This window comes from Ptychodera flava (assembly GCF_041260155.1).
Source record: "Ptychodera flava strain L36383 chromosome 3 unlocalized genomic scaffold, AS_Pfla_20210202 Scaffold_26__1_contigs__length_13983176_pilon, whole genome shotgun sequence".
Lineage (NCBI taxonomy): Eukaryota > Metazoa > Hemichordata > Enteropneusta > Ptychoderidae > Ptychodera > Ptychodera flava.
In genome coordinates this window covers 9,978,822-10,050,910 of record NW_027248280.1, presented here as the reverse complement: position 1 = coordinate 10,050,910, position 72,089 = coordinate 9,978,822, and the positions used below count along the sequence as shown (strand labels likewise).

The following is a 72,089-nucleotide window of genomic DNA, read 5'->3' as shown; positions in this document are numbered from 1 at the left end:
GCCTTAACAAGCAGTTTCCTAATATCGTCTGGTGCTGATAACAGGCAACAACAGATGTGTCTGTGAAAACTCTTTAGTGGTTGAAGAATATTCCGTGCTGACTGTGAATTGACGGTATGTTTGGTAGGGTGGCATTATACTCAATGACAGAGTATTGCCATATTACCTTCATACTTCATTGCATGCGCGGATTGAAAAAGATTGCACCTGCTGATATTTAAAGCTTTGTTGAAGGCATTTTGGAAGGATTGGTCTTTTTATTCCTTTACGAGATTTAGACTGTCTCTGCCTGGTTAAAGAGATCATTTGAGCAGATGCATCAATAACGGAGAGACTGACTCCACAGGATAGCACAGAAAGTGTAGTTTGTTGATTAAAGGAAGTGGCCAATAGATTTGTTTATCAGTAAATTTACTCTAAATTGTAGTGTTGATGTTGGAACCAATGTTTATCTTGTTCTCACACTAAAAACAGCTCAAACAAGGACCATAAAAAACAATTTTGAAGTGCTCTTCAAAATTCATAAAGCTGATACATATATTCGACTCCGCCGTCATCGTTCAAAAATTAAAGTCGACCACAATCCTATGGTCAACTTATTTGACTTCTATCTACACCCATAATTCAATCGTTACGCCCTTCATTGAAGACATCACCCTTCGCCTGAAAGACCTGGGATAGGTATTACCACAAAGTGCGCTGTCATAGTCACCGGTTCCGCAGTGACACTGTATACGAATATCTCGTAGCCGATAACTAGGCGATTTAAACAGCTAAAGAAATGATAGCACAATATATCATCGTGACTGATGATCTAAACCCAAAACTAATTTGAATGATATCAATTTCATCCTTACAAGAAACTGTTTTCAATGTGAATGGTCAGTGTCATGGTCGACTTTGCGGAGAAGCCATTGAAAGGAAGGTGCCGTATCCTGATATCACAATGAGTAAATTAGAAGAAATATTTTAGAAAAATACGCTTGATACTTGACAACTGAAAATAGATTATCGACGAAATTAGGGGAACACTGGCACATGGTCCGAACTAACTTGAAAAGAGCCAGGTTCATGTAAGACGTCGATTTTTATCGCTAAGCATTTGCTGTAGCAGTAGAATTTGTCCACGTCTCAGTGGAACCAAAAGTCAGCCTGAGTTTTGTCACTGAGAGTGGCAGAGTGACAGTTGAATACCGACATGTCAAAAGAAGATGTGCCAAAACACCAAACGCCGAGAAAAGCCAAGCTATAAAACATTGAGCAGTATTGCAAGGACAAAGCAAACAAAGGTGGCGACCAAACATAGACACGAAGCACAAAACGTTGTTGTCAATGAAAAAATAATTCAATCTTATTCTATCAAATCTTGGCGCACCTTTTGTTTGTTTTTTTTTTTCTGTGCATTTATGATTTTAATGTCCTTTCTCTCTCTCTCTCTCTCTCTCTCTCTCTCTCTCTCTCTCTCTCTCTCTGCTTGGGATAGTTGATACTTATTTAAATTAGAATATGCATACTAACCTCTGATTACTTTATTTGCTTTTTAAGTGTGTCTCTGTTTTGTTCATAAACAAGACTAATATTGAAGTTTAACTTTGATATTAAATTAATGTTCATTTTTTAAACGAAAAGATACAGAGACGCTCCTTTTACTCGGTGACGTATGAAACAAACTGCAAATTGTATCTTTTAGGAGGAAGCTCGTTGTTCCCCTTCTTTTGAAAAAAATTGGCATAACGAGTAGGGTGGTAAAAAAATGTCGTGGAACCGGTAATAGCCGAGCTGCTTCAATGACGGAAAAACACACATTTTGATGACTAGTTTGAAATTCTCCAAAAACAGTATGACGGCAGATATACTGTGGTCACAATGACGTAATGTGAGTATTTTACATTTTCTATATTTATGCGCCGAACTACAAGAATTCAAGGAACTTTATAGTATAGCAATCTTTATTTATATCATGAAGATTTTTAATGTAGATTTTAGTGACAATATTGATGGTGATTTCAAGACAAAATAATTCCAGTCTGAGACTTGGTTTAATTAACAAATGGAGTTTGATGAACGACTGAGCCAGATTAAACACCTGACTGAGAAAGGTGTTGGTCAATTAACATTATGATTCTTTATGCAATGTTCAAGTGAATACTCAAGTGGTTTGAGACGTTTTGACACGACCTGATAAACCGAATATTAAGGAAATCAGGAACTTGGTTTTGATTGGATCCAGATCTTAGTACAGACAAGATTATTTTGTCACAAGTGGATTTCTAATGATTTTGTTCTTTCGAAACTTTCTCCAAACGTGAGGGAGATCTTTTCAAAGGGGAAAAGGTCTGATGCCAATATCTCTTCTTTAGAGACACTTTTTAATAATTTTATATATTTACTGTGTTGTATCATAATTTGTAGAAAGTAAAGCAATGAAGAAGCGGACGAACATTTCGTCTGACTCAACAAACAAATATCTTTGTTTGTTTGTTAAGTACAAAACGTGGCAAAAAGAGAAGAAAAGATATTTCATGTAATCACGATAGATATGATAACAGCCACCTTTCAGTCAGTTTTAACTTTCTAATGTGACGCCAACAGTCACACATCACTAGTGACCCGGCGCAATGACCGGGTATTACCATGAATGACTTCCTCCTGAGCGCTCATCAATTTTCAAGCTCCAAACGTAGTTTGAATTTAAACATCAAACAGCCCGTCTAAAATGTGTTTCGTTATAGTATAAGATAATGGACTTTTTGAATCATTACAAAAATTTTTAATGTAGCCTCGTCATTCATACCCTGAAGAATGGTAAGCTTGACTAATTCCCTACATCTCGACTTCGCCCTAGTCCCTACTAGCAAAGACGGCTATACGGGCGCAAACCAAGTTATAGTACGATTTATCAATAGACAGGGCGTTATGGTGTGTTTATTCCCTAATAAAAGCAACCTCAGCAAATACCTTATAGATTTTTATCATGACTCATTGATCCTTCAGGAGTACTCGTTTTTACCTGGATTTGTATTCTATTTAGAGTGAACGTTCCCCGAAGCACAAACTATGAATATGCAAATTTTTTGACGAGTCGTGGCTAGTATGTCGTGCATTACCTTCACCCGATTATCTTTCCATTCTGGTCGCAAGTGGGTATATTTTGAAGAGAAAATATCCATTCTTTGTACAACATGTACATGTTACGATGAGACCGATATCATGACGGGGAGCTGCTTGACAATAATCGTGTTTTTTCACGATAAAGGCAATTTTTAAATTCATGATAAAAATACGCTGCTGTGGCTTTCCGGGAATTTCTTAGAAAAAAACGCTAACAATCAAACTAACGAACGAGCCATCGTTCTTTTCGTAATTTTGGTATAAGTTTGGCAAACGTTTTCCACAATTTCAGAACTTCTGGTGGTTAGCACCCAGGACAAACTTACAGGCACCATATCTAAATAATCTGTGATTAAACATTCATCAAAATTATAGAGATTTTCAAGAACAGAGCAAAATGTAAATGACAGCAGACGACATATTACAAAAAAGTGAGTTTTAAAAGCACTCATTTGGCTAGTTAGTGAAAGAAAGACCAACGGTTTCCTTGAATATAGCATTGCAAATGGCACAGGTTGTTACAACACTTCTTTGCAACTTTCAAAGATAAACTATGTTTTATTACATGGAAAGATGACAATATAGCCAACAATTAGAAAATACTCCTTTTCTACGCTCCTTTTTACTCAATTCTCTAAAACGGTTGACGGTAGTTTAATTCAAAGGCTTAAAATACATAATCATGATACTAATCATCAGTTTATGTATTCAGCTACTTGAACACTCTCAAAATATTTAGTATAACGTCAATAGAGATCTCAAAGGTGCCCCTGACTTCAAAGCGGTCCTCGTGTTTTCATCAGCAATGTCTTCGTGACTACAAAAGCGTCCGTTATGCGGTACGTGTTGTCAGACTTGCGTTTTTGCCCCATCTTACCGGACATTTAGCAGGGGGACTATTTTGACGTCGGGGACGTTTTTGAGGTCTTCACACACGTAAAACTTTACCGGACAGTGTTCACTCTTGACATACACATTGACCCCATTGAGTTCAACCGAAGACTCATTTTGGTTTTGTTTGTGTCCAAATGTTAATAGTGACTGTGTCATTTCCACGCCTTTCATATACTCCATCACTGTCGAAATCGCCCGGCCAGACACTGCATTCTTCCTTGTTAAATTTGGATCACAAAATAAACCTTCGAGTTGTCTCATTTTGGGAGTTATCGGAGAGGAGTCGTATCTATCTACTCATGGCATCACACTACAAACTGATATATAAACACGTTTTGAAGTAATTCGACAGATTTTCCTGGACACACAAAAATACATTAAGTAAAAAGATACACGTGAATTAATCGAATAGATATGGAAGCTGGTCAATGCGTATCATAATTATTGTTTCAGCATAAAAAAGAAATGTGAAATGAAAGTAGAAAAGAGAATTATGTAAAATTACAATACGAACGAGGGATGATGTGTTAAATATGCAAATACATGGTATTGCTCTTCTATTTTGAATTTGAAAACATGTCTGCTTCAAATCTGTATTCCAAGGGAAGTACGATGACTTTAGAATAGGCTACCATATCTGATATACAATTGTGATAATTGCATAAATTGACATTGTCCTTTACTTTTACATATTTGTGACAGATCACGTCACTGTGACAGATATGCTCTAGGCGTCATCACACATGGCGCGAAAGAAATAGGTCAGCATGGCCGCGGCAACGACACTGAGAGGAATTGAGACCCAGGCAAGGATAATGGAATATCCAAACAAACAACCGCTATCATCTTCGATGCAGTCCTTCTTCGTTTCCTCGGCATACACACTCGTTCCAATCAATACCAGCAAACCTAAAAAGCATAAATATTTAGATCGTAATGTAACGCTCTCTCTCTCTCTCTCTCTCTCTCTCTCTCTCTCTCTCTCTCTCTCTCTCTGTTTTAAAAACCCTGGCTTAACGGCCAATGAATTAGATATTCACATTGCGTTGATTTTATTCGTGAATTGTGCTGTCTAGTTCGGTAGATATAAACGGAGACAATAGCATCATACTCTTGTGCTCACCAAAAGATGCGTGGCAGCGGCACCGTACAGCAAGTTATGTTTACAATAGAACATATTAAATAGAAAAAAAATGGGAGATGCGAGTCGATGAGATTGTCATCTATTCCTGCTAAGAGCGTTGCGTTACACTTGTTCAATAATATGAAGTACTGTAAAAATTAAGAAGAAGAAGAAGAAGAAGAAGAAGAAGAAGAAGATTTTGATTTTTCAAATGAACGTTTATTACTAAAATTAATCTCTTGTACAGAAAAGCACATATCAAAATAATTCAAATTTTGAGACGAAAAGCAAAAATGAAATCAGACAAATGCGAAATTGCAAATGATGTTCAAATACTGAAAATACTAGGCAAAGCTGGACTGTAAAAAATCAGCAAAAACTGCAAAATGGCTATGACACTGATGCTGGAGCGAGACGGAGAGAAACGGTGAAAAGGCAAACAGGTAGCTATATCACTTACAACATGGGGAAGGAAACCAATTAAATCTGAAAAAAAGCACAATTTTGTTAATGACAAAAGGCAAGATGCGAAGTGCATGAAAAATCTCCACTGAATAGGGGAAAGCAAACCAAACAACCTAAACCAGAAAAAGCGACAGAAATTTGAAAAGAAAAAAGACAGGAACACCTTACATCTTGCAGGAAAAAAAGCCACCTAACCGCCAATAAGAAGGGATACATTGAGAAAACTCTTCGTTGGCATGTACATGCCAACGAAGAATCCTCCTAACTGACTACCCCCTCCCATTCCGTGAGGAGTACGGTGCCCAGGACGAGATTGGATTTGGCAAAAGGGAAAGTGTGCTGAGAGGTGAAAGCATATTCTTCACAACAAAATTGAATCAATAGTAATTGTTCCATCAATGTCTACAGAAGCAATAACGTCATTAATACACCAAATGTTTTTGAAAGCACTTATGTTTGAATTGAGCGTGAAGTAATTATATTCTTCTAAAATGCGAGCACAAACTCGCCTTTTAAAAACAGAAACAAGCATATTGCTGATTGAGGGATCATGACCATTAATTGCATTTCGTCTTGTCACATGAATTGCAATTTTAGCTGTCGTAAAAAGAAAATTTAAAAGCGCAAAAGTATTCTTGTCCATGTATGATTTATCAAAGGGTGGGCCTAAAACAAACCACCAGAATAAAATCTTGCATTCCTGACCAAGAAAACGGTGACAGAGTTTACGAAGGAGAATGAACAAGGGAGAAAGACGAGGGCATTCTAAAAATATGTGTAAAAGGTCATCTCTGGCACTACAGAAATACAATCAGAGGATGAGCTATACCCAGAATGGAACATAAACGAGCCAGTTGCGTACGCACCATGGAGAAGACGCCATTGAAGATCTCCTTCTTTTTTGGGAATTGGACTGAGATAACAAGAAGTGAACAAAGGTTTAATATTTTCAGGAAGTGAAAGCAGATCTCTCAAAACTATCTTGACGTTTATTGTTCATATGAAAATTGGACATAATCAAGAATTTATATATGCTACCCTTTTCAAATTTATACAAGGGGCAATTCAAAATAATATGGTCATCAGTGCCTTTACAAATAAGTTCGAAAGAGTACGAAGGACGATGACAAGAATGAACGTCATCCAAATCAATTTCCTCTTCAAAATAACTTTGGATTTTGTTTTTCCAATCACAGGGAATAGAATCCACCAACGTCTTGACAGTATTTGTTAAAATTCTATCCGAATGAATAGAAACAATGTTTTTAAACTGGCTTGGGAGCGCCAAGTTTTTTGGAAAGGGTCAAAAAGATCTCCAACTTTTGTAATGCCAGCACTGATAAAGTGATTAACAAGAGTACTATCAAGAGGTATTGAAAAATTAACACAATCGTTGAAAAAGGGGCTTCATGGAAGATATCTTTGATTGAAAGGGGTCCACCTTTTCTCAGGAAAATACATGACTTCCAGACTCTCAAAAGCTCAAGATAAAAATTAGGAAGATAATCTGGAACAGACTGAAAATTCACTGTAAAAAGTTGAGAGGTGTACTTGAGATTACCAACATTCCGAAAATAAAATCAGCAAACAAAAATGAAGGATGATCCAGACCTGAATACAAGTATCTTTGAAGATAATTAAACCTGAAAGTTTTCACACGTGAGGAGAGATTGATACGATTTTACCCTCCTAACTTTAATGGGGCAAAAACTGTTCGTCTTGGCAACCAATGTTTTCCTTGCCAGAAGAAATCAAGAAATTTGTGCTGAATTTCATCAATGATAAAAGCAGGAGGACAGAGGCAAATTAAACGATGAAAGAGTTTAGTTGCAGCAAGTTGATTAATAACGATAACACGGCCTTGGAATGACATAGCAGGAGCATATCTATCCCACCAAGATAACTTGGTAACAAAGGTGTACTTGTCAATTTTTGTAACACATTCACTCCAGTTTTTTGAAAAATACTCATTACTGTTGCCCAAATATGTACCAAGGACTTTGAGACCAATACTATTCCAAAGAATTTCAAGCGGATGATCAGCACGCCCACGCCATGAGCCGACCCAAAGACCTTGGGACTTACGATAGTTAATTTTTGCATTACTGGCATGCTCATAGACAGAAAACCAATGTTTAAACCTCAACAAATCAGTATCACAAGTTACAAGAGTATTAACGTCATCAGCATAAGCTGAAAGTTTACATTTACGATCACTTGAATTTGGAATCATAACACCTTGAATACTGTCATCTTTTCTTATTCTGTGTAAAAGAGGTTCAATAACAATTGCATACAGCTGCCGATAATAATGAGCAACCTTGCCTTATACCACGTGAAAACTGAACTGGAGCAGTAAGGGAACTGTTAACACGAACAAGACTATCAGTTTGAGTATACAGAAGTTTAATAAAATTGATGAAATTTCACCAAACCCGAACGCATGCAGAGTTTGAAAAAAATAATGATGACTTGACGCGATCAAAAGCTTTTTCCTGATCTAAAGAAAGAATACCAAGAGGAAGATTCATGTCATTATGAAAATGAATGCAATCTCTAATTAAATGAATATTGTCACAAATCTGTCTGCCTGATAGAGTATAACTTTTATCTACATGGATGATATCTTGCAAAACTTGCTTCAAGCGAAGCGATAAAGCTTAAGTGAAAATTTTATAATCAGAGCAAAGCAAACTAATAGGTCTCTAGTTCTTAAGAAGAGAGTTATCACCTTGTTTCGGAAGGAGTGAGATTATAGCTCTACGACAGGACGTTGGAAGAAGGTCATCGGAGATTGACTTTTGAAAAACCTGGTACAAATCGTTCCCCAATAGAGACCAGAATTTTTATGAAATTCACAAGGAATGCCATCAACACCAGGTGTTTTACCATTCGCAATGTTCTTGAGTGCAAAGGTGTACTCATCAAGACTAATGGGTTCATCAAGTAGCTTGACTTTGTCGGCAGGTAATTGAGGGAGATCATGAAGCAAAGTATCTTGTGCTTCGGGCGAAACAGGCTCAGCAGTAAACAGGTTTTGATAAAAGTGGCGAGTAAGTTGACGAATTTCTCTCTGATTTTCAGTAATTGTATGATCTTCACGTTGGAGATGAGTAATGGATTTACGACAGCCTTTGTATTTTTCAAGAGAAAAGAAAAACTGTGAATCAGTATCAGAATCATTGAGCTGTTGAAAACGAGAACGAATAACTGCATCTCTGGTATCAAGTTTCTGAAAACTGTCTAACAAGTCTTTTTGCTGATGATATCTTGCTTCCAGAGAAGGCTGAGTATGAATCAATGTTTCCAGAGTACGAATTCCTCAATAAGCTTTTGTTTTGAACGTTGAAAGTGATGAACTCGTTCAGTGCTGTACTGCTGACTTAATTATTTAATCTTTTGTTTTCCTATATCCCACCAAGACTGAAGAGAAGAAAACCTATCCTTCTCATTACGCCAACCTTCCAAGAATTCCTTAATTAAAGTACAGTAATTTTCATCGTTAAGAAGACTAGCATTGAGATACCAAACTGGATTTTTCTTGACACTCGAATTCATAGTTAAAACAAGAGAAACAAGAGAGTGATCAGATAAATCAGTAGGAGAGTCAATAGACACAGATTTAATTTTCAAAGTCAACCTCTTGTTGATGAAGAAAGTATCAATGCGACTTTTTTGCTCTCCTCTCTGCCACGTAAAATTTTGAGCCTGCTTATGAAAATAACGCCAGGCATCAGAAAGCTTACAGCGATGAACAAGAAAGGCAAAAAACTGCGAAGACTTTAAATGTGGTTCAATATGAGACGACCTATCTAAATCAGGAACAAAATTACAATTAAAGTCGCCCCCTATGACGATGTTTTCATTATCAAGATCAAATTCAAGGAGAAATTTACGAAGACTTTCAAAGAAAATACAACGATCATCTCCACTTGAAGAAGCATAAATATTAAGCAAATGAAAGGAAGTGTTATCCATTTTAATATGCAAATGAAGTAGACGACCCTGGACGACACTTTTTACAGAAACAACATCAACATTTTTGTTTCGTGGAAACAGCACTGCAACCCCAGCAGAATTACTATTACCATGAGAGAAATAAATAGGCGCGCGCCGAACTACTTGCCACTGCGCCTGATTAGCTACTGTAGAATGGGTTTCTTGTAAAAATAAAATCAGCATAATGATTGGACTTCAACGAAGACAAAATGTTATACCGTTTCAAAGAATCATGGCAACCATTTACGTTCCAAGAAATGAAACTTGCCATCACTAGCCAAGCAAAAACAAGAACGATTTCACTTCCCATTTTAGTAATAGCCAAGCTTTTACATTGTCTAACATGTAGTTGTAACTTTGCCACAAGTTTATGGATACGAACTTTGTGTTGACTAGTGACAATATCTGACCTGCGTAAGTTAGAAAATGAATTTATGAGAACTTTAAAATCTGAGCAGTAATCTTTACATTTTTCTATCATATTTTTAGAGCCTTTAATGTCTTCTAAAAACTCAAGCAAATTAGACGGCTTGATTTGTAGCTTTTCTTGAAATTCTGATAAGTCAGAAATTTCAGACGCAACAGACTCATTGTCATGATCAGACATTTCGCTGAGAACATCAAAGGAGTTTGATGTTTTCCCTCCTGACCAAATAAGCTGATTTTGAGAAGGTTTTCTTGGAGACTGTGACTGAGAAATAAACAAATCCTGAGACTCATTAACATTGATATCTGAAAAAGGAGTCTCAGGAAACTCAAGTGATTGAGACTGAATAAGTGAAGATGATGACGAAGAAGGGGGGTCGAATGATAAAACGGATGTAGAGGGGAGCGGAGAATACGAAGGCGAAGGAGGGGTTCGTACCCTGTCTTCATGGGCATGGACTTTAACGTTTGCAGCAGAGTTAACACCTTTTCTAAGTTCTCTTGAGCATCAGTGGGTTGACTGTTTTTACTGGTGAGAGGTCTTCGATCAACAGAATTTTCATCACAGATGTGACTTTGTGAGCGGAGACTCTGATTGTGCCTCATTGTTTTCGACAAAGCGAGTTGACGTTGAGGCGTTACTTGAAGTTGAGGTGTTATTTCTGTGGTATTGATATGCTGATTAACACCTTCATTTGCATTTGCTTCACTTTCGACAACATCCATTAAACCTGAGTTTTCATCCACAATTAATGTCTTTTTGTTTTCGTTTATTTTGAACATTTTCAGTGTCATTATCGTTGTTTTCTGACGATCTATGATCATGATAGTTAGGACAACGTTTACGGATATGACCTTTTAGTCCACAGTGAAAACAACGCAGTTCATGTACAGATACATAAACGGAATAAAAACGGTCATCATATTCGATCTGAATTACACCACTGATGTTCTCATTGTGTAACAAAACATGAACTTGTCGTCTAAACGACTTCACATGTTTCAGCGAAGCATTTTTACAACCAAGAGGGATTGCTCTTAAATGTCCAACAACTCTACCAAGTTTCCATAAATGTTCCTCCAAAACTTCATCAGGAATGAAAGGAGGAACATTTGACAGAATTAATTTCGAAGCCGGTTTCACCATGTGTTCCACATCGACTAATTCATCAAACAAAGCAAACTTGGATTCAACAATACTTTCAACGTTACCGAGTGTTGCTAAGAACACAACAATGGACTTATTCATTCTGGATGCAGCAATAACATTTTCACTTCCGACTTTCTTTGCAATCTCTTCAACATAGCTTTCAACAGCAACACCTTCAATATTAGTACACCTGACAGCATGCTTGCGTGTCAGATTCCGTAATGGCTTGACCTCCCGGGCGGCCATATTGCCGACCACGGGTGAACAAATGACAAAAATAAAATCGAAGAAAATCCGCCTAGTCGAAGATGAAACCGGACCGGAAACAAGACCCAAAAGAACTAAGTACTACTCACAACATAAACTGATGACAATTGACGAAGGATGGCACTTCTCACTGCTAGAAAATGAAAACAAGTAGGAACCCTTCTTCTGTACGTCTATCCAATACGGCGGAAGAAGAAGAAGAAGAAGAAGAAGAAGTAGTAGTACAAGACGAAAGAAGAAAGAGAAGAGAAGAAGAAACATGGACAGGCAAAGTAAGCGAAAGAAGGTGATTATTAGAATTAAAAAGCATACATATTTCACACCTGTCGCAGAAAAGATCAATCCGTTGATTGTCCAGAAGCGTTTTGTAAAATATTTAAGGAGCGAGTATTGGGTCTGTCCAGTGCCTTTTCCGAGTAGCGCTACCAAAGCTATGATCCATGATATCCAAGCGACGATCACCGCTGTCAACATAAGATCACGGGCAGCTTCCATGTATCCTGAATTAAGAGATAGCAGAACTATAACGATGCTGCATGTTTGTCCATGCCTAAGAATGTTTAATACGTGGTATATGACCGAAATGTCTTTTGTAGGAATGTTGGAGTTATGCAAATTAATGAAGTACCCATAAGGAACATTATACCTCCAAAATAATTCCTTGGGCCAAATTACTGGTGTCAGACTTTGAAAGCACTGAAATAGCTTGTTTAATATGTGATATATAGCCAATTATGTTATTTTGCTGGAAGGTTGACCGCCATATGTGATTTATGCAAATTAGACATATTTTCCCAAGGTGGATTCGAGTAAACTTTTAATATGTTGTTCTGGGTACCTCTCTAAAATGCATTCTGAAGAAAAAAATTCTATTGCAATTTGTGGTGGGTCTAACCCTCTTTTGACTGGACTATTAATGGAGGAGAATGGAGAAAATTGAGATATGATTCTCGAAGTTGGCCGGCAATGTTAGCCGCGAGTTGCGTACAGCTTCCGTGTGTTCCCGGTGTTACACGGACTAGCCGGCATGTGAGCATTTTTTCTGTTTGTCTGTGATTTAATACAGTGAATAAGTCAGCATATCAAAATAAGACAACAATATAATCAAATTTGGACCACATAATATCTCACATGGATATACTAGTCTTACATTATAATAAAAGATAAAAACAGCTAGCCGACGGCTAAGTACAAACATGGAGGTAGTAGACTCCTACTACTTCAATGGTACAAAGATGGGATCGCCTAACCTGCGACTTTTGAATCGGGTAGGGGTCCGCATGGTCTCACTTCAAATCCTTGTCCAGTGCATAACTCCCACAGTCCGTAGTACGATATCGACCCTGAAGTCAAACGCGCCACCCAATAGTTGGTTGCCGTGCTCATGATGTAAAATAGGACTACTACACCTGCCACCACAACACTTGAGATGGGTCCGACGAGAGACATTGTTGGTGATACCACTAGCTGTATCTTTCTGTATCTCTGAAAACTGATACGCAATGATGCGGGCTAGAGAAATATCAAGCGGATGTGTACCCTACTTTCGTGGGCGCCGCCATGCTTTTTGAGTGCTCGTAAATAAACAAATTCGAAACGTGCTTGCTATTATTCAATAACATCACATTAATAAAATGTTTTTTTATTAGCGATTAATTATATTATCCACCCTTTCTCTGATACAAAATATAGTTAGTATCACGCCTAAAATATAAAAGAAGAGAGAAAACTGTCGTGCATATAGCGCCCTCTGTGTTAATAAATTAGTGCAAAATTTGCCTGTTTTGAGACGTAACGCTGGTTTTCAGCTTACAATATAGGAAGTTGGGCGGTACAGTTACTATTACAACGTTAATGATGGCACAATACGTCCCTTGTTAAACACAATAGGTAGTTATCATGGTAAAAATTTCCAATTTATATCAAACGTTTTTACACATAACAGAAAATATATACCTACAGGTGTGACATCGTGTACGTGAACTGTTTTCATCAGAGGCTAAACCGGTCATAGTTGTACAAACGTATATAGAAAGTGACAATTAATTCTATTTTATCCTTAACGATTATTAATCATGAATCGATACAAATAACATTTTTAATCTCAACGCCTGGCGTGACACAAAGGGCTGAGCCCTATATGAAATTATAGTGAATAAGTCAGCATAATTTCACTATATATGCCAAATTTGGACCACATAATATCTCACATGGATATACTAGTCTTACATTAGGTAAAAGATAAAAACAGTTAACCGCCGGCTAGGTACAAACATGGAGGTAGTAGACTCCTACTACGTCCATGGTACAAAGCTGGGATCGAGGTAAGGGCCGGGGTACGGGCGGAGCGAATCCTTGTCCCGGGAACGCTAGCGCTTAACAGGCGAAGTTGGTTAGTTTTTGTTTGAGTGTTATGTCCCATTGGCCGAAATATTCTGCACCTGCGAATGCCGGACCCTTGTCCATAACAGAGGAGAAAACATCAGTTTTGTTGCCATTCAAGTAACTTGAACTGGACCATTGATACATGTCATACCGTCGTACCGATCGACAAGATTGCAAGCGTAGCACTCCTCGCTGACGTGTAATGCATACCTTACAATGTCAGCTTTGAGCGTACGGACATACCGCGAGCGCGTTCATGTATGGCCGTGGTTTGAGGGACTGTAGAGCTTAAATACACGAAATTATCGTGTGTCGCAATGAATTTGTTTTCATTTTTGGCCAAAAATGGTGACTTTGGTATTTTACAACATAAAATGCACTTTAATAGTTTGCTGGTATCCATTTCAACTCATTGGACGATGGACTCAACTACCGAAAAATCCAGTCCCTGTGGACTGACCAGGTGGGAGTGCAGAGAAATACTTAGAAGAGTCAAGTGTAGAATTTGGGATAAAGTGGAGATAATTTGTTTGCGTTCCTACCAGCCTTAGTGCCCGCTTCAAAATGTGTATGGGCAAAAGCTGGAATGGAGATGTTATTCTAATAATCGATGATCATTGCCATTGCAATGAGGACGATGAGGTAAAATAAAGGGTTTGCTAACGATATTTCTTTCATAATCATCGAATATGTGGGAGGAGTATCTATATACAGCCTGAGTGTCGGATCGACGCCTCTTAACAACCAAAGGCAGCGCAAATGCGATATCATCGAGTTAACCACCGCTTATAAAAGTCAATCCATTCATATTGTTAGACGTAATTACTCGTTTTTTACCGCATTACGGCTAAAAGTTATCAGAGCCATGACTTGTATTTTACATGGTACACCGGGCCAAGGTCTATATCATATTAAAGTTAAAAAAATGCAGAAGTTCTCTCGAATGCATACAGCGTAAATGGAATGAACTTGTCCATATGATCACGCATAATAGGCCTATAACTATCACGGTGTCGACGTGTCCTGTCCTCACATGTTTTTGTTGAAGAGGAAACTTGTGTACAACTTATAGAGCCGGATGACTTTTGTTAACGTTTTTTGTCGCGTCTATTTATATGATGGATTTTTGTGCACGTTTGAAAACCTCGGCCAAGATACTCCTAAACTGCACAGGCTGAACTAGGCTACTTTTTCGACTACCAATCTTTCTTCGCCGTTCACAACTTTTATGTCAGTCCGCGTCTTCTAAAATGTCACTTACCAAGTTTGTCATGCCTCTCGAAACAAACTGGCTCAAGCCCACCCTCTTCAAGACAACTTTTGATTGACACCAGACCAGAGACTCCAGCGCCGACAATTGAAACACGCTTTTTCGTCGTGAAAACTTCCGTGACCCCGTTTGAATGCAGCAATTGTGGACCGGTCACCGTAACGTGTGATAGTTTACTCATCGTTGCAAAAGGCAAATAAGGGACAGGATAGTTTCACACCCTCATGGGATTCGGTTCAGATTGCATTTGATGCGCGGCAAAATGTGGCTTGGCACTTTTTAATGAATAACGCAAACAGGATAAACCTTAATCCCGTGTGCAAAAGACCATTGATCGAGATTAACTGAGGTGCACTGTATGCCCCTTTGTAGCTTACAAGTCAAAGGAATTTCTTTTTGATGTTATCTTCCAAGTTTATACAGAAAGGGAAAAAGTGGGCTGAAAAACTGGAAACGTAATATCACGTGATTCCTCGTCCTTTCAGTAAAACATACTGTATTTGGTAAACTCTTGATGCTGTGGCCAAATCTGACACTTGTGGAAATGATGTGCAATAGCATTTCATACGCCAAAAATTCTCACAAAAGAAATAAAGATTACGACGAAAAAAGTGATACGAAGCATAAAACCGTTTTCGTATACAATGGACGAAACTTAATTATCAAAGCTTAGTCTCCTTTTATTTGCTGTTATGTGTTTTTTTTCCATTTCAGAATTTTTACGTATATTTCCCTGTTTTTGCTATGGATGTTGTATAACTTATTCAAGGCAATAGACATCAAATCAGGTCCAATAATCGTTATCATTCAAGGTAACTAAGAAGTTACCAGGTCCAAGAATATATCGAAAATGACAAAGGCAATGGGGTCATCTTGAACCACGAAATAATGGTGGTACCAGGTGCCCGGAATGGGTTAGCGTACCCTGCCAGCTAGCCGCACCTGTCAAGATTGACCCAAAGCGACAAATCCATTGTTATTTGGTGAATTCACCAATTACCTTTGTGAGTCAAAATTTGGTATGCTGTCACTCATCATTTGAGTAACAGACAGGTCATATTTTGATACAACATCTCCGTATCTACCGTAGAACTTCTTAAATGATTTCACTAATCTACTTTCTGAGAAAGTAGATTATGGGTACCAACGTGAGATCATTGCATTTGCTTTTAAGTTTATCACTTTTTTATAAATAACACTTTAATGATTATCGTTGTCCTAAATGCTCGTGTTTCAAACGATTAGAAACAGAGACAATCCTTTTATCGATGGGTCAGGAAACAACAAGCAAATTGAGTGTGTGAGGCTCGTATTTCCTCCTCTTTTTAACAAAAATGGCATTTTAATTGAATAAATATTGGCGTACTGAGAACAAGTAAAATCGTAGGTGTTTCAAAACTTAAAAAATTAAACAAGATCTCTATTGCGCGTTTGAAATTCACGCATTACTATAACATCACGACGGCGCATTTACTATGGTCAAAAGGACGTCAAGTCAGTCAGTCTTTTACATTTTCAATAAAAAGGACTGGTCTGATAGCTTGAAAGTTGGTATGTAGGTTTTTTACAGATAAACTAAGTATATATGATTTCTGATGATATCTGTAATTCTGTAATTTTGGGGCAATTTTTTACCATTTTCGGTCAGAAAATGTGTGTTTCCAAAACTACTCATCTGATAGCTTTGAAATTTTGTCTACAGGTTCTTACAGATAAACTTAATGATATTTATTGAAATTATGATGAAATCTGCAATTTTGTTTTTTTTGGGGCAATTTTTGCCATATTTGGTCAAAAAATGTATATCTCCAAAACTACTGGTCCGAAAGCTTTAAAATTCGATATGCAGGTTTCTACAAATAAAAGTAATATGATATATTTAAATTATGATGAAATCTGCAATATTTTATTTTAAGGGCAATTTTTGCCATTTTTGGTCAAAAAAAATTGTTTCTCAAAAACTGGAAGTCCGATATCTTTGATATTTGGTATACAGGTTCCAAAGGAATATTTTAACATATAATTTATTGAAATTTTGGTGAAATCTTCAAGTTTTATTTCTTGGGGCAATTATACCATTCTTTGTCAGAAAATTTCATTCTCAAAATACTTCTCGTCAGATAGCTTTGGTTGACATGTTCTTTGAGATGATCCAATGTGATATTCACATCTTCAATCGTGCGTTTTTGCAGTTATTTTAGCCACTTTTTCTGGCCACTGAAATAAGGTATCTAAGATTTCCACCTACTCCATCAACATGTGTCAAGATAGTTATTCTCTACATAAACACAGCGGAGGTATATCGGCCGTTAGGTCGCTTGTCTTTGCTAAAACCAATAAAATGATTTAAGGGAAAACTAATTCTGATATCGTTTGAAAGCCACGTCAAATACTGCAGGAAATAAAAAATGTAAAATAAAGATAATGTTAAAATTATGTGATTATCAGATTTGTGTATCGAATGTGGTTGCCTATTCTTAATCCATCGTATTTTCCTTAGAATACGGTAGCAGACATGTTTTTGACAAATAATATCTGTTACTGAATTCAAAGTTGAAGAGGGATACGGTAACATGTGTATTTTAACAATTCATCCTTCATTTGATATTTAACTTTATACCATTTTTTTCTAGTTTCATATAACACTTTTTATTGTTGTATATATATTAAAATGATAATTATAATTTGCATTGAATAGTTTCCATTTCTATATAATCAATTAATCTGCCAGCCTGTGGTGTTACCTAACCTTGTTTCTTTAAGGGACACAATAAAAGTTTCTTTTAACAAAATATCAATTTGACTGTTTTGTATACAGCTGCTGTATCGGACTCAATGTTTCTGAAGACATATATGCGTGTTTGTGTGTGTGTGTATGTGTGTGCAGAAAATCTGTCTAGTAACCTGAAAACATGCTCATTTCAGTTTGTCATGTGATGACATGAGCAAATACACAGGAAATCACTCTTTCATCAAACTCAGTATGTTACCATGCCAATTTTCGTATATTGAAATCACCGCCTATCAAAATATTGTCACTGAAATCAATATCAAAACGCCTCGTGATAAAGTTTGCTACAATACAAAGCTGGTGAATTCTTTTCGTTTACAGCATAAATATTGAAAAACACATTTTTTGACCACAATGGCAAATATTGCCTTAAAATACCAATTTACATATTTCTGCACAATTTGAACAAATCTGAAATAGATCATCCCTTGGGACCTATTTACCAACTATCAAAGCCATCTGACCGGTAGTTTTGAAGAAGAAGATTTTTAAAGAATTTTTGACAAAAAACGACAAAAATTGCCTTGAAAATACAAATATGCAAATTTCACCACGATTTGAACAAATCAAACTGAAGTCACCCTAAGTAAACTGCATATCAAATTTCAAAGAAATCGAACAAGCGGTTTCAGAGAATATTGTTTTTACCAAAAACAGCAAAAAATTCCCCAAAAATACAAATATGCAAATTTCACCACGATTTGAACACTGACACTGACAATCTATACTGAACTTCGAGAATTGATGATTCAATGATACACAACAGCGATAATATTCGGTATGCGGTGGTCGTCACACCCCACGAGCGTACTGTGCACCCTCGAAACTCACCACTTTTATTTACACAATTCCCCCCTTACAACGCATTTTCAAAAGGCAAATGACTTACAAGATTTATAAAACTGCATCACAAGATTTGGAGAATATACACATAAAAAATACTTGTGTGGACATTGTGGAGTTTCGACCGAGACTGAAGACAAAAGACCCTTACACCAATATATACGCATTCAACACCTGGTGACACAACCGTCAATCAAAGGAATTCTCTTATGTAACGAATAGATAGTAATTTATATGCTAATCTTCGAAACGCATATCATTTTTCATTTTATACGGACAAATATAACGCCCTCTGAAGCCATTGTTGAAGTTCTTTCCTCTTTCTCAGGGATCCTTGCGCCAGGAATTGATCACTCCGCCCTCATACGTCAATAACAGCCCGTTTGCCAGTCACCGCCTGCGTCCGGTCTATGCGTCTCTGATCACAAGAGTAGACACAAATTGTCTCATCGAATAATAGGATACATATCTTGAAACCCTGTGCTCAGCAATGTTAAGTAAATTGACGCTAGTTTAAAGTTTGTTACTACCCTTAAGTGGATGATGTGTTTAAAATCATAAGAAGAAAATATTCGAGTTTAGAGGTTCAAACTCATACACATCCACGATCAGTACGCAAACGCTATATGTGTGTACAGCTGTTGCTATCGTATATTACATAACTCGTGACTCATTATATATATATATATATAATATATATATATATATATATTATATATATATATAGATATATATAATATATCATGAATTATTTGAAAAATTTGCACACGTCTACTGATCTGGTTGTGTATTTTCTGTTTAAATATAATATATATATATATATATATATATATATGATATAGGATAGGATGTGTATCTGTGTTTCTGTGTTTCTCTGCGTCATTGTGTATTTGTTTATTTCGCTGTTGCTTGGTGATAGCAATGTAACACAATGAGCAGGTATACGGAAATAAACGAGGGAAGAATCACCCACGTGACATAACCCGTGTAGTCACTATCATAGAGCAGTCTGATAAAGTGAACATCAGCGAAAAAGACGTTACAGACTTCTGTGGCAGTGGCTTCGCGATGCAGGTCAGAGGTCAAAACACAGTTTCAGTACGGTGTCGCGAAGAAGGCAGTCCTGTGTAGCAGACAGGCACAGTTCCCGGATCTTGATTTCATGCTTACATGTCATGATCAGTCCGGTTCATCATGTGACCTTCTAGCCAGCCAAACTTAGCATATTGTTCTCAAGACGGAAGTCGGACGTCAGGTCTGCACCAGCTCTGCTCTTCAAAGCAACATCGGCCACAGAGGTATGTTACAGCACATCTTGTATTTTACAAGTGATTTCATTATTCAATTGCCATCCTATTGTTTAAGTTTTTATTTTGGTTGAACATCATGTCAACCTGTTTCAAACTGGGAGAGTCGCTCTCTGCATGCGTGACATCGATTTTTCAGTTTTAAAAATATTGAAATGCGTATGCCGGTAACGTCAGAACAATAATGTTGTAATGTGTGATAAAATGAGCCTTTCTTTCTTCCTGACTTTGGTGGAAAATACAGCATTCATGGGTTAGTGTACCGCTGATAGGAAACGGAGTCATGGTAACGACATCAACAAACATGGCGGCCAAATACTTGACGCAGAAAGAGGTGTCGTTGTTTGTTGAAAGCTTACGCAACATGGTCGGGCTCATTTAATGAAGAGATATCATGATTGATGTATCGTGCGCGAATACCTTACAGTTGCCCAGGGTTTGAAAAAAAAAACATGCCGTCCTTGGAACGTCATGCGCACAACGCTACAACATTTCATCAGTGTTGCTAACACAGAAATGTTATCGTTACTAATTCACTCGATGGTTAAACTTTTCTTGCCCTTCACTATCCACTTCTTTAAAATCGCGCCTCGGGGACAGACATTCAGACTCTTCAACTTTTACAATTCTTTTCTGATATACCACTTGTGGGAGTTCATTTTAAAACTCTTGGTATAAGAAAACTATTCACCGGCTTAGTTTTTCGAATTAAAGTCAAAACTTTTATTTTTCCGTATAGAGGTAACACGGGTATGGCGGCCATTTTGAATTTCAAATGTCGCAAAATGTTGGGTAATTTGTTTCCGCTAGTTCCAAAAATTTCAAGGTGACCTCTGATTTTTATTGTTGATTTGGTAAGAAAATGGTTGAAAGTTTCATTTAGGAAATCTTGAGCAAAAAGTTTGTTTTTCACTTTCGAGGCGCATACTACCTTAAGACTACTAGGTCAGAGGTTGTAATGTACATAGTAACGTACAGCACCTACAATCAAAATTCAGCATTACCACTGTGCCAGTGGAACGAATTTTCCGGGTCGCGCAAGAATAAATAAAAAAAACATGCACGAGGTGTCGTATCCAGTCAGTGGAAACACTGTCCGGAGGGACCGCGGTGAAAACAAACAGCCTGCTGATACCCTAAATATGCAGTCTTTTTAAAAGAGAAATATGGGTTACCAGAATTAAAAAACAACAAAAACGTTAAGTATGTGGACACCCACTGTGAATAACCCTCCTAACCTCATACATGTAAGAGACGAGAGAAACTGGGAAAACTTCTCGTATGCATTTAGTTTTGCACTGTCCAACAGAGTTTGGTCACGGTGATGTGTGGCATCAATCGCAGCGCTAACTTTTGCACCATTGAGTTGTGTCAGTAACTGCTCGTCAGATTTTTACAAATCCCAGCATATGCAACGCTATTGATATAGATGAAGTACAGGGGAGAACTTTCTTCCCACTGTATTAAGGTGATATGCTCCTCGAAAGTGAAATACTTAAAACGTTTGATCAAACTTTCCTCAATGGAACTTTCGACAATTCTCTTACCAAATCAAGAATAAAAATCAGGGGTCACCGCACAAAATTTGTTTTTAGAGAGACAAATTACCTTAGATTTCCCGATATTTGAAATTCAAAATGGCCGCTATCCTGGTCTTATTATTGGGAAAAATAAAATTTTCTATTTTTGACAAAGTAGGCCAGTGAAAAATTTTCTTTCACAAAGAGCTTTAAAATGAACCCCCACAAGTGGTAGATCAGAAGAGAATTGATAAAATTTTGAAAGTCCGGATTTCTGTGCCCGATGCGCGTTCTACCTTAAGGCAGTACGCGGTGCGTCTGGAAAGTGAAATACCGAAACTGTTCATCAAACTTTCCTCGAAGGAAGGGTCAGCCATGAATTTCTTACCAAATCAAGAGTAACAATCACGGGTCACCGTGCAAAGTTTGGTACCAGAGCAACAAATTACCCGTGAAATTTACCGATATTTGTATTTCAACATCCCTGTGTAACTCCACCATGGAAATCTTCTTCGGTGTCGCCGACTCGGCGGTGGGAGGCTGTGCGTTACCTGCGATATACGGCCTTCCAACACATGTGATGGGAGGCAGTATAACGCCGGTAACGCACAGCCCTGCCATGCAGACCTATGCACTGAAGTGCATGAGCTCTGTCGTTTATACTTTCGTCATCTTTCGCCTACATTTGTATTCTTTGTCCCATGAGGTAGAATAGCACTGTGATTTTACCAAATCTCAAGTTCTAGGTCATGTAAGTCACGTTATCCCGACAAGTCGATTGATTATTATCACAGACAAATGAAGAACAGACTAGCAACGCGGCATGCCTTTTGTTTCATGGTCGTCTCGGTAGACTATGGCCTTTTCATATTAAAATGAGCTTCAAAGGTGTTACACGTTTTGGAGACTTTGTTTGTGTTGGTAATTGCACGAGATTATGCGAAAAGTACGACGAGATGTCCTCGTTCTGCCAGTCGCGTAGCAACAGAGTTACTTTTGTGAGCTCTCAGGGCAGAAAGACTGCTTCATGCCAATCAAAATATAACACGCCAGCAGTTTTATAAACATGTCCTTCCTTGACGCACGTGTAAAAGACGGTATGACTGACAATAAACCATGGAGTAAAATCTGACAGTATTGATAAAAGACTTTCAAATTTGGTTCAAACGCGCTCATTATATATTCATAAAAATGTGAGAGGAATTTTTAAAATGGTAAAGCTCACCTCCCGAAGCTCAAAAATTTCCAGTTTTCGCCAGCATGCCAATTCTCCTCAGCACAACAAGACAACAACAGCACGAACTTCGCCGAACATACTTTCGCTTAAAAATTAGCGAAAATCCGGAAACCACCGAAGGGTGCATAGTCGTCACTCTTCGATAAAGAGAGTCGAGAGCTTCCTGAAGGCGAGGCAAACATGGAGGGCTTACATAACCGCTTCACACCTTGAACAATGCCCAGTGCTAGTCTGTTCTATATTTGTCTTTATTACACCTCACTCATTCAGCGTGCACTGCCATTGGTTAAACACGACTCACGTGACATGTAAAAGAACGTGATGATGCCCTCTGCGAACGTGATGATGCCCTCTGCGAACTTGATGATGCCCTCTGCATTTGATATTACATGGATGACGTCAGTTTACTTACTGCGCAACCTTTCTGCGCGTAACAAATTGTCGTTCGCTTGTAGGCCTACTTGCAGTCGGCAACTATGGCTGCGAAACATCATGCAGAGCTGTCACCGGCACAGTTAGACGATATTTTGATGCAAGTAAACAGCAAACGAACGAAAATAGCAACAAGGAATGCAATTTCTGTGTTCAGCGACTATGCAAGCAACAAATTTGGACACGCCACCGAGGAAATCGGCAAACTTTCAGCGGCAACCTTTGACTTGGCACTGACAACATTTTACGCTGAGGTCCGGACTCATGCAGAAAGGCGACTGTACTCGAAGAAGTTTGTTCAGTGTAATAAAAATAATAACACATGAGAGCTAGGGCAAGATCACGATTTTTTGCCTGCCCTCGGGCTGGTGGTCATGATCGAAATATTGATGATGCCCTCGCCTACGGCTCGGGCATCATCAATATTTCGATCATGACCACCATCCCTTGGGCAGGCAATAAATCGTGATCTTGCCATCGCTCTCATGTGTTATTATTTAAATATTATCATCACTTCAACAACTGATGCCTTATATCCAAAGTGCATGACTCGCAGTAAGAGTTCAGAGTTCATAAAGAGAGAGAGACAGACAGAGACAGAGACAGAGACAGAGAGTGACTGTAAAAATATTTTGACTAACTCTGAACGTTATCATATTTTATAATTTCAGAGCTTATACGTCAAGTTTAGAAGACGTTATGTTTTTATTTCACAGTAGCCAAATGAGGACAGTGTAATAGCAAGAGACACTGCCAGAGAGAAGGAACCATCCACACACCGGCAAGAGCCACAACACAATGGACGCACATGACGATATGATAAACGGGAGTTCTCCATCGTCATCGAAAGACGCCGAAGGCGAAGGTAAGTCTTCGGTTCTTGGTTATATTTGTTATATATCAATATGCAGCAGGGAAAAACCATGTACACAGTGACTATTTTCATTATTGGGTTGGGGTTAAAGATATACTGTCACCTGTTCCAATTTTGCCACAGCTAGCATGGAAAGAGAAAATCTAACCAATCACAGATTTTAAGCGGGTGGCCGCTTTTAAAAACAGCGCCCTCACATGGGCATTTTTGAATACCGAGGAACGTCCCCTTTGACCATATATTGGCATATTCAGATTACAGGTGCCTGTATACCTTTAATGGTATTGTGTAGGTGTAAACGATAAACTTTTCCCTCACTCTTCACTATTGTTTTACAATATACCTGCTGACACCAATTCTATCGTTTCGTAGATCCGAACGACGAGGGACTGGACAACGCAGCCGTTGTTAAGGAAGCAAGGAATGCCGGACCCTCTTCAACAGCGCCACCTAGACAGATGCAGAAAGGTAAAGTTCACACGCGCTATCGTTTAAAGTAGCACTTTGGAAAAGTTAAGAACAAGTCTATTGTATGTCGCATTAGTGCTATAATATATTAAACCATATGGTCAGTAATTAAAAATGATTCAACACAATAGAATAAATGAATAATATTACAGAACGTATTAACCACTTCTTGAGAATGTACTCGGCTTATGACATACATGTCCTTTTCCAGAAAGCGATACACAGGACGAGGGTAATGCGGACCTTTTCGAACGGTTAGGCAGCGTCAGACTCTCGTCATTAACATCACCCAGGCAGATGCAAAAAGGTAACGTGAGCATGCGCAAAAACTCAAGAAAGAACCAGACAATTGACGGAAATTATATTACCATGCCCTGGCTGTCGCATTTTGATTGGTCGAGCTGAACACGTGACTGACCACAAATACACAGTAATCGTCTGTTTACGTGCCCGTAAATATGAATAATAAGATTAACAACTCAAAGTATCGTAACTTTACAGCTCCAACGTAAATCATAATCAATCACAAAATAAAATGGAGCACTTGTGGGCCAAGTTGAGATACTTTTTTCTGAAAATATCTCCGGATTTGCCAATTTTTTACAGCGCGCGTGACATTTTGTCGGGTATTGCTCAGTTCTGGGGCCCAGTTGTCGTTCGTCCGGAATGTTTCGCAAATTTTGACGGTTTTCTTGGGTTAGTTGATAATACAATGGAAATAACAGACTCCGCTCGGACCATTACGTTTATTTATGGGCGCGGGCTCGAGGAAAGCCAAATAACGGGCTCGGCAAGCCTCGCCCGTTAATTTTGGCTTTCCTCTCGCCCTTGCCTATAAATAAACGTTAATGGTCAGCGCGTCGCCCGTTATTTCAATGGAATACTAGTGAACTACTGTATTTAAATTTTGTCATTTTTATTGCTTTTACGAAATGGCCAAGAATTTTGTCTTGCAATGGCTGTCAACAAGACACTATTTGTATTGACGTTCAACTTCGTAAACATTGTCAGGCAGTGGCATTCCTAACTTTAGAAGGTACAAATGCAATTTTCCTGCCAACTTGGTAGATTTTTCTCAGTGACGACAACACTTCACTCAACTAGTGGTGAGGATTCCATTATTTCGTTGTGTCTCCAGTTTGAGGCGTTTGTAAACGCATCGTATTGTGATAAGGAGACAGCGCATAGTGCCAATCACGTTCTGCCGTGGCACTCAGGTTGTGATGGGCCTAGAGCCCCGAGTCAAAAATCCCAAACTTACAAGATGTGATTTTTTCAGTTTCAGGTCGACTGAAAAATGATGGAAGAAGAAGGCGAGCAGACGGATTGGTGCTTCCAGCAGCATCACTTGGATCAAAGAATAAAGGTAAAGCGAATTTAGTGCACGGTGAACCTTAGGTAATCCCATATTTTGGCGACAAAGTTTCGTCCGATAATGGTCCGTATCTAACAAATAATAAACTTCCAGCCCTATTTATTGGCAATAATTACGCATGTGCATAATCGACGAAGTCATCTGCTCGTTAAAGGAAATTAGCTGTAATTTTGACTAATTTTTCACTACTCTGTTTCAATGTATCAGCTACAGAATTTTACTATATCCGATCATCATGACCAATGCCCGCTGTCCTGCTTGCCAACGCAGCTTGTATATGTGAAATGACCATTGTTATTGTTGATAAATGTATTCTAGTCCGGACCTGAATACAAAATTTGAACAAAAACAATGCAGATTATACTCATAAAGGGTATATTAATATAGGAATTTCTCCATGGTTCAGGGATACAAACGAGAAACTGCAGATGATACACAGAACAAACAAAATTTTAAAAATGACCAAAGTTACAGCTAATGGATCTTTAAAGGAAGAGCCTCCAAGGGCTTCATAATGCCACTAAATGCTAGAACTGTGGTTGATGACATACGTGAACGTGAAGGTATAGAAACATCAAAGGTAAAACCAAAACGCGTAACACGTTGTGGTCCAATGATTGTCGATTTTTAACAGGCAACAAATAACAAGTCCTCTAGTGCTTGACATGAGTGTCAGGGCGTAGACATGTATGAATGAATTTATTCAGAGTATTTGTATACATATGATGTTAGATCATTACCTCTGTATCATCCTTATACCAAACAGACTGATTTCAGTTCTTTACCGCCATTACATGCTACACATATTAATGTTTCCCCTCTCGGCGGTTTAATACCCATCTCCATTGCTGAATGAGTATTACTTGATTTGATATTTGTGAGAAATATGCAGAACACTAGCTTGTGTCGCGTTAAAACCTTAGAGCAATATTTCAGTCCTGACTCGCCGTTGGGACAAACCAGCACATCGACCAAAGTCGGCTTTTAGAGCACACACACGCTTCAAAGTTTACACAGAATATACAGCATAAAAATATTTTCTACACATTCAATAATATCGGCCTCGCATTTCGAAAGTTGACGTTATCTTACGGCCAATTACTTTTAGTTCATAATTTAGTATTGGGTCAGCTAAATTAGAAAAGTACATACATACATACATACATACATACATACATACATACATACATACATACATACATACATACATACATACATACACACACATACATACATACATACATACATACATACATACATACATACATACATACATACATACATATACATACACACACATACATACATACATACATACATACATACATACATACATACATACATACATACATACATACATACATACATACATACATACGTACATACATACGTACGTACGTACGTACGTTCGTACGTACGTACGTACGTACGTACATACGTACATACATACATACATACATACATACATACATACATACATACATACATACATACATACATATACATACACACACATACATACATACATACATACATACATACATACATACGTACGTACGTACGTACGTACGTACGTACGTACGTACGTACGTACGTACGTACGTACATACATACATACATACATACATACATACATACATACATACATACATACATACATACATACATACATACATACATACATACATACATACAGACAGACAGACAGACAGACAGACAGACAGACAGACAGACAGACGGACAGACAGACAGACACTTGATTTCGCATGTTCCAGAAAGGCTCAAACTGTCATATGCATATAACAACATGGATTCCGTTTAATTGAATTATCATTTCCATATTCGCAGGTCCCCTTCTCCAGAAAGACGCAACAAGTCTACGCGAATATTATTTTGGCAAGAAAAAAGGCGGGGAGACAGATCGCTCCCACAAACCTTACCTTCCTGCAGGGGAACCACAACTCAGATTTCTTGACTGTCCCCTGTGCGACAACCGTTACCGGGTACCAAAGATGCTGCCCTGCTTCCACACATTCTGCAAGCAATGCTTGAAGAAAATTTTGGATTCTGAGTCTATAACTTGTCCACTCTGCAAAGACAAACACAGCTTGGAAGACATGGAGGTAGACGACCTTCAGAACAACACTTTTATCTTGGACCTCATCGACTTCTTCATGCACGCCGCGAACGAGCCTCCCGAGTTGCTGTGTCGAATATGCACAAATGCGCAGTCGCAGTCGTACTGCGCCAACTGTCAGATTCTGTTCTGCGGTGACTGCAAAGTTCTTCACGCTAGTCTGCCGGTGACCGAGAGTCACAACCATGGCCTCATGACAAGCGACGACTACCGTAAAAAGGTACTGAAAACCTCTCCATTTGACCGAGCTGTGGCGTGTCCAGAGCATTTTGGAGAGCATCTGACCCTGTACTGCGTGTCATGCCACATTCCTGTCTGCTCAGAGTGCGTCCACACCAAACACTTTCACGTTGATTCCAGCCCCATGGAAATCAGCACAATCATAGATGGCACGCGACTCAAACTAAAAGATGTCTATGGTTCAACACGCACAACCGTAAACCAGCATAAATCCCTGAAAGCCATCGTGGAAAACGAGAGCAAAGTCAACGAATCGAAGCGGAATGTCTCCATCTCAGAAATCGAGAGCGAGGCAAATACTGCATCTGATCGAGTGAAAGGCTTAGAGGGCGATCTGAGGCGGCAAGAAAGTCAATTAATGCAGAAGTTGGAGAAAAGGTACGACCAGAGGAAGATTGCTATCAGCACACAACGGAAAGAGATCAACGCCGCCCTCGTGAAAGTAAAGAAGTCAATCGAGATGGCGAAAAGCCTAAACGAACAAACAAACGAGGCGGCGTTTCTGCTGATGACCAACCAGGCGTTCGCTGAGTGGCGCAGCTTGCTATCCGTTGACATCGAGGGCGGTAATTCAAACCAGCCGCCACTAACATTTTCCCAACAAGGGAACCCGCCGGTGAGCGACGAACGCACTGGAGTGCTTGGTGCGATAAAAACATCTGACGTACGAAGGGTAGGTCATGGTCAGAAATACACCTTAGAATATTGGATCAAATGTAGCACACAATATCGTTATTGAAATATGAACAGTATTCATATGGTTTACACTAAGTGAGCTATGGTGCCAAGACTACACTTATTTCTTCGATAAATTGTTTGCATGCGAGGTTTATCACTCTTTCCTGCGAAGACACATCAAATATTTTTTTGATAAATAAATTTGTTTAACTGATGTCTGAATATTGTTACTTTCTGTACCTTATAGGCACGAACCCGCACGAAATGATGTCAGCGGTATTTGACGTAGAGGGCGTTGCAGTGTTCGGAAGGCAGGATCTGACTAACCCGTCAGACGTCGTGGTGCTACCAGACGAGAAAATTGTCGTGACGGATCGAGGGAAGAACAAATTGGTAGTCCGCGATCGGAATGGCGTTCACTTACAATCGATAAACCAAGCTGGTCCTTTCAACCCGGCATGCATCGCGCTTCTACACGATAACGAGCTGTTGATTACGGATCCCGCCAATCAATGCATCCATCGTGTGGACGTCGCACGAGGGGCGTTCCGGTACACAGGAAACTTTGGCAGTGGTCTCAGACCCTATGCTATTGCCACGTCTAATCACGGTCTGATTTTCGTTGTGAACGATTACAGCGGTGTTGGCACTGGCCTTCAAATCGCCGTGTTCGACCAGAGTTACAAAGCAGGAAGGCCCATTCCCGTCCACGGGGGAGGTGTGTGCGACACAGTCTCGCTCGCCACCAACTCCCTGTGTGACGTCATACTCCTGCAGCAAGACCTGCTCCAGGTAACCGTCTTTGATTTCAAGGGACGTCACAAAGGAAGCACCAAGGTCGCCGATGGCGGTTCAGTCACCATCAGCTCATCCCTTGCCGTTGACCAGTACGACAACGTCATTGTCTGCGGCTGGGGCAAGGTCAAGATGTACTCCTCGGAACTCAAGTTGGTCACCCACATCGACGAAGTTGACCAGAGTTTCAGTGTAACAGGCGTGGCTGTCTTTCCCTACAGTCCATACAGACTGGCACTGGTCGATGCAGACAAAGCGTGTATCAAGGTGTACACAGTTGAAGACGCGGGAAAAGGTAGACCACTGGATGAAGATGATCTCTAAGTAATCTACCCTGAACTTGAAGGCATTGACTGATGAAAATTTACTTTACTTTCTGCACTGAGTTAACATAGGGTCTAAAGTATACACTGCAAGATCCGGGGTGCAAACTTTTTATAGACTCCCCTCTCGCTACGTATTTAAGTGTTGCGAGTGTAGCGAAGGCTATGAAATGAAGTCTAATTACAGTGAAATATATCAATGCGCAGCGTGTTTCAAATGGGACTATTTTAACATAGAGTGTCCAGTATGGAACAATTCGATCTTCCCATCGATTACATATCGTGCATAATTATTCTTTTAAAAAGAGAAGGAAAGTTGAGAGTAGTAAAGGAGAGATGGTCCCCGGAACTTTGTGTAAAGGTTGCCAGCGACCCCTACGAATATTATAAAAACTATACTAGGGTATTAGATTTTAAATATCAGTAAACTGAAGAAGACATTTTTCTGAAATCCAAACATTTGCGAAGTGACCCCTATATTTTTCTCTGTTGTGAAAGAGAGTGATATAAAGTAATGGCCATATTGAAAGTTTTAGCAATAGCAAAATACTGTCTGTTTTCTAGTCACGCATTACCGACACCGAAGGAACCTGATTTTTGTTTTTCACGCTATCCCACAGTAAACAACCACGCACACCTTTATATCTGACTTTGTACTACATGTGATGTGTTGTATTTGCTCAACATTTTGTTTATTGTAGGCTATCAAGACTTTATTTTATAAAGAAATTTCAACTCTTCATTTGCTTTGTTTCGCGGGTTAAAGTAGGACTCGCATTTACGTAGAGATCCGTGTGTGCGGGTCGAGCTACAAAGATTCCGTCTAATTTCAAAGAAATAATGATATAAAATTGATCAGAAAGACCCATTATGTTTGGAATTTTCGGAAAAGAAGTATAGAGAAGGGGAAAGAGGATACAGATGAACTTCATCACGAAAATTGGAAACCAAATATAAATCGATGCCAGACTCTACACATTATAGACCCCATTAGGTCACGTGTTATCAAATCAATATGTCATTCTTTCCATTGGTTATATTCTGATTGTTCGATATCAAGTTTGGTGTACAGAAATGTCGCTGTCATTCGCAGTTGACATCCAGGAGTCAATAGTGTGCATGTGTAACTTTTGCGTGTATTTTCCAGTGCTTTTTGCCGTATTTTGTGGCATAAAGTTTCTTTGTCTACTCCGAAAACCATGTCTCAGAATGTGTCAAACTTGTCGACTGAACCTGAATGTGTGTTGAGTTCAATGCCATTGTTGTTTGTGCATTGAATCTTGGTCCTTCATTTATCAACTTGTACGACAGTGCATATATTGCGTATCAGCGAGATAGCTGAGGAGAGCTCACATATTTAACAGTTCCAAAAAACTGCAAAATTAATGGAACCACAAAAAGACCGAGCAGTTTGGCTTTTTGGATGACAACAATGGCCCAAGTGTCTGTCTGTCTCTCTGTCTGTCTCTCTGTCTGTCTGTCTGTCTCTCTCTCTCTCTCTCTCTCTCTCTCTCTCTCTCTCTCTCTCTCTCTCTCTCTCTCTCTCTCTCTCTCTCTCTCTCTCTCTCTCTCTCTCTCTCTCACACACACACACACACACGCACAAACACGCCGCCTTTCCAAGGCCATGATAGAAATCTACCGTTTACAAACGAAAGGTACACAGCAAAAGAGGTAAAACATGCCTCAATTTTATTTTTTAAATAAAAACATTTTAAAATAGAAAACACCCCCTTCCGGCGGCCAAACAATCCTAAAAGCATGGACGAATGTTGATATACAAGCCAAAGCTCCGATGAAGTCAAATTTGACACTACACACACCAGGTAACAAAACACTGAAAAAATTCTTGGACAATAAAGAAATTGTGATCTACTTCATTTTTGACTTATAGGGACAAAGTCGGCCATTTTTTCATGAATTTTGTTTGATTCGAGATACAACTTATATTGTTTGACATGTTGAAAGATACTGAATGAATGGGTGACCATGCATATATTCGACCCCGGTTTTAGACACGATTAATGAAACCATCGCGAAAATGAATTAATTGTCATGACCATTAATTCATTTTTGCGATGGTTTGATTTGTTTGTCTTAAACCGGGGTTGAATATATGCATGGTCACCCATTCATGCAGTATCTTCCAACATGTCAAACAATATAAGTTGTATCTCGCATCAAACAAAATTCGTGAAAAATGACCGAATTTGTCCCTTAGTAAGGAACAACGGCATGCACAAAATAGGCAGACCACATAAAAACTATTCTATAGCCTCCCACTTCGAGTAGCAATTGCAAACGCTGAGAACTCAAATCATTAGAATACAAAGTTTTTCAGTGGTAGATGAAAATAACACTTTAATAGATTACGAAACGTGCTGTAAGATAAAACACACAAACAAAAGCGGAGAAGAACTGTTACAGGTGAGTATGTAAGTCACAGACAGATTCAATACACGAATCAGCAGCACACCGCATCGTTATCCCCAATGTTACGCAACCTCCATGGTCACATCGCATCACTAACAAAAACAAAGCCGATATATCTAATAGTCCCATGCTCTCTGTGGTCGCCGTGAAAAGCACGGGTGGTCGTTACTGTTTCGGGCAATGGCCCTCGCCCTGTCTTGGTTGGGGTATGTGAAAAGACCGTGTATGACCCGAGTGAAACGTTGAGCACGCTCTAGACGCTTCGCGGTATAAATCGGATATTTGAATGAAGATTATATAATATAACCACACTAAAATATTTGTTATTGTTAAAATATGGCTTCAAACAGGAACTCAGAAGTAGAAACTTCAGTAGAATTTAGAACAGGAAAATAATCTACCAAATATTCTAATCTTTGGTAGATTATTTTTTGTACTAAACTCTGCTGAACTTTCTACTTCTGAGTTCCAGTGTGATGTAATAAATACGCAAATTTCAACAATAACATCAGTTTTATATTTTCCGCCACAAGCAGTAGCTCAAAATATGAAAATAGATTCTCGACCCTAATTTCACCGTCAGCATCTTCCAACGATTTATACTCTTCCTGTCAATGAATTTGCAGCAAAGTTTTTTTTTCACTTTGAGACTTTACAAAAAAGTACATTAAGATGCCCGGCAATTATTTTTCTCCAAAAGCCTCCATCGACATCTCTCCCCCTCCCGAAATCAAATGCTGCTGCACTGCTCAGGCTAACTGCAGGCGGCGGAAAGATAAGACTCGTAGCTGTGTTAATCTGATTGTCTCTCTCATTCGACGTAAGAATTTGAGTCAATAAAGCAATCAGTCAAAGTTGCCCAGCATGTCTGCCGTTATGGTAATGTTCATCACGTCGCTGTTTTTAACGAACCTGACCTCCCGGATGTTTGTGGACGTTGCCAGGCAACGCTCTTTGCTCTCGTACTCGTGAATCACCTGTCTGGAGAGCAAGACCAAAATAGCACCCTTGCCTTTGTCCAGAAGGCTTGCGGCGGACTGATACGACTTAACGGTTCTCTCGAGCTCGTTGTCTAGGTTGTTCTTCGCCTTAGCAATTGCCTTCTCGCGCTGTTTGAACTCGTCGTTAACGACATTTAGGAGTTGGCGTTTGCTCTTGTCCACCTTTGCGCCGACGTTTTGTAAAGTGACCATCACAGCCGCCGATCGTTTCTTTATCCTCTCCACGGCGTGCTTGTACGTGCTTTCGTTTTCCTGATCTTCTCGTTCTAGAAATTTAATTCTGTTGTTCACTCTGACCTCGAGTTGTCTCAGGTTTTCCATGAAAGTATTGAGTTCGGTTCGTTTTCTCACCACCGCTTCGTCGAGACTTTCGTGCTGGTGTTGGGGAACCGGGTGGTCTCTTGCCGAACATTCAGAACACAGTGGTCTGTCGCAGGTCCTGCAGAAAACGGTGAGATCTTTGTCGCCGTGCAGTGGACATTGCACGGGTCTTTGAAAAGGCGAGCCTCTTTGCAAAGTCTCGCGGTACTCTTCGATCCCTTTCAAGTAGTGGTTTCGTGTCAGTGGTATGTTTTTATGCTTCCGTTTGCATTCCACGCAGAAAGCCACCCTACAGCTCGTACAGAACACGACGGGTGTACTGCTTCCGCAAGGGCGACACCTCTTCGATTTCCGTAATGCTTCCTCGGCGCCGAAGTACTCGATGACGTCCTGAATAAAATAGTTGTCCGGCAGGTTCTCAATGCCTCCGGATGGAAGCTTGTCAAGTCTCAGTTTACACAGGGGACAGTCAAAACCCCTGAACCCTCGTTTACGAGGAACGCTCTTCATACAACGCATGCAGAAGTAATGAAAACACGGCAGTACTTTGATGGGGTAGGTAAAGATCCCTGTACAGAGAGGGCACTCGCATAACCGCGGTGCGATCTCGTCTCTTTTTATCTGTATAGGTTTAGGCGCGACTCTGGTGGCCACTACCTTCTTTGCCGCATTTTTCTGCTCAACACTGTCGTTGTCATCTGCTCCCTGGTCTTGTTGTCTTGCTGTTTCATCCCTATGATATTCGACGGGAGACACTTCATTCGTGCCCCTTGACGCTCCGCTGCCCATCTCTCTTCAAGCTGTTGAGAATAAAACTAGAATAAGCCAATGTACAAAATACCTCAGGACGCATTTTCGGCTGTTTAATAAACGTCTGGGCGCCAAAGCAATTTTTGTTGCCTTTATAAAACAAGCCCCAGGCAATCTTTTGTTTTTCATATTTTTGCCAAAGTGCTTATAAAAAATTTTGTCGATGAAATTTGATGTCCATTTGATCCAAAATTATCAAAATAATTGCAGAAAACTATATAAAATTGGTAAAATGTTGCACTAAAATTTTGACTGATGATGAAACTTTTCGCTTTTCGGATCTCCTAAAACGCAACTGAATCCGAATAGTTAGCGTGCGCATTGTATAAGTAGCCACTGGCAACCGATGCTCTATTTTTGGAGGAAAGAGGTGTACGTAGTGAGTGGAGCGAGTTTCGGAGTTCACCATGATCGTCTCCGTGAAGCAATGGTTCACCGACACATTTGAAGGAGAACGCGCTCCTCGGGGGCAGATATTCGGACTCAAACTTACACTAAACTTTCTTTGCTCTGCCACTTGTTGGGAGATCATTTTGAAGTTCGAGGAGTAAATAAAGTTTTCACCGGCCTACTTTTTTGTTGAAATCGAAAATCCATGGAGTGCACACGGGAATGGGCCATTTTCAAGTTGAATTTGAAGATTGGGTCAACATTGTGCACTTCGTCTGACTTGTGCAACATCAGACAACACTCTGACAACATTTTGCTCGGTGAAGCCATATTTTTGTTCTTTATTTCGAAAGAGAATGATTTAATGTTTCCTTACGGCAAGTGATAGAAAAATTTTAAATCTTAAATCTAGCCAGGTACAATGATGCAGACTCATCTGTGCAGACATACTATATTCTTGTAGCTAAATACTTTCTTATGCACCGAGAATTATTTCTGTATCTAGAGCTTTCGACAACTATCCAGCCGTCTTTATCATTGGTGTCGATTAGCACCACTGCGAATGCGGGATCTTAAAATATTATCCCAGATCCGAGGTAGCTGATACCGTCCACCGTCCCGATTCAACGTTGGTTTATGCGTTCTTATGTATATCGCTTCCTTAAATACCTCTCTTGAACCAATCCGGCTCCCGATTCAAGATTTTCACATATTCTATCGTGAAATTATCACCCGGGGAATCATAGTGTGAAAGTTTAGCAACCTTCGAAAGTAACGCAGCATGGACGCCTGTGTTCTAGCCAGCTGGTTCCTTGTACTAGTAGTGCAGGTACGCGGTTGTTATTTGCTTGCAAAACCTTTGCTTCTGTTCTGATATGATAAGCCCACTGATTTGTGGCAATATTTCGATGGAAGTAAACCAACGACGCTTAGCTTACCTTGACTGGGATCCGGAAAAGTAAACTGATCGCTCTGCTCTGATAAAGTTCGAAGTGACAACGTCTTCTAAGAACGTCTTGCTCGATTCGTCTACCCTAGCCACGAGTTATCGATCCGTGTGAAGAAGTAATCAGTGTGATTTTTTACTGTTGTCTTTTTGTGTGTGATGTGGTGTGTATTTGCCCAAGCCGCCTATCACAGTGCTTCCTTTTGTTGTTATGGCAACTGCTGATATGCGGTGACCAGAGTCACGACTCCAAGATATCGCGCCCGATTTTGATTGCGTAAACCTTGACGACCCGCGTCCGTTGTTCAATATCTCCATGCAAAATAAACCATTGTATATTTACTAAGTCAGTATAATCTGTGTTTGCTTCATTTCCCAACATGCAAAGTAACATTTCGTTATTGTGATATCTACATGTTTTCAGGCATTTTTGTTGGATAATTCATTATAGTCAATATGTACTGTCTTTAAATACTGAAGCCTCTACAGAATTTAGCTGTTTTAATTCTATTCGCGATAAACCGCCTGGCTCAGCAGTGAGCGTCGCTCGCTTGGAAGACCGTTGAGGGCGCTTCACTGTTGGTAGCAGGTCTGAGCGGCAAGCAAACCTATTAAAAACGCTCTATGACAACTGTCGCCTCACAACTTTGTCTTGATTATTATAGTTTCCCGTTTGTCAACGCCTGCGCTTTAACCATGAATAATATTTTCAGAGCTGTCACAGTACCTATATTAATTATGGACAGGGACACTGCGACTTCGAGGACTTAGCGTGTGGTTTTTAAATTCCCTATAATTATTGTATAGCAGATCTGAAAAAATGGTGTCCTCTGCGAATGATATCTGTAGACGTCTAAGGATTTCAGATTATCATGATGTTATCTAGAGCAGCAATTTTTGATACCCTTAAATACACTTTGATAGTCGCAATCGATAGACTAACCAAACGAGTCATTGATTCATGTCATCATAAACAAACTTACACACAGATCATTCGTGCTTGTATTTTGTACCGTGAAGACAGAATGGGCGAGGTAACCTTTGGTTGAGGAGGAGGGGGATAGGTGGGTTGTAATAAAGGGGGTGAATATACTATATTATGATAAAAAATCGTTAACGTAAAACTCAATTGTCAGTTTCTCACCGGTATGATATGAAATGAAATAGCGTAATGCATTCACATCAGGTACCTGTCACCATACCCGAATCCATCAAATCTTTTTTTTATCTATAAAGGGCACACTGTAATTAAAAGAATCATATTTCTTTCTTTGTTCACCATAACTTAGGTGTCGCAACGCTAATCAAGCTGAAGGTTTTATATTAATCATCGTCTGATGGCATTCGGAAAGCAAAAGCGAAGGGCAGTGAGGTATTGGACACCTCATAGGACCATGGTCTGTGTGCTACCTCCATGAGAGACATTTTTGTCTGTCTATCGGTCTGTCTGTCGGTCTGTCCGTCTGTTTTGATCTATTTACCTGTCAATCCAATAAATCTATCTGTCGATGTTTACCATTTCCCAGTGGTGTCTACTCACTGTCTTACAAACTTGCGCTTTCGAACAGATGCAGTAACTGCCACAGACTCACCGAGAGTTGACAAAGGAACTTACAATTGTGAACGCCGAGATGGGTGGAAGACAAGAAAAGTCATTCTCCCAGAAAATTTTCAGGCAAAACGGGTGTAAACGTGGTGCTATGCCAATGTAATTTGGGATCCGAAACTGCTGATGACCTATTAAGAGACGTACCTGAACCGTAAAACGTTGTCACAGCGAGGTTTAGGCGACAGCGTGACGTCATCAGTGAAATCTGCGGATGATGTCCTTTCTGGAATTCGGTGCATGGTGACACGGTCCCTCCACTAGAGGGACCGTCATTTAGATCATCATTGGATTTTTGGAGTGGCAAGAAAGAAAATGACCACCCGTAAGTTCTGTAGGAACGTAATCTGGTCCTCTGCGACAGCTCTACCGTTGGCGGCGCTGCTCACGAAAATAGGGCCAGGTATGGCTACTGTGAGCATTGGCTATCATTGGTCAACAGTATGAGTGCAGTTATTGCATTGAATTTATTTTCAACTTGAAGTTTCCTCCGAATTTAAAATTCGTTTGCCCTTGGAGTAATTTAACCACCGTGATTTACCGAACCAAGCATCTCATGTGGACATTGAATGAGAAATGAAAAATCGCTCATTTTTCAGTCACTGCCGTACATGCGAAGAAAGGGGTAGTCTGACGCGTCTGAGAAAAAAACAAACATAGACGATAATTGTCATTTCACATCTAAATGCGAGATAGAAATATAAGGACTTAAAAGTGAAGCCGTGAAAATAACTTCAACGTTCGATTTTTCGTCGTCCGATTTGTTGATCACACTATCTTGTCAGGTGACTGGGGTCATTATATGCAGTCAAAATTCTATCTAAAATAGTGGTTAACGCTTAGCCACAATAACTGACCAACGCCAATTTTCATGAGCAGCGCGGTCAGCGCTGGAAATGGGACAGGGGGACCAGACCAGTAGGAACAGGCATTTCAGGTAGTCTTTACTTAGAGGTCAGTGAACGACCGTGACAACTGTGCCGAGAAACACACCCACTGTCTGTCCCAAAGATGCCTCCGCTGCAAGATTGGGGCTAAAGTTCAGTGCCCTGCTTTCACTCCTAAGTTTTAATACTAAAATTCTGTCATCTCCGTCACTTGTGAGTATATTGACGGTTTGTTTTGTTACGTATAGATTCATGCATTTCTCTTTTTGGTGGCAATCAGATAATCAAGTCTTACTGTAATGATATTTTTCAATATTTTAATACTTTCGTTTTACGGGATCATGTCAACCTACATAATGACAAGCACGATGTGGTGAGTGGATTCGAAGGAATAATTAACATATCTATAGCAGCAGGTATGAATAGCATAGCTCAGTGTAAACACGTCTTGAGACTGTAACAACAAGGTCATAAAGAATCCGCGCATACAAAAAAAAACCTTCGGCTTGTTGTATTAATCTAGGATATCCGCTAGAGCAGCCACATTCTGCCGTTTCCCAGGAACGCGTACTGCTACAACGCAGGCGTGAGAAGATGTAATTTGGTTCTAAAGAGAGACGTATGTACGTCAGCTGTTTCCTCCTTGTAGTAATTAATGCAAGGTGTCTGAACTAGATCAAACACTATTATTGGACACAAATGAAAGCTTCTTTCGCATGTACGGCAGTGACTGAAAAATGAGCGGTTTTTTTCATTCAACAAAATATGATATCTATCGCAGTTTACCGATTAATGACCGACTAGATACTTTCAATCGGTGATGGCAGTGCCGTCGCCCCGCACGCTTCTAAGGTGGTCACCGTGACCTAAGCATCCAATATTGTAGTCGTGACAATGAAATTAGGCCTTTCACTGAAAACAGTCCCTTAAAACACAGGTAACAATGCATAAAGTTCAGTCCTCTATGGCATGAAACCTGGCATATTGGCAATTTAGGTATGCCACTAGAAAGATGAGCGTAAAGGAGCAATGGGCGATAACTTGACAAACCTTGAGTTATTCACAGCTATTTAAATTAATCCAATAACTGCAATGACCAGATCACAGGTGAAAATAGTATTTTTGTGATTATTGCTGGACCTGCATCCTGATCCTAGACGTTTGTATGGATGATGATATGATATAATCCGAAAAGAAAAATGCATGCTTCCTGACAATACTGTACAGAGGCAACTCAACAATATATATACTACAGCTACAGCAGAATTCGTAAGCATAACATGTGGATACGTATATACCTACGGAAATAACAGCATACAATCTCGTGCGGGACAACCTGTCATTCACTCCTCAAAATTTTGCTTATGAGGTCAGTGAAGTTGATAAATCCTGTTCGTGTACATGTCATGACTCTTTACGCTGACAGTGTGTTATGCAGAGTCCGCGAGGTCATCACGGGGTCAAGTATCACAGAGTCAACGGGTCATGTAGACCCTACAGCATACACTGGGTTGTATGAGTGGCTGCCATTCGGTGGCTGCCTTCAAGATGTCAACATGAGAGTTGCCGAAACCTCGGTATTTTATTAATAAAGTTTTGAAGATTGAGCCCCTCCCCCTTCAACCCCCGGTTACAGCCGCGGTATTTTACTACGCCTACTGTTGGGATTATTTATGCGGGTCGACAACGCTAGTAGTTGTAAACGAACTGGTTCTTTTTTTTGCCATGAAACAATATTTGGCTAACACTGCTCAAGCATATAAATCAATTGCAGTGAACATACTGAAGTGGAAAGGCTCACAAATATGCGACAGCTGGCGGCATATGTCCCTCTATATCTAAGATGGCAAACGTTACATTTCTGTGTTTTTCACAGGTACAGTTGTAATTCAGCTCGGAGTCCATAACCCAAGTTGTAAAAGATGGAAGACATCATATCAACAAAAGTTTCCATCGGTATACAAATTATTATTTATTGACGATGAAATAAAGCTGAATTTAAAAGTGTTGCAAGCGACATTTACTATCAAATGAGATTTTCATTAAACGTGTTGATTTGACACACTATGGTTGAAGCACAAACCGAGAAGCAGAACTGTCATTTTGGCTCAGTCAATCAGAGAAGTATTTAAATCAAGGCAAATAAAATAAACTAACTACAATTTACAACATCGATGGCACAGCCTTACACACAACATTACATGTAACCACATTGTTACGAAAGTAGTTTATCATACATATATACATACATACATACATACATACATACATACATACATAACATACATACGCACGCACGCACACATACATACATACATACATACATACATACATACATACATACATACATACATACATACATACATACATACATACATACATACATACATACATACTCATCACCTTTCAAATAAAATATTCTACACAGAATATTACAAAAAATGATTAAACATTTCAATATTGAGCAATTGAGCAATGCCATATAATTTCGTGTGAGGTTGTAAAATATCAAATTTAGTCGAGTTATTTGTTATACAAACGATATAAATATAAGAATCATTGGGTGATTATATTAAAAATTAATGAGATGACGTAAATACTGTTTAATACTTTTGACAACATAATAAAATAAATATGCAAAATCGACATTCAAGTTGAAAAGTAAGTTTAATTAAATCGTGTGTAAACAACGACAGGAGTTTTAATATTACGCGCACAAATACAGGTTAAATCGATTAGTTGAAAATCAAATTTCTCTTACCCATATGTACTTGTAACCACCCTAGATATTGAAACACATTTATATCAATTATCCAATTATCTATAAATGCACAAATATTGCTAGTTTTATATTGGAAAAATATTCTGACTTTTCCCATAGACTCCTATGTGAAATGGACCCACAGTTTTGGTGCTATTCCAAAATCGAATTTCATGCACACACATGAACTTGTAACTATACCATTCTTATCACATACATTTACAAAACTTAGTTTTTGCTGTGTTTTTATGTGTTTGATAATTTATGTAAATGTACTTTGCTTGGAGTGGGAGATTAAAAATGCAAGTAAGCACAAGAGATTGATTTTGGATTTAATCGAAAATGTTGATTCACTGTATCAAGTAGTCTATGAGATAACTATCGGCGATTTGTTTCAATATTAAAGTAAAAATATTGGTTCATTTATATACATTTGATAATTGATATAAATAGGTGAAATTGCTAATACTTTACCCAATATACTCCTCCCAATGTATAAAACCTGATATGTATGGACGAAGCACTACATCAACCACATCTTAGCTTCTAATAGGTGAGCCAAAAATGGTGAACCTCCCCAAAAAGCATGCCTGAAATATCATGACCCTTCAAAACTGGTCCGTCAAAAAATTACGACTAATCGACCTGCAAAAAACGCACCTCCCCCTGTTATTGTTTTGCAGTCTCTTACTTTACTAACACATCCTATATTTGTAAAGCTAGTATTGTTGTTGTTGGTAATTGAATTCAAGTTCGGACAAGAATCCATTTGTCAATAATAACAATATTACGCTTGTAAATGCTTTATTAACGAGCAGAATACTTGGCATACTAACATGTTATAGGGAGTTGGACAAGAAAAGGATTTGATATACAGAACAAGAAAACAAACTAGAGTATGACCAAATTAAAGGTTACAGCGAATGTCCCTTTGATATCTTTCCTTATACAAGCAATATTTACAGCAAATGTCCCTTTGATATACTCTAACAAAGTCAGCAGTTCAGTCAAGCTTATACACACATTTAAAACGTTTGAATTTGGGGCGGGTCACATTTTTGAAAGCATCAGGAGGAGGGTCATCTTTAAGAAAGGGGCACCAGGAGAGGTCAGATGTTACATGATGGACCACACTCAATTTCCTCCGGCCCGCCCCCTCATAATTGAAGGTTTCCTTACACACATTGCATTTTCACAGCATTGTTACAGTAAAAAGCACGTCACTTAAGTGACAATTTAGCGCAACATTTTCTCCCGTTTCCTGTTCAACTCATCTTTCAGCCTTTTGTTTTCCTCCTCCAGTTTAGCGTTGATGAGCAGTAATTCCTTGGCCAAATCTCCATGGGTACGGAGGAGTGTTTCGACCTTCATCTTGATAGAAGCACTGCTCTCATTGAAGTCCGTGTCTGATTGCTCCTCTTGTTTTGTAAGATCTTCATTCACTATCTCGCGCTAATTTTCATAAAGGTGGAAAAATAAACAGCTCATGTGAATGGATGTTGTAAGAGACTTAAAGTATCGTGTTTTCACCACTTTTCGATGTGCAGAACATTCAGAACTCGAATTACATTTCAATAAGAAGTAGCGGGGCTTTCAGCTATGCAAGCCAGTCAATAAGGAACATCCTACAAAACTTATCAAGTAACAAAGAGGTGTTAATCGTACTCTATTGTGGATAACAATCATCATTTCTATCATGTCAGTGTGCTGGAAGAAAGTCTGTTGTCAATCTTCCTTTATCAGTGGACGGGAAAATCTATGCCGATGTTCAACTGACATATTACAACAAATGTACAGCCTTGTAGACGGGATTTATGTTTGCGTTAATGCCAGGCTGATCTGCAGGGAGAAGATAGGGAAGGGATTCTAGAAATCTTAGATGATGGAGAGAGTGCCAGCAATGTTAGGAGAGGAAAATACTTCAGGCGGACAGCAGCAATTGAAAATAAGAGATGAAGAAAGCTGTTGCTTTCCCCTAAAAAATTGATTTTTGTACGAAATACCTCATAATATATTGTCTAAATGTAGCTAACTTTTGCTACATTATCCTTAAAGAAAGGCAAGTTTGTTACGATAGAAATGCTGATTAGGGGCTCTTCCCTTTCCGAGGCCATGTTGCGTCGAAGCAGAGGTCTGAAAAATACTTCGCTTAGTTTCTGTGTACAATGCACGATCTACAGAGGACGAGTTAGTTAAATTTGACCATGCGGTACTCACCATGGTTTCATCTTCTTTTTCTTTCATCGCAATCAACTGTTCTTCAGTTTTCAGTTTTTCCTGTCAAGTGATATAACAAGATTACTCAAAAAAAGGTCCACCGTTACAGAAGAAAACATTCACTCGTCGACGTGATATTTATTGAACCTCCAAGAAATATATCTATGATTACAGCATATTTACTCAATATGACAACAACGTAGTTTACCATTTTTTCCTCTTTAACAGGGTCTTCAGGTAGATGCTTGTCAAGCTGTGTGGTGACATTGCATTCCGTTTCACTCTGGTTCCCTTCAGATCCCTCTCGAGAAATTTTTTCAATTTTCTGTAAGGCATTAACAAAAAGCACATTAATTTGTAGCATCACGGTTCTGAAATTTACAATGTATTATGTTCAGTGAATATTTGAACATTTTCGAACATTATATCAGCCGTCCTTTCACACGTTGTGCCATTGAAAATTATTGTTAAGTCTCATGTGTTCTCAGAACGAATATGGTTCCTAAAATCTTCTTCTTTGTACTGCAAAGGAATACCAGTAAAAAGACACTGTAAACCGTCTACGGTGTAAATGTATAATTTCAACCGTGTAAATACGATGTGATGAGAGACGCCAATAAACGAACGTCATGGACCTACCTCGGCTAATACTGTTTTGTACACATGCCATATTTGAGGACCACGTGCCAGCTCCTTGTACAGCTTGTTTATATGGCTGATATTCGACATTTTGAGGTTTTCTTCCAAGAGCTCATCAACCAGTTTCGTACAAAAGCTGGCAGATTCCGTCTCATTTTGTTTCAGTATGGTTTGTAAATAACCGCCAACGCACTGACGACCGTCTTCACTGTACTTGGCTGTCCGTTCCTTCAATCGGGAAAATAGATGGGTAAGTTATAAGAAAAGGTGGACCCTTAGAAATGTCTCAAGACTTCTAGATGGTAAGCATGAAGACATGGTGACGGAGATTATAGTGATGGTGGTGCTTGTGAAGATGACGACGGTGGCTGTGATGATACTTGCTGTTGTTGAGATTGTAAATTGACAACCATTGCAAAATAAACACCTCACCTTTAATTTTTCTCTGCCTTGATGAAGACGTTCTGCATCATTAATGTACTTCGAATTTTGGTTGAATGTCCTCATGGCCTTGAATAGACACGTGTTGTGTTTGTTGATGATCTCGTAGTTTTCGCAAGGAAGAGCGGATTCCGCATAACCATCCATAGCTTTAACGTAGTCTTCGAACGCCAACTCTTCTATTTCCCCCAGTAAGGCTTCAATCACCTTGGTTGCGACGTAGCGCATATTTATTGAGTTGGTTGCTGAGAAACCAGTCACATACTGCTGAAGCATATCCGCAAATTCTAAATCACAGAAAACAATACCTTTAATTATTTTCGGTAGTGTAAAAAATAAACATCTTATATGCACCAATGATGGTGAACTGCTTTTAAACTATCACTTTCACTGATGTATGGAGGTATCTGAGGAAATTTTTTTTGTGGAAGACAAAAATTAAGACGGAGATTGTTTTTTCCTTTCAGACTCATTTGCATAGTTTCGGGTCAAGCGTAGCAACTAGAAATGTCAGTCTTAGATAGAGTACTATTATATTAAATTTTATGGATTCGATTCATCGGTCTATATATTGTTTGCAAATTAGTTGCCTGTGTTGCAAAAGAAGGGCACTGCAAAAGAAGGCGCCTTTTGAAAATACGGCACTGTTCGCCTTCAGAAAGAGGCAGAGAAATACTCACGGCGTCCATTTATGTTTCCAACATAGGGCCATGCTTTCTTTGGCTTCATCAGTGATCCACATCGTGCGAGGAATTTATCAACATCTTCCAAAAATGTTTGGCTTAGACGCTCCCGCATATCTCCCTGCCCCATGTCTTTCAGGACAGAAGTATCTATCGATGGTATGGAGAGTTGTGATGCATCGAACACTGGAAATGATTTCAACAAAGCTCTCCGTGTAGCATTGAGTTCTCTTACTCTTTTGTCTGAAAATGCAGTTTCTTTTTCCAACTTCAAAACCTGGAATATACAAAAGTGTTTCAAGTTTTCAATGCAAGTATCTGATACTTTCTGAATGTAACCGTTTCTTTCTCACTGTCTCTGTTAATCTGACACCTATACTTGCCTATCCGATCGTTTGTATCTGTCCACAGTCCCTCCACCAAACCGTGATCTGTCATTGCATTCTCAGTCAGTCTGTCTGCCTGCCTTCCTGTCTGTCTCTGCCGGTCTAACTGTCTATCTTTATGTCTCTCTGCCTGTCTGTCTGTCTCTCTGTATGTCTGTCTGTGTTTGTCTCTGTGACAGTCTGTTTCCCTTCTCTGTGTGTGCCTCTATCTTTCTGTCTCCCTGACTCAATGTCTCTGTTTGTCTGTCTGCCTGTCTGACTGTCTGTCTGCCTGTCTGTCTGTCTGTCTCTGTCTATGTATGTCGGTTTGTTTGCTACTGTTGTCCACACAAACACACACACACAATATCTCTCTGTCTCTCTGTCTCTCTGTCTCTCTGTCTGTCTCTCTCTCTCTCTCTCCTCCCCCCCCGGGAATTACAATCCCGATTTACTGTTGCTGATTTCATCTCTTGTCATTTGCGAGATACATATTCAGTAAAATATCCGGTTAATCATATTGATATATTCTGTGTTTCCAACGCTACTTACTTCTTCTAGTAAATAATCCCTGATATCAACCTCTGCTTGTTCATCTCCATCTTCTCCCTCCAAAGAGCATGACATCGTAACGTCCCGTAAAAGCCACATGAAGTTTGGAAAGAACTTTATGATGTCTTTTTCCTGTATCTTTGTCGATCTACCGCATTCGTCATCTCCTTGAAAAACATCGTTGAGTTTGCTTACCCAGCTGTGGTGAATAGTGTAAAAGTATGTCGATGAAAGCTTTTAGGCAGTTATTGTCGAGAAAACGTTTTCTTCATGACTATGGTGAAAGTTGAAGAGCAATTTACATAGATTTATTGCACTCGGTTTTTACGCAGGCTCAATGGAGTAAACTTCGAAAATAAACGCTATATGGCAAATTGTTCTGAAAATTGATTTGATTGTTGCTATCCAACCTATTATTATACAGATTATAGCAATGGTATATAATTAGAACAGTCATTATTCTTATTATTATTATCATTATTATCATTATTATTATTGTTGTTGTTGTTGTTGTTGTTGTTGTTGTTGTTGTTGTTGCTGTTGTTGTTGTTGACGATGATTAATTAATTTATGTACAGTGTAGGATCCCTGGTACCAGCAGGTGAAAGAAAATGATGCATTTTTCACACTTTATTTCAAAAAGAAAATTAAAGTTTATGGTCCTGCCTCAGCAACTGTTGAGTACTGTAGATCTGTACCATCGCATTAAGTTGTATTTCAAATCTAATATAGCCTCACCTTAACTTTTGTAAGTCCTCTCCTTTCATCGTTCCCTTGCTGTTGTATATCAGCACTGAAGACATCAAGGACATCAATGCAAACATCAACATATCATCGTCTTCATGAGCATTGTACGCATCGAGTCCCTCAGTGTCCATGATAATGACAGTGACGTCTGTTCCGTTCACCAGTGTTTTCTTGAACACCTTTGTACCCATCCATATACCTGTGACCAAAAAGCATGACTATTTTAAAAACTCTTTTGAAATTATTGTCTACCTCCATCATGCAAAAGGCAAGAGGCAGGTAAGCTATTGCCCTGTAATATTTGCCAATCTAAGCAAAGTGCATGGAGTCTCGTCCCTATAAAGTAAATCCGACGTTCGCCCATTTCATCCTTCCTTAAGATCGCTCACTGCTATGATTGTCCGCCAAGGTTATGGGTGTTGGATGAGTCAAGTATCCAACGGTTTCATCGCATCTCAAATTCTAGCTTCCAACCCTTTTAACACTTTTGATGCTCTTTATACGGTGCTCTACGGACGAATATTACACAAAGTCTCTAGAATGAATGAAAATATATTAAAGTATGGAATAGCGAAACGAATAGCAATTGAATGTGACGGTGTTTGTTGTGTGTATCCATTGTTTTAAATTGAATTATAATAATTTTTACCCATTGTCTCTGGTTTTTGTTTATGTGATGTTTTGAAGACACAATCCTGTGGCCTTGGTTCGATAAGCTGACTTGCTATGTATGATTTTCCACATCTTGCAGGACCAGTGACAGCAACCGGACATATTGGACCATCGATGGAACGAATGATTTCCAGAGCGTCCTCACATAACACCAGTTTCCCACGGGATTTACGTTTCTCTTCTAGTATGCCTTTCTCTTTGTCCCACTCAAAATTGTTCGGATAACACAGAGGTATGCATTTTGGGGTATGCCCTAAAATAATGAAGTAAAACTTCTACTGAAAACAAGAAAGCCCTACCTTGATCATGTTGGGACATGTCATATAAAGAAATGTTTATTCTGCAATATTTGTAGACCTCTGGGTAGATGGTATAAAACCCAAACAAAACCAAGGGCAAAATTGATATTTTACGGTTGGTTGCTCAAATTCTTAAAGATTCGACATATTTGGGGCTACTCGTCGCCACAATGTTCTCTAGATATCTTTAGTAATAAATGTTATGTGACAAGTACAAATCCATCCTCGATACTTTAAAATATGAAAACATTGTCTTTGAAGTCTTGTTTAAGCCTACCTACCGTTACCACTCATGGTTGTAAAACTTAACCTAGCCTATATAGTTTTACTTGGCCTTGTACGCCTTTCCGGTTTTGTTATTCGTTTTACCTGTAATACAGCAAGGAGAAAGACATAATTACAATATAATTATAATATATCCCACTTAGAATTATAACATTGTAAATCATGGCATGTGTTCAGGATTATTTTAAGATGTTTGTTCTTATTAGTGTCACAACTATTTTTACAGCAATGTTAATAATTAAGATAGTGCGCCCCTTAAAATTAAACTTTTTCAACTCCTTTCCTCTGTGAAACGTAAAGCGACCTCTGGACTAAAGAATGGAAGCTAGTTGTCGCTGTGGAAAATGTTTTACTGGCGAAAAAAAGTGCCTGTTATTGATGGACACCTGACAGTAACATGATGGCCATTCCCGTGTTAACGCTAAGGGGGACATAAACTTTTCTGTTTTCACAAAAAATGAGCCAGTGGCTACTTTATCAAAATGGGCCACCACAAGTCAGAGACCAAAACATTAATTGTAAACACTTGAGAGTCCCGAGGCGCTTTCGACCTTAACACTAGTTTTTGCTCTTGATGGTCACTTTAGCCTAAATTTAACTCCTGTTTCATTTTCCAACACTGCTCAGAATCAGAATCACGATAAAGACACAGTGTAGAAAAACCTCGGGTCAGGGGTTAACGCTAGGCTGGTATTAACCCCAGCCTGATATAAAGGTCAAATCATGACACACCTGAACATGAACTGCTAACAGGATCAGACGTCGTGCTGGCATCATGTTTTGAACAAAATTTGCATTGTGTGACGCCTTTACCAGCGGCTTTCATACTGTGTAGCAATATTGGTCTCTCAGTAACCCACTGGAATTCGTGTCGTCTATAGAGATCACTAACAAAACTCACCGCCCGCGTAAAGCAATAAAGGTATTTTTAAATATTCAGTATTGAATGTATTCTCAAAAATTGCAAAAAATTGAAAAAAGATAGCGGCTTTGTCCTGTAGTGGTCCATTTCGCTTTAGAAGTCTTGAACCGTATGGGCTCTCAGACGTTGACCGCAGATGTGAGGTGAGGCTGGGGCACCTCGGGTCGGCCACGATGAAACGTCATTAATTACACCTGTTCATTGACAAGCATGTGACCTTTTTGAACTAGGTAAACCGGTGACATATAATATTAGCAGTGTGAGCTTGTTTGAATTGCTTGACAACATGTTAAAGCAACGTTCGGGCAATGAGCAGATTTGCACGATGTGAGAGGCAAAATACTAGTTTTTGATGAGCGTGATATTGTTCGTAATTGTTTACGGCAGATTCCGTGTTCCCTATCATGGAATGATCTGGTGTAAATGATAAGAAGTGAAAATTAATGACTTGACACAGTAGCAAAAATACCAGTCATCACGTTTATCTCAGAAGCTGTGCATACCTACATGTACTGAGCATGCCCAGCAATCGAACAAATCGAAAGCTCTGTAATTCGACTACAATACAACATTATTCATCAACGGGATGGCAACAAGTGATTGTATCATGATTGTAGATGATGCTTCGAACAGTTAAATCTTTACTTACTCCGATGAGGCAGCTAAAAAGCCAATCAAGGGCACCGCATGGCGAACCTCTCCGTCGTCAGATGCACTAATATCACACTAGTGACGTCACATGTTTGAGCGAATGGGCGTGGCCTACAGATCCACGTGGCTTAGCCAGGAGCAATCAGTCTGACCAAAGCAACTCGGTATATGAGCAATATCACACTAAAATAAGAAGTACTTGTCAACATTTGGGGAGTTGTACTTTTGCTCTTTTGCATGCATTCCATCAAATAGCAATTAGATTAACAGGCCTGTGTTTTCAACAGCGAGAGGGATCTTAATACCTTGAGTTGGTCTGAATTTAGCCCTTGGACAATTTTTTGTCACCACAAACGTTCTACTGGCTCGAACGCAATTCGTCGAAAACATTTGCATATCAATAGATATTTTGTTGGATGCCATACTTGCATGGACGTTGCGTACGTGCCTGAGATTCGGATTTCGGATAACATTCCCTAAACGCACAATGCCAGTAGCTTATAGTTAAAAAATATTCTGGTCTGCTAAACATTAGTAATGATTCAATGACTGACAACACATTCTTCTCATTTGGAGGGCAGAATGCATTTAATAAAGGATATCAGAACAGACTTGTGATGAATCTGCCAAGGCATACACCAATACTCGTTTGACAGTGGCTAATTATAAAAGAACACAAAGGAATACGATTCAATAATGCCACCATGATATCGATGTCACATTTCAGATACATTTTCCGTGTGCATGTAGAGTGGCAGTGTCGACATGTCAAACCTTATCGTAATCGGCCGTATACACATACAGAAGTCTGACGCGCATGCCCACGCGTCTCTGTTGATAAAGGATTATTTGTGCATGCCTATTTTTCATTGGCATGTTCCGTGTTCCTGACAACAGCAATTTGAACAACATCACCTTCTTGGCAGAAATTCACCGTGGTAACATGTCCGATTCCATGCTTACGTTCGTTGCCATGTAATGTTACGTCGCTAGAAACAGCAGAGTGCCCTATGCAAATTGAAATCGTGAAATTAATAACAATCACGTGACAAGCAGATTCGACGAAATAATTTGCATATCTATCTATGGCGATGCTTTTTAAATGGCCATGCCCATCACTGACCTCAATGTGTTTCACTACGAAAGAGACGCTTTGAGTATATACGTCAGCTTATTTTGAAAGTTTAACAAAACTTCAAATAATATTTTGAGGCAAGGTGCCACAGTTGTGCAATGTTCCTTACTTGAATTGTATACTCCAGACATTCAATGATCAACTTAGCTGAGTATTCATTGGGCTGCCCTGATGAATCTTTCCTATGGAAATATGGACTGTAGCTTACCATAAAAAGTATAGCTTATCAATTTTAGCCTTTATCGACTCCCATATGGCGAAACGGTTAATAGACTTCATCTTAAAGTTTAAATAACCAAAATACTAGCAACTTATAATATGTAGATTTTAAGCCCTTAGTTAACAGGTGATTCTTTCACATGAAAGTTTAAGCAGTCCTTCAGAAAAGGTCATTTGCCGCCTGGTATTTGTTAAGGTTGATATGAATGACAGAAAGACTATAGTGACTCTTTGCAGAAATTCAATGTTGTTGTATATACTCATTGAACTTCAACAATATTTTGTATAGCAGCTACACCGAATGCAATGGCTTGACCTGACAACACTCAGTCCACATAACATGGCGATTGTGCACTTTGATAAACAGGCTTTGGAGAGCAGGGGCTCCGATTGAGGTCAGCAAGGTTAGGTTAGGTTGACTTTTCATGAAAACCTGCCAGCGTACATACGGTCTCGAACACTGTAGGTAAACGTGAGGTCATCTAGCATGTAAGAGTTGAACCTTGTCACTATTTACCTAGCAAACGCCAATGAGAGCAGCGTTATTTCGGAGAGGCAAATACTAGTATGGTATATATCCTGAGGAATGAATAACAGGTGCAGCCAGCAAAGCTGTTAGAGCAAGACGGCGTTCGTGCTCAGTTTTTCAGCGGGTGGGTAAAGTAAAAAATAACAAGAGAGAAATGGCAAAAGCAAATATTTACTGCTGACAGGGAAATTTCAGGTTTACAGTGGGCGGAAAGTGGCTGGCAATATGTATCGAAAAAAGACAGACGGGAATAATGTGATTGAGAGAACTTAAAGTAAATTTTAGCGGTGTCAGTGGTGGGGAGAGGGCAGAGGGAAGATTGAATTGTTGTTTGGAATGGGGAGCGACAGACCATACATACTGAAAAGTAGTCGGCATTGTAATTCGATTTCGATTCGATTCAAATTTCCGCATATGTCAGTGTAAGGGCAGTTACCGTCGGACAGTCTTTAGCGCTGTTACTAGTTGGCTGCACCCGTGCCGAGTTCGATCTAGAGCTAGACTGAGCCTCTTCAGCCTTCTGCATATGCATTGTGAACAGTAAAGCTCTGAAAGTAAAACTGTACTCTGCTCTCGTAAAATTCCATTCCTTTTCGGAAATATTTGTTATTGTATAGTATAAACGGAATACATCTTTTGTTTAGATATTTCAAACAATCATTTTACTTTGCAATTTCTCAAATTCAAACGTTTAAGTTCCTCTACAATTCACAAAATTCTTGAATGTCGGCATTGTCATAACAACACCACAGGATATTAGATGCCATTCGTTTCCAAAAATTCAAGCTTACAAAAAGATTCACAAGTTGCAAAATACTTAAGCGTGCTTGTACTTCTGGCTTTCAGTAACAATTCATAGAGAAAGTCCATGTTAAATTCAACACACGGTTGTCAGGGTTATCTGGATTTCTGTTTCAAGATTATTTTCATTCAATGCGGGGCTGGTTCTCCCTATCTTTCACCGAATATGTTGTGTCGATGTAGAATGAGAGTTGAATACTCTATTACAACAATATTGCGAAGGAAAGCAATGGTTTATTGATCAAACTAGAGTGCAATGATTTTCCCTATAGCATAATGATACGGGTTTTTTCTTACAAATTCATAACAATCATTCCTGTCCTTTATCTACAATATCAGGTCAAAAGTCATATCAAACAGTTAGATACAAAGAAATGATACCAGAACAATCAAACCTCTGTATAATGCCACTCAAAAAGGATTTGCGTGAGGAGCCAATCACTCGACACGTGGAATTCCCTTTGACGACTCAAACACTAAAATATACTTTCTATCTATTAGCGTAACATATTCATGGAAATGTTAACGTATTTCATGGAATAAAATCTCGCTCGCTATCTTTCTACAATAGCTGGAATATACTAAAGGAGAAACATTAAATGACGGTGAAATTCTTCTGGTGAACTACAGACGCTTCACGCAATTTATACATAGGAATCACCTCCACCATGCCTCCTCAATGACATGTTGCTAAAAACGTAGAAAGAATCATTTGAGAATCAAGTGAAATCAAAGACAGATAATTAGAGTCTATTACTCTCTTAGAAAATATAATATTTTCGATATTCCTCGAGATAGATGATTACTATAATATTTTACATACCTTCAAACCTGTTTTTCATTCTTGGCTTGTACCTTTATAGTATCTAATACGCATAATTGGTTTTGGATCATAAAGCTAAATATTATTCAGATTGTTTCAGAAACAATGATAAACACGATTTGTGCAGGTTATTTCTCATATTTAAGGAAGACCAATAATTTAACAAGCATTATAAGCCTTAATTGCTTTCCTTTGACTCAATAAGAATGGCGGATGACCGATCATCAACGGCTTCCACATGAAAAAATGAAAATTTAGGACAGTTGCATTAGTTCCTTCTGTTTCCTTGTTAATTCTTCTTGTTTCTTCTTCTTCTCTTCATTCATTTTATCGAGAACGATCTTCAGTTCAGTTACCAAAGCATCATGGGTACTTCTGAGTGTTTCCATTTGGATCTGTGTGGCACCACTTCTTTCTTGGAAATCGGTTTCTAATTGTTCTTTCTGGTCATCAATATCTGCAACCACCGAGTCTCGCTGATTTATTGAGAGATGGATTAAAACGATCAGTATTTGTTTCACTGTGATAATAATCATGTATAAATCGTAATAGTTAGGAAATTTCTGACAGGGTCGTCTGGACAACCCTAGCTCACACGTACTTGATACGCCTTTGTCAGGAATTGTGAACAAGAATTTGTTTGATGTTGAGACTCAGTCCCATAAACAGCCAAAGTGTAGCTTTTTACATAGAGTGTCACACGAAGTAGCCACTCTGGTACGTTCTCTCTATATATCAATAACTTCACAATTTTTTTCGGAAATTCCATCTTTTGAAAAAAATGGAAGCGGTGGTATAAAACTTACAATCGCTTTATCCTCACTCTCCTTCATCGCAAGTATCTGTTCACTGGTTTTCTTCTTCTTTTCCTGTCAAAACAACCATAGGGGATAAATATGTGTTACCGAAGGCATGGAAATTCTTGTACACCTAATTTGCAAACATATGCATCTTGAAGAATACGGCTAAATTTAAAACTCTATGTAAAACATTATCAATTAGCACTATTAATTTAGCCACCTGGTATGCTTTTATTGCTACTTACATTTCTTCTATTTCTTCTTCTTTTATTGTGACATTCTCGTTGGGATTAAGATTGTCTTTGTCGTCAACAGATACGTATTCTTTCTCTCTGTTTGTTGATATGCCTTCTATTTTCTACAAGACAGTTGTTATCAAAACATGTAAATCGTCGATTCGGGATTACACAGCTAACAAAATATGACACTTAAAAGGCAATAAATAAGATTTGTTTCTCCAAAGTGTATCAAAGTGTCATTACAATATGAACCACCAAAGAATAATATTAAATATATTACGTTATGCCCTTATTTAGATGTGAAATTTGTCCTGGAGAATGCCTTGGCAAGTATTTAGTTTCGGAATGTCCTTATTACTTCAGGCAATGGCATTTCGAAAAATCGATGACGACTGAATCACACTTACTAGATTACTTATTCTAATATATGTTTTATAATGGCAACGACATTGCTTATGTTCGTTTTGTGACAATATTAATCGTTTTGCAAACAACCAGAATTTTTCTTGAAGGAAAGGAAAAGGATTATGATTTATAGCCAGGAACAACTCTATCTCCATTTAAATCATTTTATTCATTGTGTGCAATCGTAAATGGATAATATTAATGAAAACAAACAGATTAAAAACAAATTAGATATACATAAAAAGACTCACAGCCGCCAGTGCAGTTTTATACACATGCAATATTTGTGGACCACGCGCCCTCTCCTTGTATTGTTCGATTAAAAAGTTAACTTGAGAACCGGATGATAATGGTCGACTGCATCTCTTCCCTTGCTTAAAATTCTCCGTGAGAAGCTCATTGATAAGCTTCTTACAAAATACTTCAGACTTCTTCTCATTTTCTTTCAGTATGTTATCTAAATAGCCACCGGTAAGATCGCCATCACTGTATTGAACCATCTTTTCCTATGGATGATTTAGAAGATAAACATGATTATAAAAGTCATAAGAACGAAAGTAAAGCACCTCATCTCATTACGCTCGTTTTAATACAGTGATTATCGTTGCAGGTCTTCAACCAGAACAATAAATACAACAACAAGAACAACAACAGCAATGATGATGATGGTGGTAATAATAAGAAGAAGAAGAGGGAGAAGAAGAAAAAAAATATGATTTCTATCCTACCTTCAATGTATTTCGGTATTTTTCCAGACTTTCGGCATCATTGACGTATTTTGCATTGTCTTTGAATGTTTTCATTGCCGTATACATACATCTGTTGTGCTTCTCGATGATCTCGTAGTTATCACAAGGGAGAGATGCCTTTGCATATGAATCCATGGCATTGCAGTAGTCCTTAAAAGTCATTTCTACCACCTCCTGTAGCAAAGACGTTATCACACATGTGACAGCAGCACCTACGTTGATGGATTTGGTCTCCGAAAACACTGACATGTACTGCTCAAGCATCTTGGTGAACTCTAACGAAGATAAAAAATAGACAATAGAATAAAAAATCGCGATCTATTTCGGAGCGAAAACCTTCAAGTCGAAATATATGGTCTCTTATACAAGAAAATAGATGGAATCGTATATTAATATCGAAGAGCAATATTTGAAGCCCTCCAAAACAGTGCAAAGGCTTCAGTAAGAAATAACTTTTGTCAACGGCGCCATTCAGTACGATGCCAGCCTACGCTGCGATACATGGCATTGAATTTTTAATAATTGTATAATAATTGTAACACCGTTATTCAGAGAAAAAATGATAGCAATATTTAGAGATAAACGTAACAGTCTAAAGACGTTTAGAAGTTTACCAATATAATTATATGACACAGTTTTAAACGCACTATGGCCGTAAACTTTTTGAGCTTATTTCAATTACAGCATTTGCAAACGACTAAACATCCCTCGAAAAAGGCTGATACATATTTACATGAAATATGATATGTGATATGCCTCCTTAAAGTTTGTGAAGGTTTCCCGTCATCTTTCCACTCAGGCTATAAACGACTTTATGTTATTATTTTTGAATTTATCTTGACGCAACTTCATCGTTTGGTATATCTAGAGAGAACTGGATCATTTGTAACAATATTGCAAGTGATTAACGTGAATGAAAATGCCAACAAAACAAGTGACTCAGTGTTTGCGGAGAACAAAAGAGCATAGCTTCAATTAAGCTTATTCAAGACCTGTACACAACAACATTCCAAACCCCACTGAAACAAAGTTTTTCTGTATCTTTTTTCGAGGATTGAAACTATTGACAATGAAATATCAGAAAATTGTTTATATAGAGTAGACATACTGTAAATTGTATTTATAGTATTTATTTCAAAGAAGACATTGTCAAGTTCCCATTAAGTTGTTGTATCATGATGAGAATCCTAAATTCTAACACAATGGTTTTTAACATGAAGATACAAAATTATTCTTACGATGCCCATTGATGTTGCCAACATACGGCCAGGCCTTCTTTGGTTTCATAAGAGCACCACAACGGGCGATGAAAACATCGACGTCTTTCTCGAAGTTCTGGTTCAAGCTTCCTTCATTCTTTCCTTTGTCCATGTCTTTCAGCACTGAAGGATCGGCCGATGGCAAGGGAGTGTCAACGCATCAAACATAGGGAAGGATTTTAACAAGGCCCTTCTAGTAGCGTTAGATTCTTTTACTCTGGTCTCTGTCAACACGTTTTCCTTCTCTATTTTCAATATCTGTAAATGTGGGTTAAGAAATACCTAGGATTTGCTTTAGAACAAGGTGGTGATTGTAGTTTTTTTGTTTTCTAAGGTATGTTTGTCATCAAGACTAAATCATTCTTTTTCACCATCTTTCCATCTTCCAGGATTTAATGCGACGGATCACAAGTATATTTCTACTCTATGAAAAAGTGTGAGAAAATAGGAGAATAACTGTTATTCATCATCAAGCTATTTTCAAACCTTAATTAAATATTACTCAATATCAATGCGTTGTCGTGTAAAAATAATGACAAAATACCTACATCTTTCAATAGGTAATTTTTGAATTCCGAATTCACAGCCACATTACCATCATTACCAGCATCATCATCTCTAGTCGGCTCGAAAGACATGGTAGAGTCACGAAGAAGCCACATAAAATTTGGAAAGAACTTGATAAATTCATCTTCAAGTGCGTCTTTCGTCTGTTCACCATCTCCACTTCCAATGAATACATTTTTGAGTTCAGTAACCCAGCTAAAACAATAAAATGGTGGAACATTACAGAGTATACGTAGTTAGCACTTGATCTTTTACCAAGTCTTTGCAGGCGTTTTTGAAATAACTTAGTATGACACAAGCGTTAAGAAAGGCAGTTAAGTTTGTCTGACTCTGTGTTTAATGTCACGTAAAACACTCTCGGTAGACATAGGAATATTATTATCACTGAAATATTAATATCGTTAACAGGCTTTATCATATCACAAACTTCTTAAAGCGTATCTCTTTTGTCCATTGTTTCATCTCTCTGTCTCTCTCTCTGTCTCTCTCTGTCTCTCTCTCTCTCTCTCTCTCTCTCTCTCTCTCTCTCTCTCTCTCTCTCTCTCTACCTGAGTTTGTTCAGGTCCCCTGCATATACGGATTTACTGCTGTTGTAGACCAACACAGACGACATCAAGGCCATCAAAGCAAACATAAGCATATCGTCTTCATCATACGCGTTGTGTGCATCAAGTCCTCCGTGTCAAGGATAATAACAGTCACGTCTGTTCCATTCGACAGAGCCTTTTTGAACACGTCCGTACTCATCCATATTCCTTTGTGATTAGAAAACACTTGCTTTAATATAACTTTGATTCATTATATACCGCATTATCATACAGAATAGACTTGTCACTACCTTGCCCTTAATCCTTAAAATAATCATCCCTTGATAAAGCTGACCGAATCGTTACTATTTTAAGCTGATATTTAAGACCTTTCTGTAGCATCTCCCAAGTACTGCTTATAAAAATTATTTGTAAAAGTTACTCGATGTTTTTAACTTGATAACTCTTCTTACCCTCATTTTGATTTATATACTCAAATATTCAAATCTAATTTACCATATATATATATATATATATATATATATATATATATATATATATATATATATATATATATATTCACGCTCACACATATACACACTCACACACTAACCCATTGTCTCAGGATTCGCTTTATATGATGTTTTGAACACACAAGCTTGTGGCCTTGGTTCAATCAGCTGACTGGCTATGTATGATTTTCCAGTTCTAGCAGGACCAGTGACAGCAACAGTACATATTGGACCGTCGATGGAGCGTATGATTTCCAAGGCGTCCTCACACACCACTAACTGCCCTCGAGTCTTCTGCTTTTTAACGAGCTTACCCTTAAATTTGTCCCACTTGTAATTGCCAGGGTAACATAGTGGAACACATTTCGGCTTTTTGTCTGAAATGACATGTCGTAAGATGCACAGTAAAATAAGGCGCAGGCAAAAATTTTAGATACCCTTTCATATTTTGAAAACTATAATCTACAACTATTCTGCTGAAAAAGGTCTGAGTGAAATAAAAGACAGCATAGATGATTATTTCAAAATTGAATCAACGCAAATAACTGTGACTCTTTACAGTATTGATAAATGGAAAATGTGAACAATTTGTATCTCCATCGTTGTCCAGAATCTCGTCTACGAACAAAAAGTGCAGTGTTTATACAAGGAAAGGTAAATACTTTTTAACGAAAAAAAAAAATCACGGCTTTGCCAATATCTTGGCTTTTTATAGGGACGGGAGCTAAGTTGTTTGCCGAGAATTCGTTTTTTGGAAGTGCCCAATAATTGGCAGGGAACCCTCAGTATTTTATCACGCTCTTGTGGTGATTAACATTTTTGGTTCTTATACATGTATTTCGTTATGTACATCTCCTCGAAAATGTTAATGCTAATTAAGGTTCCTGGCTGCAAACATTATCATGGAACAGCAGAACTTACGTTTTTGTCAAATATAATTTAGTTCAGGCCTTTAATGGATGCTTTGCGAAACGCAGCCATTATTTCACATTTATTCCTGCTTTGTTTGAATGTATGATACATTTTAACGATAAAACACGACCACTCGATAATTTGACAGAGATCAGAACCGAGAGTATAGAATATCTTACAATACTCGTTTATGTACACATTAATTTTCAAAAATATATCACGGACTCGAACTCACAGCTCACGATACCTATTCGCTTAATGGAGAAGTAGGCGATTAAAACACCTTTAGAATATTTTTAATGGATGTCAAAAATTCAACTGTGTCTGTCTTAACAGATCGAACTCTTCACACTGCAGGAGGCTAAACACGACAATTTCAGCTTACTGTACTTAACCAACGTTGTAATACGCATGCGCTGCCGTGCAGTAAAAATCGGTGAGGCCTAATTTGATACAAAATTTTTGACAGTCTCTCGCGGTCCGCCCTATACGAGGACGGCTGAAATTGGAGCTTCTCTATCCGATTTAGCCAATACATTACCAATGTCAGCTGTTTCTTATGGTCACGTTATTATTCAGTTGACAAACGGCAGAAAGCAGTAATACCTAGGGTCATGTATCAGTTAGGTACCTGCGTCACGAATAAGACAGGTTGCATTCAAGTTCATCTCAGTACCTACATGAAAGTTTTGCAATTGGAACATCCGTCTATGAGTATAATCAGCGTGATCAAATTTAAACACAACAATAGTAATAGAGTTAACCCTATAAAGCAATATGTTTCGCTTATCTGTTTGCCTGTTTTATTTATCAACAACACCTTACGTCCTTTCTGTTTTATCAAACGAACAGGTACTACGTATACTTCTTCAGACATTTGCTCTGTTACTTGACATACAACTTATTTTCAATGAAAAGGAGCAACGAAATTCAAGCAAAAGGTGCCAGTCAAGTAGTATGTGAAAAAGGAGGAGGCTTCCACCGGTGATGTTTATTTTTTCATCATCTTTCACAATCTTATAACATCGTATTTATTTTCGTTATATTGACATACAGTTAACGTGGATGTAACAAGAATTCATGTATTAGCTCGGTTGTACGAGAGCACTACAGAAATATTAAATATAAAATTGGATGGAGTGTATTATTTGACAGATGGTATTTATATAATCGAGAACTGTGCGACTAAATCGTGTCAATAAAGCGGCTTGACTTTGATCGCTTTGTTTAGGTCGAAGGTATATTTCCACCATATTTTAAAATTTATTGCACACAGACATATACTAGTCGTAGTCTCTCTATCAACTTCTAACACGATATCGATTTTTCTTTGAATCAGAGATGAATTAAAAAATATCCAAAATTTAACAATAGATCCTGTCATGACAAATTTAAGATGGTTCATGAATTTTAATATTGTGTGAGTGTTAAGTAAATGAGCTCATATTTATCAGTCGATTTTGCCTTGTTGTTCGTGTTTACAGAACTTAAACGTATTATGTCTTGAAATGATTAAATTACCGAGGGCTATGTAGTACGCCCCACAATATCGAACCACTCGAACTTTTATTCAAACATTTCTCGACGAAACTCTAAACAATTCTCTCTCCAAATTCAAAACAAAAGGCAAAGGGCAATCCTACAAAACTGAATATAATAGTTTAAGGATTTAAGTCACCGATATTTGAAATTCGGTTTGTCTGCCATTTACCTATTATCTCACAAAAGTGAACCGGTGGAAAACTTATGTACTCAACATTTATATTCAGAATGAGCACCCAGTAGTACATGTAGTTGATCAAAAAACATTATAAAATTTGAGTGTCCGAATATCCCACACACAGGTGCATTCTCCTAATATAAACCCTCCTGGAGGTTGCACCATTAGTATTTACAGAAAAGTTATTCTACGAACAAATACTCACTATTACTGCTCATTGTTGAAGACCACAAACGTGAGTAACACAGAACTGTCTGTTGGAAGCTAAGATCCGCTAAGCTCTTCAATCTTTCCGCTGATTGTTATAATTAGTGTTCCTAGAAATACACACATTGTCAGAAATAAGGATTTGACCCCAATGCAAGAAAATGTACACTTCGACAACACTGCAAAGAACAGCAAAATAATCTAGCACTTGAATACCCACGTTATCGAAATCAGCGACAGTGGGGGAAATCATCTGCGCAGGAAATTAACACATGGTAACTTTCTGTGCTGGGGACCACTAATGATTTCAAGCAGTATGGAGTTAACTATCTATCAAAGATATGGATATAAAACCCGAATGTGTGGTTGAACATATGTCATAGTTGCTCTGGATTATGATGCCAGCAATTTACGTGTAGTTTTCTTGTGACAGCAGCTGCTTTTAGCCATGCAAAATACCGATTAAGATATAACGGACAAAAGAAAATTCAAGGCTGTACTCACGCAAACACTCTGCACCAGAAATTCAGACGAGACAACACCTCCAGATAGCAACGCCGCACTTCTCGAGTAGCATTCTAAGTAAAGCATTTATGTGTGAATATCTAAGTAGAATGTGTCGGTAGGCGTGGCATTGATGCTTTGAAAGAAGTGTCTGGAATTACTTTTATTCCAAGAGATATTAAGAAGAACAAACACAGATATCTTTGCAAACGTTGACAAAGTTCTGTGTCTCGGTCATTAGCTCTCTTATGGCATAGGGTTCTTGTAAACCACAACTTTCTGTTCGATGTCAACTAGTTATCTTGTAAAAGAATACCACGTCATAAAGTGTACAGTTTAAATTATGAATAGGTCATGCAAATTGCAATAGGTTGAACAAGTTAGCATTATTTATATGTAAAATATTAACAATCTCAGATGATTTAAACGAATGTTACACGTCGAATTTTTTGAGTACCAGCGTATATCAGCCAATTGCAGAAGAGAGAGATCCATGCATGAACAAGTCAAAAAGCAAGATTGTCGTTAGGTCATAGTCGTTCATTAATTAAAACGGGATAACTACACATCTACCACATACCTTAGATTAAGTGTGCCGTAAATCGTTGTTTACGAAAGATTAAGTGCTTACATAAAACTACAGAAAGATAGCACTTTTTAAACATTTTCGCAATCCACGTTTGCGGACAACTTCTAAAGCCATATACTGGAGTTGATGATGTCAAGCTTGTCAGTAAATCCCAATGGGGAAGCTACTGCTGTTATCTATAAACATGTACTATGCAGGCACTCAACGTGTGGTACCACATTATTTATTGTGCAAATGCCCTTCTCGTACCTGACGGGTCATGAATATTAAACACAAGCGCGTGGCAAATCAACTCATTGCATTTTAGGTGCGTGGTCAAACCCTAGCCCTATCCAAAATGAAAGTTTGGAAGTACAGCGTTCCAATCAGAGTTTTATGAATTGAACTGCCCAAACAAGATTAATAACTAAAATTCCGGTAGTCTGAAGTTAACACTGCTCACAGGTTTTTAACATCTGAAGGCCTGTTATGTGTTAAGCATGTATACAGTTTCTCCATTGTGATGATAGTTGCATATAGTACCGGTTTCTCATTTACATATAGTTTTCTAGACAGTGGTAAAAAAAAATCTTAAGGCGATAGGGTTTCTTTTTCTCGGGCATTTTAATATATACCTGCTATGGCCCAAACATTTGATGATCAAGTTGAAATAAAGTTCAGGAGCTCGTGTTTCTTTGTTTTCGTTGTTGATGTCGGCTAATCCGATCGGAAATCTAATGAATTTAATAAGCATGGGAGAGCACCAAATCCGATTTGGGTCAGCAAAGTTAGGTGAGATTAAATTCCATGAAGAAATCGCCAGTGTAGATTTGGCTTCCAACAGTTGAGGTTAACGTTAGGTCATCAAGGGTATCAGAGGTGTCACTAGGTGTCTCGCAAACACGCGATAGCCACGATGTATGGGATATTCATATTTGCAACTTTAACCAGTGTGGAGTACCGGAGTTCGATCTGGAGTGGAACTGGGCCTCCAACGCCGTTGAAGTGCCTTCCGCCGCGAGTAAGGTTCTTAAAAAGGCGAAACGGTACTGTGCTGTGGTAAACACGTCGATCATTAAGGAAGAAAACACGCACTCATCGATCGACGTTGTATTAATGAACCCCCTCCCACGAAATATCTATGATTACTTCAAATTTATTCTATAATACAAAAACGTAGTTAACCATTTTTTCTCTTTAATCAGGTCTTCAGGTAGATTGTCAAGTTGTGTGGTGACACTGAATTCCGATTCACTTCGACTAGCTTAACATCTTTCTCGAAAAATCTCTTCACTTTTCTTTGAGGCATTAACAACGAACACATGAATTTATATCACCAGAGTTCTGATATTTACACTGTATTACGTTCGGTGAATATTTGAACATTTTCAATAATAAAACTATGTCAGCTGACTTTTCACACGCTAAACCATTGAAAATATTGCTCAGTGAGATATGTTCTCTGAAGGAATATGGTTCGTAAAATATTCATGTTCGTACTGAAAAGCCATAGATTACCGACATAAAGTCATTGTAATTGTCTACGGTGTAGATTTAAATTTTGTCTGTTTTGACCCACCTCTGCTAATACATTTTTGTATACATGCCATATTTGTGGAGCACGTACCCATTCATTGTTGTACAGCTTATTTATATAGCTGATATTTGATATTTTGAGGTTTTCCTCCGAGAGCTCATCAACCAGTTTCGTACAATAAGGCTTCAATCTTCTTGTTTGCGACCGAGCGCATATCAATTGAACTGATTGCTGAGAAATCAGTCACATACTGCTGTAGCATAACTGCAAATTCTAATCTCAAACAATGCCCAAAATAAGGAATTTCATAACTGACTCAAATCTGTGATTTTGTCGATTGCTGCGAAGCACTTTTGCTGTCACTTTAATAGTCCATTTCGCTTTTAAACTCTTGACACAGGTGGGATCTCGAATGTGAGGCCCAGCCGGGGCACCTCGGGTCGGTAAGGTTAAAAAAATCATCAATTACACCTGTACTTTGAGACGCAGGTGACCTCTTTGAACTAAGTAAACCGGTGACTTATAATATTAGAACTATGAGCTTGTTTGAATTGCTTGACAACATGTTAAAGCAATGTTCGGGCGCTGAGCAAATTTGCCCAATGAGAGAGGTCAAAATACTAGGTTTTGACACAGAGAAACATAAACAGAGTGGCAACACTTGCATGCCTTTTGTTCCATGGTCGTATCGGTAGACTATTGGCTTTTCATATTAAAATGAGCTTCAAAGGTGTTAAACGTTTTGGAGGCTTTGTTTGTGGTTGATAATTACACGAGATTATACGAAAAATACGACGAGATGGCATCGTACTGCCAGTCGCGTAGCAACCATAGTTACTTTGTGAGCTCCCAGGCCAGAAACACTGCTTCACGCCAATCAAAACATAACACGCCAGCAGTTTCATAAACATGTCCTTCCTTGACGCACGTGTAAAAGACGGTATGACTGACCGTAAACCATTGAGTAAAACCAGACAGTATCGATAAAAGACTTTCAAATTTGGTTCAAACACACTCATTATATATTCATAAAAATATGAGAGGAATTTTTAAAACGGTAAAACTCATTTACCTGAAGTTCAAAACACTCCCGTTTTCGCCAGCACGTCACTTCTGCTCAGCACTACACGACAACAAACAACACAAACTTTGCCGAACATACTTTCGCTTAACAATTGGCGAAAATCCGAAAATTACCGAAGGATTCATCGTCGGCACTCTTCGGAAAAGAGAGGCGAGAGCAACCTGAGGCAAGGCGAACATGGATGGGTTACGTAACCGCTTCACGCCTTAAACAATACCCGTTGCCACTCTATTTACCTTTCTCTATGGTTTTGATAAGCATGACATTCTGCATACTCGTTTATGGTAGAGTCTGTGAATGATTTGGTATACTAGAAAATGATAAGAAATGAAGATTAATGACTTGACACATTACCAAAATGCAAGTCATGGCATGTATCTCAGGAATGGTTCATACCTACATGTACTGAGCATGCCCAGCAATCAAACAAATCGAAAGCTCTATAATTCGAGGACCATACAATATTATGTATCAATGGGGTGGCAACAAGTAATTGAATCATGATTTTAGATGATGGTTTGAACAGTAACACCTCTACTTACTCCGACAAGGCAGCTAAAAAGCCAATCCAAGGCGTTGCTTGGCGAACCTCTCCGTCGTCAGATTCAGTATTATCACACTAGTGACGTCACATGTTTGAGTAAATCGGCGTGGCCTGCAGGTCGATGTGGCTTAGCTAGGAGCAGTCTGTCTGAGAAAAGCAAGTCAGTAGATGAGCAATATCATACTAAAATAACAAGTACTGGGCAACAAATGGTATGTTGTACTTTTGCTCTGTTTTGCATGCAATCCCCCGAATAGCAACTCGATTAACAGGTCTGCATTTCCAACAGTGAGAGGGATCTAATACCTTGAGTTGGTTTGACTTAGATAAATTTGTGCCACCACAAATATTCTGCTGAATCTAGGGAATTTGTCGAAAATATTTGCATATGAATAAAGATTTCATTGAATGGAATAGTCCCGCGTACGTGCTAGAGATTCGGATTTCGGATTTCATTCATCAAACAGAATACGAGTAGCTAATAGTTACAGCTGTTCTGGTCTACTACACATTTGTAATGACTCAACAACCGACGACTCGTTCTAATCATTTTGAGGTCGGAATGCAGCATTTGAGAGACGATATATAATCTTGTAATGAACATGCCAAGACATATACTCGTTCGGCAGTTTTTAATTATAAAAGAGCATGAAGAAAACGATTCAATTTTTTCGATATGATGTCGATATAAGATTTCAGATACATTTGCAGTGTACATGTAGAGTGGCAGAGTCGAAATGTCAAACCCTATTGCATTCGTCCTTCTCACATAGACAAGTCTTAAGCACATGCGCATACGTCTCTGTTTGATAAAGGATTGTACTTTGTGTTTGCCTATTTTTCATGCGCATGTTCCATGTTCCTGACATCTGTATTTTAAACGACATCATAATCTTGGCAGAAACACGAAATTCATCATGGTAACGTGTACCGATTTCATGCTTACGTTCGTTGCCATGCAATGTTGTGCCGCTAGAACGGAGTAACCCATGCAAATTCAAATCGCGTTAAAATTAAGAATCACGTTATGACTAGCAGATTCAACGAAATAGTTTGCATATCAATGTACGGCGATTTTTTGTGAATGGCCATATCTATCACTGACCTCAATTTGGTTCACCAGAAATGGTATTGGTTCTATAGAAAAAGACGCTTTTAGTACATATGTAAGCTTATTTTGAAAGTATTAAAACACTGCAAATGATATTTAGAGACAATGTGCCTCGACTATATACCATGTTTACTTACTTAAATTGTATATTTCAGAAATTAAATGATTAATTTAGCGAGTATTCATAGGGCTACCTTGTTGAATCTTGCCTATTAAAATATCGACTGTCGCTTACGACCAAAAATTGAGCTGATCCATTTTTTATCTTTATGGACTGCCATATGACGAAACGGTAAATGGACTTCATCCCAAAGTTTAAATCAACCAATAATATTCGCAACGAATAATTTCAACCTTTCAAGCACGTCGTTAACAGGTGTTTCTTTCACATGAAAGTTCGACTTATCCTGCGGAAACTGTCATTGGCAGTCCGGTATTGGTTAATGTTGATGTGAATGAAAGAAAGACTTTGATGACTATGAAGAAATTCAATGTTGATGAATATACTCATTTAATTTAAAAATTATTTTGTACAGCAGATCCGTCACATGGACTCCCTTGACCTGACAACATCCAGTTCACATAGCACGGCGATTGTGCATTTTCATACGCATGCTAGGGATAGCACTGGATCCGACTGAGGTCAGCAAGTTTAGGGTAGCTTATTACATATTAATGAAAAACTACCAGCGTACACATGCCTAACACAATTTAGGTTAACGTGGCGTCATCTAGGGTATCAGAGGTTAACCTTACCGTGTCAGTTTGTTCTTCACAATCACCGACGAGAGCGGTATTCGTGTGCAGTTCTTTTCAGCGAGCGGGTAAAGTTAAAAGCAATCAGTGAGCGGAGAAAGACGCCATATTTAACTGTGGACATGGAGGAAATATCAGGTTTAAAAGTGGTTGGGAAAAATTGACTGGCAGGGGGTACCGAAAATATGTAGAGAGAGGGGATTGCTGTGGCTGATAGAACTTCAGGGTGGGTAAGCAGTATCAGTCTTGGGGAGAGGTCAGAGGGGAGCTTGAAATGCTGTGGCAGACTATAAATACTTGAGGGTTGTGGGCATTATGATTCTGTGTTAGTATAAATTTTCTGCCAGTAGCTGGGTAGTAGTACGAACAGATCCATGTTCCCTTCCAAATTATAAGGTCAAAGAGAACGATGTATAAAAATCAGTTTCAGAAACGTGTTTTGTGATAATTTTATAAACTTTATTGACTTTAACAGCTTCCTACACCTATTGCCAAGTTCGATCTACAGCTTGACAGAGCCCCCGCAGTGTGAAGAGTAAACAATTGAATGTAAACTGTACACTCCTCACGTAAAATTTCACTCCCGATCGGATATTTGCTTATTATATAAAATTAAATCAATACAATTTGTTTAATTTGCAATTACTGAAATCTTAATTGTCGACTACCTTACAATACACAAATAATTGAATGTCGTCGTAACAACAACGCAAAATAATTAAATGTCACCGATTGCCTAAACATACTAGCTTGTCTTTCATCTTGCTTGCAGTCACAAACTTAGGGAAAGTGTATGGTATATTAAACATAGAATTAAAGGTGTGTCTTTTCTGTTTCAAGACTTTTTTTTAATTGAAATGTGAGGCTGGTTCTCCTTATTATCATGTAACATGCAGAGTCGATATAGAATGAGAATTGAATACTCTGTGACATAAAATATTGCGTAGCACAATCTTTGAACACTTAAACTAGACTGTGATTAAAACTTCACGGCTTTTCCAATAGTATCATGATATTGCTGTTTGGCTGCAATCATACCCACCAACGTTTATCAAACAATTGACATTTAGAATTGACGACTTGAAAAAACAACAATACAATTTCTTTTCCTTGCCACCAGTTGATAGCATAGCATATCCATGGAAACAATATTACATGAAATAAAAGCTTGCTTATTATTTTTCTTCATAGCTGGAGTACATTAACAAAGAAACATCATATAATGGCGAAAACTTTCCAATGCACTACAAACGCTCTACAAACTTTATACATATGAATCACGTCACTTTGCCTCCGTCGATGACATAATGTAACAAACGTACAAACAATGTACGAAAAGCAAAAACACATTGGTTGGTCTATTGATCTCTTACGATATATAAAATATTTCGATAAAACTCCAGATAGATTATCACTTGTACTTCACACAGTTTAAAAACTGTTTTATCATTCTTGTCCTGTGGTTTTTAACTTTTAATTTTACAATATTTTTGAATCACACATAAGGGAAAGACTGCATTAACTTGCATGGTACCTGAAACCCGGGTCCTTGCCTGACCAACTCGGGTGACAAACAAAAGACTTTTAATCCCTCAAGGTGTGAATGTTCCATTGTTATGTTTATCTTATCCAGCTGGTGCCATTGTAGGAAAAGGAGGTCTGTGAAATTGATCATCTGATAACTAAGTAGGGAAGTAGGGTATTCCTTAATTAATGGAGCTTTTCCGTAATGCAAAGCAAAATGCTGTTTAGATACTTTGAACACAATGATATGTCGTAGATTCTAATGAGGAAAATAATAATTTTAAAAGCACAATATTCAATCTTAAACGCCTTCCTTTGACTCGACACGAATGCTTTGTGCAAATTTTATTTACATGACGAGTGGCCGGTCATCAACGGTTTCTAAGTACTATAAAATGAAATTTAGCTTTGCCGCAGAACTTCGCCTTTTTTAATTGTTAATTCGTCTTGTTTTTCCGTCTTCTCTTCTCTGATGTTATCGAGACTGTGCTGCAATTCCTCTGCCAAAGCCTGATGGGTTCGTGTGAGTGTTCCAATTTTGGTCTTTGTTGCGTCATTTATCTCTTGGAAATCGTTTTCTAATTGCTTCAGCTGGTCATCAATATCTTCAGCCATCGAGGCTCGCTAATTTGTTCAAGAATGAATTACAGTTTTCGGTAAACATTTTACTGTGATGATAATTAAAAAGTGCAAATAGACAGGAAAAGAGAATTTCTGACAGGGTTTTCTGGACACCTTACCTGTAGTTGCTACAAAATTAGCCAATGTGTTGCTATTTACGAAGTATGTCATACAAAGAAACCCCACCAATATGTTTTGTGTATATGTCTTCCGCAAAATAAACTGCGGTACTAATAACGGTAGTGTAAAACTTACGATAGCTTTATCATCATCCTTCTTCATCTCAAGTATCTGCTCTTTAGTTTTCTTATTTTCCTGTCAAAACAACAGCAGAGTATGAAAAAGAGTTACCACGGTGATGAAAACTCGCAAACATCTGACGTTTACAACTGAAACATATATGTACAATATTATCGATCCGTTTATCTAGTCACGTGCCATTAATCTATTGCTACTTACCATGATTTCTATTTCGGGAGTTTCTACATTGACGCTCTTGTCGGGATTAACATTGTCTTCAAAGGATACACATGCTTTCCTACTTCTCGATGGCATGCGTTTTACTTTCTGCAAGACAGTGGTTCGGTTATCAAAACATTTAAATCGTCGATTCAGGAAAGGAAATGGAACAAAATGTGACACGTAAGAGGAAATAATCCCCATTTTTGTCTCACCAATGATTAAAAAATCGTGTTTTTCTTACCAGCGATTTGAAAATTACATGTCAATATATATCACAAAAGACTCAATTTAAAGACATTACCTTATACCCTTCATACTATATGAAATTACTGCACGGAGAATGTCAAGTATTTATTTTCATAAAGTCCTTGTCACTTTAAGTTCTGATATTCAGACAACTCGATGACCACTTAATCAGACTCTCTCGTATATTTAATTTAATATATGTTTTATGATAGTAAAGACACTGAACGAATTCATACTGTACTGGTTTAGCGATAGAGTTGAATATTTTTCGTAGAATTCGGAATTTGAAATTTCAAAACGTAAAACAAGTTATCCTTAGTGGAATCATTCTGTTAGTTTAGTGCAACCGTTGATGGATACAATTCAAGAAATAATACAGATTAAAAATGACTCACATCAGCCAGCAAAGTTTTATAAACATGCCACATTTTCGGACCACGTGCCCTCTGCTTGTATTGTTTATTCAAAATGTCTTCATTCCAACCAAGTAATGTCTTCCCTGGCTTGAAATCTCTAGGAGCAATTCATCATGAGCTGTTTGCAAAATTCCTCGGACATTTTTTCATTTTGGTCCAGTATGATGCGTAAATAACCACCGACGATAACACCGTCACTGTATCGTGCAAGCTCTTCCTGGGAATGATTTGGACGGGACACAAAGGAACGAAAATAAAGCAACATTTTTGAGGTAAGGTAAAACTATCATGTTTTGAAGTTTACGTTCTACTGTGATTGTCATTACATGTCAGGAACCAAAACAAAAAACAACAGCCGAGACAATAACAACAATATCATAATCATCATCGCTATCTTAATCATCAACATAACTACAACAAAAACAAAAACAACGACGACAACAACAACTATACAGTGTTATTTGACATCCCACCTGTAATTCATCTCTGTGCTTGTTTAGACTAACTGCATCACTTATGCATTTTGCATTTTCTTTGAATTTTCTCATTGCCTGATACAAAAAATCACTGTGCTTGTTGATGATTTCGCTTTTATGACAGGGAAGAACCGTTTTTGCATATTTATCCATGCCATTGCGGTAGTCAGTAAACACCAGTTCTACCACTTGTCGTAGCTGATCCTCTATTACACTTGGGACAACAGAAACTACATCGATAGATTTACTCTTCGAAAACATGGACACGTACTGCTGAATCATTTTGGTAAACTCTAATGAAGACAATAACAGAAACGATGAGTGAGAATTAGTCTTGTGCAGATGTTTGGGCTCTCGGTTTTGATTGTTTGTTTTTAAATGTTGTTTTGTTCTTGTTGGGATTCATCTTAAATCTGTCGGTCTAAGAAAAACTTCAACCATCTTAGGTTTTCGAAAATCGAAATTATTATTTTTCCTCAAAGACTTAAAACAGAGATGGCAGCCATTTTGAATTTCGAATGTCGGGAAATGTTGGCTAATTGTTGGCTAACTCAGCGCGGTGACCTCTGCTTTTGAATTTTGATTTCGTAAAGAACAGTTGAAAGTTTCATTTAGGAAAGCTTGAGCAATGATGTAAAGGCCATTTTGGGGATCCCTGTATCGCCTTTGTTCTAGTCTTTGTCATAGCCGTTTGTTTTTCATTGAAATCGTAATTTTGTGGGTATATTTTCTGATGAGATAATCTGGTGCCAACGCTGGCCTTTAAGGTTTTCAATTCCGATGCACGTTGCACCTCAACAGGAAAACGACGAACTACCTATGCCACACTCGAAGAAGCTAATTACTCCCACTAAGAAATTGCTTATGACAAAAATACAAAATTGGATGATAAGCATTTCCTAAGCATAGTTCTCTATTCAACAATTAAATGGACACTGTTTGAGTACACGGAATATGAGGTCAGTTAATACCCGGCTATGTAATGACAGCGATGCGTGGAAGGAGAGAGTGAATTTGTTAAGGTGTATACGTAAGCTTATCACGGAAAACACACACAAGTGTCGGGAGAAATAATAATGAAACGTCACGTGATCTAAA

The 72,089-nt window shown here is 38.4% G+C and overlaps 4 protein-coding genes and 1 long non-coding RNA gene across 5 annotated transcripts; 1 reads left to right on the top strand and 4 right to left on the bottom strand.

The window, feature by feature from the left end:
• The first annotated feature begins 26,451 nt into the window (after positions 1-26,451).
• On the top strand, positions 26,452-30,111 carry LOC139125945 (uncharacterized). Its single transcript, XM_070692021.1, has 3 exons — positions 26,452-26,500; positions 27,786-28,958; positions 29,240-30,111. Exons 1-3 carry the CDS (start codon positions 26,452-26,454, stop codon positions 30,109-30,111), a joined length of 2,094 nt encoding a protein of 697 aa, XP_070548122.1.
• Positions 30,112-32,025: 1,914 nt separating this feature from the next.
• On the bottom strand, positions 32,026-36,195 carry LOC139125991 (E3 ubiquitin-protein ligase TRIM33-like). Its single transcript, XM_070692061.1, has 2 exons — positions 36,004-36,195; positions 32,026-34,665 (listed from the first exon to the last, which is right to left on the bottom strand). Exon 2 carries the CDS (start codon positions 34,652-34,654, stop codon positions 33,389-33,391), a length of 1,266 nt encoding a protein of 421 aa, XP_070548162.1. The 5' UTR covers positions 34,655-34,665; positions 36,004-36,195; the 3' UTR covers positions 32,026-33,388.
• Positions 36,196-42,039: 5,844 nt separating this feature from the next.
• LOC139126134 (guanylate-binding protein 2-like) lies at positions 42,040-49,818 on the bottom strand. Its single transcript, XM_070692181.1, has 11 exons — positions 49,737-49,818; positions 48,162-48,249; positions 47,559-47,834; positions 46,901-47,108; positions 46,163-46,361; positions 45,243-45,522; positions 44,554-44,849; positions 44,122-44,349; positions 43,691-43,807; positions 43,483-43,542; positions 42,040-42,717 (listed from the first exon to the last, which is right to left on the bottom strand). Exons 2-11 carry the CDS (start codon positions 48,172-48,174, stop codon positions 42,502-42,504), a joined length of 1,893 nt encoding a protein of 630 aa, XP_070548282.1. The 5' UTR covers positions 48,175-48,249; positions 49,737-49,818; the 3' UTR covers positions 42,040-42,501.
• Positions 49,819-53,499: 3,681 nt separating this feature from the next.
• LOC139125944 (guanylate-binding protein 7-like) lies at positions 53,500-57,904 on the bottom strand. The gene is made up of 7 exons (XM_070692020.1): positions 57,813-57,904; positions 57,293-57,459; positions 56,677-56,820; positions 55,418-55,713; positions 55,112-55,195; positions 54,052-54,114; positions 53,500-53,721 (listed from the first exon to the last, which is right to left on the bottom strand). The coding sequence occupies exons 1-7, from the start codon at positions 57,902-57,904 to the stop codon at positions 53,500-53,502; spliced, it is 1,068 nt and encodes a 355-aa protein (XP_070548121.1).
• A 10,096-nt stretch (positions 57,905-68,000) lies between these two features.
• LOC139125868 (uncharacterized) lies at positions 68,001-70,706 on the bottom strand. Its single transcript, XR_011550388.1, has 3 exons — positions 70,495-70,706; positions 69,647-69,958; positions 68,001-69,394 (listed from the first exon to the last, which is right to left on the bottom strand). It is a non-coding gene; the product is annotated as an uncharacterized lncRNA (long non-coding RNA).
• Positions 70,707-72,089: the final 1,383 nt, after the last annotated feature.

Excerpts from the sequence above, each read along its gene's own strand:
- LOC139125945 (XM_070692021.1), top strand. The coding sequence starts at position 26,452 with ATGCCACTAAATGCTAGAACTGTGGTTGATGACATACGTGAACGTGAA. Across the intron at positions 26,501-27,785 it reads TGACATACGTGAACGTGAAG|GTCCCCTTCTCCAGAAAGAC; the intron begins GTATAGAAACAT and ends CCATATTCGCAG. Across the intron at positions 28,959-29,239 it reads CGAACGCACTGGAGTGCTTG|GCACGAACCCGCACGAAATG; the intron begins GTGCGATAAAAA and ends TGTACCTTATAG.
- LOC139125991 (XM_070692061.1), bottom strand. The coding sequence starts at position 34,654 with ATGGGCAGCGGAGCGTCAAGGGGCACGAATGAAGTGTCTCCCGTCGAA.
- LOC139126134 (XM_070692181.1), bottom strand. Across the intron at positions 44,850-45,242 it reads TGGAAACATAAATGGACGCC|AATTTGCGGATATGCTTCAG; the intron begins GTGAGTATTTCT and ends TCTGTGATTTAG. Across the intron at positions 42,718-43,482 it reads AAAAAGAAGATGAAACCATG|CGCGAGATAGTGAATGAAGA; the intron begins GTGAGTACCGCA and ends TATGAAAATTAG.
- LOC139125944 (XM_070692020.1), bottom strand. The coding sequence starts at position 57,904 with ATGCTTATGTTTGCTTTGATGGCCTTGATGTCGTCTGTGTTGGTCTAC. Across the intron at positions 55,196-55,417 it reads AATACCGAAATACATTGAAG|GAAAAGATGGTTCAATACAG; the intron begins GTAGGATAGAAA and ends AATCATCCATAG. Across the intron at positions 54,115-55,111 it reads AAAATGAGAAGAAGTCTGAA|GAAAAGAAGAAGAAAACCAG; the intron begins GTATTTTGTAAG and ends TTGTTTTGACAG.